The sequence below is a fragment of the Mobula hypostoma genome, chromosome 10 (genome assembly GCF_963921235.1).
Source record: "Mobula hypostoma chromosome 10, sMobHyp1.1, whole genome shotgun sequence".
In the NCBI taxonomy this organism is placed as follows: Eukaryota; Metazoa; Chordata; class Chondrichthyes; order Myliobatiformes; family Myliobatidae; genus Mobula; species Mobula hypostoma.
Genome location: NC_086106.1, coordinates 123,878,561 through 123,950,649, shown reverse-complemented (window position 1 = coordinate 123,950,649; position 72,089 = coordinate 123,878,561). Strand labels below are relative to the sequence as shown.

The 72,089-nt window shown below is 43.9% G+C and overlaps 1 protein-coding gene across 2 annotated transcripts; it reads left to right on the top strand.

Annotated features, from left to right (window-relative positions):
• The first annotated feature begins 47,738 nt into the window (after nucleotides 1–47,738).
• Nucleotides 47,739–70,493, top strand: LOC134353166 (lysozyme g-like). 2 transcript variants are annotated; one of them, XM_063061149.1, is made up of 6 exons: nucleotides 47,739–47,828; nucleotides 50,321–50,424; nucleotides 52,876–52,962; nucleotides 54,461–54,657; nucleotides 64,502–64,640; nucleotides 70,217–70,493. In XM_063061149.1, the coding sequence occupies exons 2-6, from the start codon at nucleotides 50,418–50,420 to the stop codon at nucleotides 70,348–70,350; spliced, it is 564 nt and encodes a 187-aa protein (XP_062917219.1). In that variant the 5' UTR covers nucleotides 47,739–47,828; nucleotides 50,321–50,417; the 3' UTR covers nucleotides 70,351–70,493. The 2 variants fall into 2 exon arrangements, with proteins under 2 accessions (XP_062917219.1, XP_062917217.1); XM_063061147.1 differs by having other exon boundaries at nucleotides 47,746–47,822.
• The last annotated feature ends 1,596 nt before the right edge of the window (nucleotides 70,494–72,089 follow it).

Sequence of the window (72,089 nt, the reverse complement as noted above, 5' to 3'; positions counted from 1 at the left end):
TTACAAGGAGAAGGCGGGAGAACAGTGTTGAGGGGGATAATGGTGGAAGTGATTCGATGGGCTGAGTGGCCTAATTCAGCTTCTATGTCTTATGGTCTTTCTGCAGAACTCGTAAAAGGACAAAATAGAGGCAGTAAGTGTTGGAAACACTCAAGATATCAGGCTGATTCTTGTTTTTCCAGATCTGATGAAGGGCCATGAGTGGTGTGGTGGAGATGCATCTCTACCAAAGGAAGTGTAAAGTGCTCCTTCCCTCCGCTAGCTTGGAAGTCACCCTTAGGCAAAGTCTGCTTAGCTCCCAACCAGGATTATGTGAAGCCATGGAAGCAGGTGATGGATGGTCATATGAGCAGCTGGTGCATGTCACAAGTCCTGGTTATGTGACCACTAATGCCAGGCAGACAATCTCTGAAGAGTATTGATAATGGCTGGGTCACCTGTCTTGTAAAGACAGCACTCAGAAGAAGACAATGGAAAACCACTTCTGTAGAAAAAATTGGCCCTTAAACGTTTCACCTTTCGCCCTTAACCCATGACCTCAGTAGGAAAAGCCTGCTTGCATTTACTCTATCTATAACCCTCATAATTTTGTATATCTCTTTTAAATCTCCCTCCAATCTTCTATGTTCTAGAGAATAAGGTCCTCACCTATTCAACCTTTCCCTCTAACTCAGATCCTCAAATCTTGACAACCCTTGTAAATTCTCTCTTCACTCTTTCAATCATATTTCCATCTTTTCTGTGGGTAGGTGACCAAAACTGCATACAATTCTCCAAATTAGGCCTCATCAATGTGTTATACGATTTCAATATAACATCCCAACTTCTGTACTCAATACTTTGAGTTATGAAGGCTAACATGACAAATGCTTTCTTCACAACCCTGTCAGAGGGTGGTGAGAGTGTGGAACAAGCTGCCAGTGTAAGTGGTGGATGTGAAGTTGATATCAACATTTAAGAGTATATTAATGGGAGGGGTATGGAGGGTTATGGCCTGCAAGTAGTTGATGGGACTAGGCAGATTAATGGTTCAGCACAGACTAGATGGGCTGAAGGTCCTGTTTCTGTGTTAGACCATAAGACCATAAGACAAAGGAGCAGAAGTCGGCCATTCGGCCCATCGAGTCTGCTCCGCCATTTTATCATGAGTTGATACATTCTCCCATTTAGTCCCACACCCCCACCTTCTCACCATAACCTTTGATGCCCTGGCTACTCAGATACCTATCAATCTCTGCCTTAAATAAACCCAATGACTTGGCCTCCACTGCTGCCCGTGGCAACAAATTCCATAGATTCACCACCCTCTGACTAAAAAAATTTCTTCGCATTTCTGTTCTGAATGGGCGCCCTTCAATCCTTAAGTCACGCCCTCTCGTACTAGACTCCCCCACCATGGGAAACAACTTTGCCACATCCATTCTGTCCATGCCTTTCAACATTCGAAATGTTTCTATGAGGTCTCCCCTCATTCTTCTTGTAGTGTTTTATGATTCTATGACCCTATTTATAGTCCCTTGGGTCTTCTCAAAATCTTTTCCTCATCCAACCCATGATTTCAACCTTCTCCATTTCCCATTTTTTAAGCTTCTGATCAGCTATGTTCCACGTTCTGAAACCCTCTTATTCATCTTCCCATCATGTGGAAATTTTCAGAAATTCAAAGCCATTCATATTGTAAGCATCTTCCACCTTCTTATATGATAGTGGCACATCTAGTGGAACCACTGGCTCAGGGTACCAGAGACCCAGGTTCGATCTTCTCTGTGATACTTTAAAAACGTTGTTTGTTAAAATTTCTACTGTCTAGTCCCAATTTGCAAGGAAATGCATTTATAGTGCAAGACCTTCTAATTAAAAGCTGTTACCTTGTGAAACAAAAGCAAACTCCACAGCAATTCTCAAAGAGACATGAATTAAAGTGTGTACCTAAGAAATTAACATTTTGTGCAGAGACTTTGCCGAACTCAAATTTTATGTTCCGTATTCCAATGATATATTTCTAGTAATATGGTGCCACATTCAATCATGGCAGCTTCTACAAGTCAACAAAGGGTGCTACTGCCCTTTTAAAACACATTTTGTATTATCGTAAGATCCTGCTAGAGATTAAGAAGTTAAATCACTGCATGTCTACCCCATCAGCGAGTTGCTCATCGTTGGAGAAACTGAAGGAACTGGACTTGATGCAGATCGTGCTGCTGCCTGCATCAGAGAGACTTCGGAAGATCCAGTGAACAAAGGAGGTATGCAGTCTAATAGCGAGTGACCGTCTTACTCGCTTTTCTTGTGATCGCAAGAGCCGTTTGGACATTGTTATTGTGATATGCTGCAAGAGTGATTCACTGATTTATTAGCAGACAGCAGAAGGGAATGTCAGGGGAGTGGTGTGGCCTTGAATGAGCGAGGTCTAGGCCTCAAGCTGCGGTGTCGCCTGTTTACAGCCACCGGGAGAAAGCTACCAAAGCCGGGGGTGGTGTGGCACAGAGTCTAAGTTGTCGTCGGTGCTGCCACCCCCCAGTATTCGCACAGCAGACTTCTGCGGCATTCAGGGCCTCAAGCTGCAGTGTCGCCTGTTTACAGGTGCCAGGAGAGAGGTGCTGGAGCTGCTGCAGTCCACCGGAGACGCTGTGGCACAGCGTCCAAGCTGAGGTCAGTGTTGCTCCTGGAGGACAAGCCATATAGTGGTCTACTGCAGATTGCTGTGACATTCATAGACTTAGGATCTGGATTTTTTTTGTGGGTGACTGTACCTTACTAATATCTGACATACGCTTGCTATCCTGTATGTGCTATGTGTGTGACTGTTGGTACTGTGTATTGCACCTTGGCCCTGCACTAACACTGTCTCATTTGGTTGTATTAAAGGATGTTCATGTATGGTTGAATGACAGTTAAACTTCAATTGAATGATGGTCGTGATATCTCTTTGCCAAGCACCTTACTACTAGATGCAGTGTTTTCTGGCCTCATGAACAGTGGCCTTTTGAAGATACCATCCACATTGCAGAACATGATAATCCAGTTATAGAACTGATACAGACCCTCCAGCCCAACCAGTGTATGCTGACCGTGGTGCCCACCTAACCTGTCCCAATTCCCTGTGTTCGGACCATATCCCTCTAAATTATACAATTGTACTTAGGGTGCAGGGATCTCTACCAAAGGAGGTGTAAGGCACCCCTTCCCTCAGCTGGTCAACCTTGGGCAAGGTGTAGCACCTGCTTAGCCCTCCTGATCAGGGTCCAACGGCCTCTTAAATTCCACTTGTTTATCTGCTTTCACCACCGCCTTAACAACCCGTTGACACCACTCTGTGTAAAGTCTTGCCTTTCACATCTCATTGGAAACTTCACCCTCTCATCTTAAATCCATGCTTAACAGTACTTAACATTATATTTATTCAGATACAGCATAGAATAGGCTTTTCCAGCCCTTCGAGCCTCACTACCCAGCAACATCTAATTTCACCCTAGCCTTATAGAGACATACAGTCATAAAAAAGTACAGCACGTAAACAGGGCCTTCTGCCCATCTAGTCCTACTACCTACTCTCAACAACCTGCATCAGGACCATAGCCTTCCATATCCCTCCCTTTCATGTACCCATCCAAACTTCTCTTAAATGTTGAAATCGAGCTTGCATGTTCAACTTGCAGTGGCAGCTCATTCCACACTCTCATGACCCACAGAGTGAAGAGGTTTCCCCTCATGATCCCCTTAAATCTTTCACCTTTCACCCTTAACCCATGACCTCTGGTTGTAGTCCCAACCTCAGTAGAAGAAACTGCTTTCACTTACCCTATCTATACCCCTCATTATTATTATACCTCTATCAAATCTCCTCTCAATCCTCTACATTCCAAGGAATGAAGTCCTAACCTAATCAATCTTTCCTTATAACTCAGGTCCTCCAGTTCCAGCAACATCCTTGTAAATTTTCTTTTTAATCACGGGACAAGTTACAATGACCAAACAACCTATCAACTGGTACATCTTTGGACTGTGGAAGGAAACTGGAGCACCTGGAGGAAACGCATGCTGTCATGAGAAGAACGTACAAACTCCTTACAGACTGTAAAAACCATGCATCTATTTCCTGTCTGTCTGTCTGTATTGTATTTTAGGTTGTATTTTCTTTATGGGTAGTCTGTCACATGGGTTGGGGTGTGGTAAAGGCAAAGAGTATAGTTACATATTTATGTTTTGTCTCAAAGTTCAGTTTAGTCTGGTTAGAGCAGGGGGAGGGGGGAGCTGGGAGAATTATATTTTTTTGTTGAAACACACTTAAGAACATTTAAGTATGTTAAGACAGGTAGTGCTTAGACCACTTAGTTCATGGTATTGCTAGTTTTAGTTTCATTAATTTTTTATGGTTACAAGATTGTTCAGCTTTGCTGGTTTGTTAATAAAAGATTGAAGGTACTTTCTTTGATTTAGAACTTTATTATTGTGGAGCGCGGCATACAGTGTCAATCCCCATGCTTAACCTCGGAGCAGATTTGTGTTGCCTTCAGGTAACCACTACACAGACAGCAGTGGCTTTAACTAGGACACTGCAGAGGTTCCAGCACAGGCAAACATGAAGCAGACACTAGATTTTTTAGAGACATGGTTCTCTTGAGATAACCCCATGAACAAACATATAGGAATAGACACCATCTACAAACCGCTAAGAGCCAAAGAAATGTAAGCCAATAGCATTCAAAGATCAATTGAGGAGGTAGATAGTCAAGACCAAGGTAAGCGAACGGGAGCCTATATAAATATGAGCACTCCCGGAGAGAAACATCAACACTGGACACTGAGGATGTCACCTCAACTGGTGATGAAATATCTGCAATCTAATTGCCAAGCTCAGCGAGCTCCCCAACAGCAAGCACCTTAACCCGAGCTACCAATATTCTCCACCATTTTAGTTCTCCACATGCAAATCATTCTCTTTTTTTAATAACTGTTTCCTTTTCCAAGTACAGATCCAATTCCCTTTTTGAAATTTACAGGTGATTCTGCTTCTACTGCTTTTTCAAGAGACAATTTCTGGATTAGAGTAAGTTGTTGCATTTTAAATAAATTCTTCTCTTATCTCCAGATTTTTGCCAATTCATTTCAATCCATCTCATCTGGCTGCTTGTCACCTTACCACTGGAAACAATTTCTCTTTATTTTCTAAATCAAAATGGCTCATAATCTTGAACAGAATTACAAATCCATTTAATCTGCTCAGCTTTCAAAAACAACAAAATGCTGGTTTCACCAAAATGGAACTGAAGTTCCACTTTGCCATCCTAAACGTGGTACTCTAAAGGATTTACCAGGATGCTGGCTGACTTAAAGGGCATGTCCTATGAGGATAGGTGGAGGGAACTGGAGCTTTTCTCTTTGGACTGAAGGAGGATAATAGGTGTCTTGGTAGAGGTGGACACAATGATAAGAGGGATAGGTCGAGGGATAGCCAGAGACTTTTTTCCCAGGTATGGCGAAAACAAGGGGACATAATTTTTACATTGTTGCGGGAAAGTATAGTGGGGATGTTAGGGGTAGGTCTTCACACATAGAGTGGTGGGTGCATGGCATGCACTGCCAGGGATAGTGGAAGAGGCAGATACATTAGGGGCATTGAAGAAATACTTAGGCACAAGGATGATAGAAAAACGGAGGGCTCTTTGGGAGAGAAGGGTTAAATTGATCTTAAAGTAGGTTAAAAGGTCAGCACAACATTGTGGGCTAAAGGGCCTGTACTATGCTGTAGTGTTCCATGTTCTCTGCTCGTTTATGGAACATCCAAGCATACTCATGTAAGGGTCTTTGCTCCACTGACCCCTGTTGCCTAGAGTGAATAGCCATTGACCCCGCCAAACAGTGCAAATGCTTTGGTGCGGATAAGGTGTGGGTCGTCCAAAGATCAGCTATGACACAAATATGAAGCTATATACAAAGTGCGAGTAAAGAATTATACTTTATAGCAAACTTTTGGTGATGGGTTAGTAGAAAAAACTACAAGAAAAAGGCACCAGATAAATAACTTATCAGTCTTGCGCACATAATATTTTAATACGTTGGAGCTCACGCCTCCGATTCCATCCACAACGTCCTTCCGAGTCTCCAGCCACCCTCCGAACCCCCGAGGTCCGGTGTCCGGTGCCCTGGAACCGCTGTCCGTTCCGCACACATCCGTCCTCTCTGCTGGCCTCCCAAAAAAGCCCACGCTCCTCAACTCAGCACACATATACAAGATAACAGAACATGACTTCCATTGGCTAACAAATGAATACATTTTTTATTATCACACTGTATAACCCAAACGTTGCTGTTACAGAGAACCCCTTGCTCAGCAGTTAACATTACGAGAAGCCATTTTAATATAACACTTCAGAGAAGCCATTTTGGTAATAAGCGATCAACAGTTAACAGTCCATCTAGTATTACTGAGAGCCCTACACTCATCATCATCATCATATGCCGTGTTATATGACATATGCAATCATGGTCTTTCAATGACTATGATTGTTCTTGGCAATTTTTTTGACAGAAGTGGTTTGCCATTGCCTTCTTCTTCTGGACATTGTCTTTATAGGATGGGTGACCCCAGGCACTATCAATACTCTTCTAACATTGTTGGTCTGACGTCAGTGGTCACACAACCAGGACTTGTGATGTGCACCAATTGCTCTGATCACCATCTGCTCCCATGGCTTCACATGACCCTGATCGGGATGCTAAGCAGGTGCTACACCTTGTACAAGGGTGATCTGCAGGCTAACAGAGGGAAGGAGTGCCTTACACCTTCTTTGGTAGGTGTCTCCACTCCGCCACCAAAACTCTCTGTGTCAAAAACCTATATCTTCCCTCCAATCTTATTAAAATTCGGCCCTATTGTATAAGCTATTTCCACCCTGGGAGAAAAAAAAGCTTCTGTCTGCCCACTCTACCAATGCCTCTTTTCATCTTGTACCCCTCTATCAAATCACCTCCCATCCTCTATTGCACCCCACAACTCCCAAACCATACACATACCATTAGAAAAGCAGGAATGTGGGTGGAAGATCGTCATCTTATAACACTTTGTTATTAAGCAGCAGTGACTGAGAATTAATTTAAAAAGTATCATCTTTAAAGAATACTTGAACTTTGAAGAGGCAGATCCTGTCTTTACCAAAGGCAAGTGATTCACATTCATCGCTGACATACCTATCAATATCAGTACATTGCTAGCATCAAGTTACTGGTCTAACTCTTCTTCATTTTCATAACAGGCCTTGCTAATGGATCCAAAGGGGAAATAAAAGCACTTTACAATGTGCCCCCCTACCAACTTAGCAACCTGTCTCCATTGATCTCGGAGTTGGGCGGCGGAGGGTTCTGCCCAGGCTGGCTGCCTGGTGATGTTCAAGGGGATAGCTGTGAGGAAAGAACGTGAGGGGTCCTTGGGTAACCTGGAGGAGGTTCAAGATTGTTGGGCACCACAAGGGATAAATGCCATCCTCAATGACAATGGAAATATGTTAGTTTAGTCTGTATTAGTCCTGATATGTTTGCCACAATGAGGCCACTCACCGTTTGGAGAAGCAACGCTTCATATTCCATCTGGGTATCTTTCAACCTGATAGCATCGACTTCTGTAACATCTGGCAATCGCTCACCTCCCCTTCCCTCTTCTTCCATTCCCCATTCTGACTCCCCTCCAACCCCTTCTCCTTGCCTGACTATCACCTTCCCTGCTGTTCCTTCTCTTTTCCTTTCTCCCACGGTCGGCTCTCATTTTCTGCATTTATCCCTTGCGGTGCCCAACAGTCTTGAAACTCCTCCAAGTTACCCAAGGACCCCACATGTTCTTTCCTCACAGCTACCCAAGACTTTTTCTTCTTCTGCCCTTTATCTTTTTCACCTATCATCTCCCCGCTTCTCACTTCATTCCCCCCTCCCCACTCACCTGCCTCCACCTGTCACCTTCTAGCTTGTACTTCTACCCCTCCTGTCCACTTTCTTATTCTGGCTTCTTCTCACTTCGTTCCAGTCCTGACGAAGGGCCTCAGCCCAAAACGTCGACTGGTTATTAATTTCCTTTGATGTTGCTGACCGGCTGAGTTCCTCCAGCATTTTGTGTGTGTTGCTGTGGAATTCCAACATCTGAAGTATCAGAATCACTCTATTGCCAGTATGTGAAACATACCAGTATTGATTATAGTTCAGTACTGAATATAAAGCATAGAACAATACCATACCAGAATACACAAAAGCAACCAAGAACTTACAAGCCAATTGTGTAAACAGCCTTGAGCAATCAAGAATTGGTGCAAACATCAATAATCAATAAATAAAAATGAACGTAATTTATGAACAAGTTAAAGAATTTTCAACAGAACAAGGAAAACAGGAAAGACCATTTAACAGATGTTGTGCAGGGACTGTTAGGATAGTGCACCTGAATGAGCTTTGTTGAGAAACTGGATAGTTTCAGCTTCTGTAAAGGATGACGCTTCTAGCTATGAATCGTCTGAGTTTTTTTTTAAATGTGATTGTATAATAGTCATGTTGTGCTTTGAAATAATAATAAGTATATTTTTGCAAAAAAAAAGCTTAGCAAACTGTCAGTTGAGTGCTTTGAATCTTCCCAGAAACAGTCTAAAGCAACAAAAACCAATAAAATAAAAATACTTTGAAACTGTTAAGAATGGTTAAGTGATTAGAAGTGCTCTCCATAATTCAGGAAAACATGAAGTAGAGCCACTCCTGTGTCAGCTTTTTGGTAGAATGATCCAATTAATGCTACACGGCTCCTTTCTCCCTAGAGACTTGTTGATAATTTCCTTCCATGTCTTCATCCACTGCTCTGTTGAAACTTATTCATGAGTCTGCTTCTATCACTCTTTAGGATAGCTCACTCCAGTTTACAATTACCTTTGTTCTTAATGGCAGTCACTTTTCAGTTTGCATCTTTGTTCACTGACCCACCAAATTCAATTTACTGGGAGGTTAACTTCAACCTTTCCAATCTCTCCTCATCCTTTCACATCATTCCAATAAATCTCTTCAACATCCACTTCAAGTTTGAAACATAGCTGCTGTGTTTCAGTTCCATTCTAATTGTTAGTCCTATAATTTCCATGTAAATTGTTGGTTTTGTGCTTTGTTCCTCCAATAACAAAACTGAGAACTTCTCGGTGGCAAACATTTTAATGCCAATTCCCATTCCCATCCCGACAAGTCGGGGTCCAATACTTCCTCTTGTGCCACAATGAGGCCACTCTCAGGATGGAGGACCAACACCTTATATTCTGCCTGGATAGCCTCCAACCTGATGACATGAATATCGATTTCTCCTTCTGGTAAAATTCAGTGACTTGGGGAGGGGAGGAGAAGATGGTGGCACGACTCAGCGTGCACAGCTGCTCCGAATTGATATTGTTAGATAGGGGCCGTGCACAATCCTAGTTTGATGGAGACAGACGTGAGAAGCACGGGGGAACATCTGGAGAAACTTCTGAAATGCCTGCTTCGCTGCCGCTGCTACTGTGCAATCGAGAATCTCCGGAGGAGAAGGCCCCAAATCCTCGGCTTTGCCTATTGCCTGTTGCCGGGGCTGGGGTCAAAGCACTTGGCAGAGATGGTGCTCGGTGCTTGGTGTCGGAGAGCTGGTCGGAGGCTTGAAGTTTTCGGACGGACTCGGAGCCAGACTGTGGTCGGGTGCTTCCAGGATGCTGCATCGGCAAGTTTGCGGCGCTGGAAGCTCATGGCAGGAAGAGTTTTCTTCCTTCAACCGTCTGCTTGAGATGATGGGATTTTCAAGAGACTTTAAGACTTTTTTTTACCGTGCCCATGGTCTGTTCTTCTATCAAATTACGGTATTGTTTGCACTGTTGTAACTATATGTTGTAATTATGTAATTTTCGTCAGTTTTTTTTAGTCTTGGTTTGTCTTGTGTTTCTGTGATATCATTCTGGAGGAACAAATTGTATCATTTCTTAATGCATGCATTACTAAATGACAATAAAAGAGGACCGTGTGTCCTCATAATCTAAATAATCTAACCTAATTTTCTTTCTTTCCCGCTCTCTTCTTTTATTTCCTACTCTGGCCACTCACCTCTTCTCACCTGTCTATCACCTCCCCCTGGGTCACCTCCTCCTTCCTTTTCTTCTATCGTCCACTCTCCTCTCCTATCAGATTCAATACTCTTCTCCAGCCTTTTACCTGGTTTCCCCTATCACCTTCCAGCTATCATCCTTCCCGTCCCCACCCTCTCATTCTGGCATCCTCCCCCTTCCTTTTCTGTCCTGAAGAAGGGCCTCAGCCCGAAGCACCGACTGTTTATTCATTTCCATAGATGCTGCCTGACCTGATGAGTCCTATCATTTTGAATATGACATTGAGAATCTAATGTTTTGTTTTAACAAAATTAGTAACAAATATTCTCAAACTTAGACCACTTTTTGAATTCAGGTTTTCATATTAAAGAAATAAATTTGTTTGCAAGTGTAGAATGTCTTTGGAGATGCATACGCGAGAGTCTGCAGATGCTGGAATCTGGAGCAGCAAATAAGATGAAAGGTTGAGCAAGCGGGAGCTTTTCTCTTTCAAGCAATAAAAGATGAGAGGTGAATTGATAGAGGTGTATAAGATGAAAAGAGGCATTGATAGAGTGAACTGCCAGCAACTTTTTCCCAGGGCAGAAATGACTAATGCAAGAGGGCAGAATTTTCATGAGATTGGAGGGAAATATAGGGGAGGATGTCAGATGTAGGTTTTTTTTCAAACGGAGAGTTTGAGTGCTGGGTTGGAGATAGGTCTTTACCAAAAGAGATGTAAGGTGCTCCTTTCCTCCACTAGCCTGCAGGTCGCCCTTGGGCAAGGAGTAGCCCCTGCTTAGCTCCCCATTCCCCACCAATCAGGGTCACACAAAGCCTTGGGAGTGGGTGGTGATAGTTGTATGAGCAACTGGTGTATATCACAAGTCCTGGTTATACAACCACAGACATCAGGCAGACAACCTCTGAAGAGTATTGATAATAGCTGGGGGTCACCCGTCTTGTAAAGATACTACCCAGTGGAAGGTAATGGCAAATGATATCTGTAGAAAATTTGCCAAGGACAATCATGGTCATGGAAAATCATGATCACCTACATCATATGACACAGCACATAACAATCAAACGAATGAACACAGAGGGTGATGGGTGCGTGGAACACAGGGGTGGTAGTAGAGGCAGATTTTTGAGAGACATTTAAGAGATTCTTAGATAGGCACAGGCATGTGGAGCAAAGAAAAGTGCAGGGATATGTGGGAGGGAAAGCTTAGATTGGTTTTGGAGTAGATAAAAATTCAGCACAACATTGTGGGCCAAAGGGCCTGAACTACGCTGTACCATTCTATATTTTATGTTCTATATTGGAGGAATTTAGTCAGTCAGACAGCATCGATGAGGGGTAATGGATATTGGAGGCCATGAGGACAAAATAACAGTGGAGAAAAGTGATGAGGTCTCTACCCAAAACTTCATCTCTCTATTTCCCTCCATAGATGCTACCTGACCTGCGGAGTTCTTCCAGCTTCTCATGTGATGGTCCTTTTGAGCTGGTTTAGCCACCTCCTTGGGGTTCAGTGCACATACTGACACTGCTATCAAGCACCATGCAGCTGACACTACTTTTCATCTACTTGGTAGAAGGCAGAGTGCAGTGATGGGTAAGAATATCTTCTAGTTAGGAACGGTGGTGATCACAACATGTTTGACTTCCTTTAAAAAAAGCAAAGGAGACGTAGATGTTTGGGAGCAGCAAATTAGCATAGTCATAGTCATAGTCATGGTCATAGTCATAGTCATACTTAATTGATTCCGGGGGAAATTGGTTTTCATTACAGTTGCACTATAAATAATTAAATAGCAATAAAACCATAAATAATTAAATAGTAATATGTAAATTATGCCAGGAAATAAGTCCAGGACCAGCTTATTGGCTCAGGGTGTCTGACCCTCCAAGGAAGGAGTTGTAAAGTTTGATGGCCACAGACAGGAATGACTTCCTATGATGCTCTGTGCTGCATCTCAGTGGAATGAGTCTCTGGCTGAATGTACTCCTGTGCCCACCCAGTACATTATGTAGTGGATGGGAGACATTGTCCAAGATGGCATGCAACTTGGACAGCATCCTCTTTTCAGACACCACCGTCAGAGAGTCCAGTTCCATCCCCACAACATCACTGGCCTTACAAATGAGTTTGTTGATTCTGTTGGTGTCTTCTGCCCCAGCACACAACAGCAAACATGATAGCACTGATAGCATAGCATAGTGATTATCGGAACATTATGTCAGGATGGAGCTCCCAGAACTGGACACTATGTATTCCAGCAGACTCAGGAGGAAAGCAATCAGCACAACCAGAGACACCACACACCCCGGCCACTCCCTGTTTGACCCGCTGCTGTCCAGCAAAAGGTTCGGGACACTAAAAGCCAGGACAAATAGACTGAGGAACAGCTTCTATCCCAGAGCTGTGGCCTCCATCACACCACTCCCACAGAACAGTGACTGAAACTGTGAGCACACACACACACACACACACACACACAAGGACTCAAATACTTGCACTAATGGCACTTTGTGCATTACTGTGATATTCCGTTGCTGCTGCAACTTATTTCCTGCTACTTATCTATTTAATACTGTTTTTCTATTACCGTCTTGTTTTTATCCACCGCTTTATTTAATTGCCTGAGAGAAATCCAAACAGAGTTTCATTGTACCTATGTACATATAGGCATCCGTTAGTTTCGTGAGACCATGGATTTGCGCCTTGGAAGGTTTCCAGGATGCAGGCCTGGGCAAGGTTGTATGGAAGACCGGCAGTTGCCCATGTTCTGAGTCTCCCCTCTCCACGCCACCGATGTTGTCTAAGGGAAGGGCACTAGGGCCGATACAGCTTGGCACCGGTGTCGTCGCAGAGCAATGTGTGGTTAAGTGCCTTGCTCAAGGACACAACACGCTGCCTCAGCTGAGGCTCAAACTAGCGATCCTCAAATCACTAGACGAACGCCTTAACCACTTGGTTACGCGCCAACCTATGTATAATGACAATAAAGATCATTCAATTCAATTACAGAGATAGAGACCCAGGCTTTCTCTCTGCTGTCTGTAAAGAGTTTGTACGTTCTCTACGTGACTGCGTGGGTTTCCTCCCACATAGATCTGTAGCTTAATTGGTCACATAGGTGTAATTGGTGGTGTGGGCTTGTTGGGTCGAAAAGGCCCCTTACAGTGTTGTATCTCTAAGTAAATAGATACGTAAAACAAAGGATTGCACTATGAGTATTTTTTTTCCCCAACCGTGGGTCCGTCAGACAAGCTTGATTTGCAATTTATAATGGGACAACCTTTCTGGTGACCACATTCTCTGAGTCAGGTTGCATGTTACATAATGACCATACAACAACACAAGAAAATAGGATCAGCAGTAGGTTATTCAGCCTCTCGTACTGTACCACCATTCAATAAGATTCTAGAGGGTGTGCACCAAGCCTCATTTTCTCTTGTGTTCCAATTCCTCATCACCCCTGTTACGAGAATACACATAAAATTAAGATGTTTGCTGGCCTGGGCTAGCATCAGTGGCATCAGCAGTTGGTCTGCCACCTGCCCTCAGGGGAAGGAGAGATAAGGAACAATGGAGCAGCGTCTGGAGATGTGTAATGAAGGGATGTGGGAGGGAGAGCTGTCTGGAGCGGCTCCCCCCCTTTGAACCCTGAACTGTTTGAAGTGATGGACAGGCGATACCCCAGCAGGGGGATAAAAAGGGACAGGTTCGCTAAGACGGACACACACGCCACCCGAGGTAACGAGACCCTGGAAGCGGTGCGCTTCTCACGAGTGGGTGAGAAGTGCCAGACAACGACAAGGGTGGTAAGGTACGATCAGCGGGAACCCGGTGTGTGTCTGCCCTTGCCTGGGTGCCGGGTTCACTGCAGAGGATCGACCGCATCTGGAGGAGGGGTCACAGTCGGTGACCTCAGGTGACATCACCAAGGACCCGCCCAAATGCTGTTTGTGAGCCATCTCGCTGGTCTGTGAGTGAAGCTGTGCTGAATGATGAGTTGTTCCTATTCTATTCCTCTTCCCCACCTTGTCCATCGCCATGACAACGATTACTGCGAACTGAACTACTAAACTGGACTGAACTTTGAGTCATTTTGAAATTGGTCATTTACCCCTAGACAACGATAGAGCTTGATTGATGCTGTTATCTTAATTCTGTGCACATGTGTGTTTATCATCACTGAACTGTTGCATTTATTATCCTTTCGATTACTGTGTTGCTTGTTTCTTTAATAAAACTTTCTTAGTTCTAGTACTCCAGACTCCAACTGAGTGATCCATTTCTGCTGGTTTGGCAACCCAGTTACGGGGTACGTAACATAAGTGGGGTTCTCGTCCGCGATTTTGAACGCTAAATTTGGGACGGAGTAAATTGATTGGGTTAAAATTCCCGAAAGAAAGAAAAGACAAACAGCAGAAATGGAGGTTGAGGAATTTATAAAGGCGCCGACCTTGGAGGCATTAGAGGATGCCAGGAAATCGGAATTGATAGCTGTGGCAAAACGGGTGAATCTTGCTAAGGTGAAGTCGACAATGAGGAGAGAGGAGATACACAGAGCTATTGTAGAGCACTATGTATCTAAAGGTGTGTTTCCCCAAGGTGAGCTGGGGGAGGTGTCTATTGAAAAACCTGCTGGAGACGCGGTACAGGTACAGCTTGAAAAACTGAGACTCGAGCACGAGTTCCGGGTACGGCAGTTAGAACACGAAGAGAAGGAGAGAGAGTTAGAAAGGCAGGAGAAAGAGAGAGAGTTAGAAAGGCAGGAGAAAGAGAAAGAGGTAGAAAGGCAAGAGAGAGAAAGACAGTTGGAGAGAGAAGAGAGAGAGAGGGACAGGCAGTTGGAGAGAGAGGAGAAACAGAGGGAAAGGGAATTTGAGCTGGAGAAGTTAAAGATAAGGGCCGAGCAGGGGCTCGTGCCGAACCAAGGTGGAGGGTTCCGGGCGACCCAGGAGGTTAGGCTGGTTCCCCCATTTGACGATACCGATGTGGATCGGTACTTTCTCCACTTCGAAAAAGTAGCTATAAGTCAGGAATGGCCGAGGGATAAGTGGGTTGTCTTACTTCAGAGTGTACTGAAAGGGAAGGCCCAACAAGCTTACTCCGCTTTATCCGCGGAAGATGCCCAGAAGTATGAGGTGGTGAAGGAGGCCATCCTCAGGATTTATGAGTTGGTCCCGGAGGCATACCGGCAGAGGTTCCGGAATGCGAGGAAGCGGTGGGACCGCACGTATTTGGAGTTTGCTCGTGAGATGCAAACATATTGTGAGCGTTGGTGCGCCTCGAAAGGGGTAGAGGGGGATTATGACAGACTGCTGCAGCTGATTCTGATTGAGCAGTTTAAAGGTTGTGTCCCTGAGGGTATGAGACCCTACCTCGATGAGAAAGAGGCAGCCACGTTAGCCGCAACTGCTAAGTTAGCGGATGAGTATGCGTTGACGCATAAAATGAAGGTTGCCCCGAGTAAAGGCTACCAGAAGGGTAGTCAGGACGGCGGGGAGAGTCCACCGGAAAAGTCAGAAAGTAAGCCGGGGACTAGTGAAAAGGATAAGGTAGACCGGGAGCAGTCTGGTAGGAAGTCTCCTGGGGTCGTCTGTTATAATTGTGGGAAAGTCGGACACTTTGCGTCCAGGTGCTTTGCCCCAAGGAAGGAGACGGGGAAAGGAAAAGCGGAAATTTTGAATGGCTGTATTGAGCTGTTAAGCGAACCGCTAGGGAAGGACAGGTCTGAAAAAGTCCAGGAAGGGCGCGAGAGGTTTATCTCGGCCGGACTGGTGTCAGTGAAGGAGAGGTTAAAACCAGTTCCAGTGCGGATCTGGAGAGACACGGGAGCGTGTCAGTCACTAATACTGAAGAGTGTATTAGAGTTTAGCTCAGAGACCCAGACTGGGGAGGTAGAGGTCAAAGGTGTTGGGGAAGGGACAGAGTCAGTCCCTTTGCACCAGATACATTTACAGAGCAACCTGGTCTCTGGACTAGTCACGATTGGGGTGAGGTCCGAATTACCGATGAAAGACGTGGAAGTCTTGCTCGGTAATGACATCGCCGGAGGAATCGTGTTCCCAGTCGTGAGATTGACGGGTCAGCCTGCCAGCATGGAGGCCCCGCCCGCGATGGTGAATTTGGCTGAAACATTTCTGCCAACCTTGTATGAGACAGGGTGTAGTGAGATAAGAGGTAGTGAGGGAGCTGGGACGGACGTAGCAGTAGCCAGGAAAGAATTTGTGCAGACGCAGGAGCGAGACGAGGGGCTGATGGTTTTTGCCGAGACCGCTCTCTCTGACACAGCCTTGACAAGCTATTGTGCGGAGGAGGAAGTGCTAAGGAAGAAAGGGAAATCAAGTACAGTACCCGCAGATGAGGAATGGGGGGTGGTGCAAAAGAGTTACGGGGATGAGGTTTTTAACATGGCCCACGAGGTACCCCCCGGTGGACATTTTGCGGTGCTGGGGGAAACAGTTGGTGGAATCATGAAAGAGATTTACCGGCTGCCCAGGGGGAAGAATGTTATTGATCATGACCGACGCGAACTGAGACGGTCACCGGCTTTTGATATGCTAACAAACCTAGTCGGTGTTAGCGTGGAAATCAATGAAGCTAGGGGCCCCCTGCTAAGAGGAAAAAACCATTTTGAAAAGATTAGGATGGGATCGGTCAGATGGGAGAAGGCTATTCTTTTGGCCAGGTCTACTGATAAGGTCTCTCCCTTAATCCCCGAAGGAGTAATTAAACGACTCGCACCTATGTGTTTGATTGTCCCGAGGAAATGCAAAGAACTGGGACGTTGGGTGATTGTGGTTACAATAGGGCAGCCAAGCAAACAACACCCATATTTTTCGAGTAATTCAGTGACTAAAGGGCTGATGAACACAGAGGTGTGTATTTGCAATTTAATACGGCTGTCTGAAGCCAGCGTGATAGTGAGCCTTGGAAAAAATGAATTCGGCCACACGAAGGTCACTTACCTGGGAATTGTGGTGACACAGGGGCAGCTGGCAGTGATGCAAGCTACAGTGCAGGCTATCGCTGACCTCCCAACCCCGACAGACAAGAGGGCCCTCAGAAGGCTTTTGGAGATGGTGGGGTACTGCAGGAAGTTTTGCAATAAGTCTGCGGTCAATACCCGTCCCCCTCCTACTAAGCCCTTGCGAGAGAAAATTGAGTCGGAATGGGACGACCCTTGTTGTTGTGGTCCGGGACAAAACCAAATGAGAGGTTACATTGGTCGCAATTCATCAGTGTTTTTGGCCACTATGAAGTTTGCTGAGTTGGAGCCTGTTCTAAGGGATTATTAATAACACGTGTAAAAGGAACAGAAAATGTGATGACTGTCTGTCAAGGTGTTGACAGCTTCAAATTCTCTGTGTTAGCTAAATAACTGTTAACGATGTATATTGTGTATGTATCAGATAATGTAGTCATGTTTGTAATTTTTACCTCCCGGTAAAAATCCTTAAAGGGGGGAAGTGTTACGAGAATACACATAAAATTAAGATGTTTGCTGGCCTGGGCTAGCATCAGTGGCATCAGCAGTTGGTCTGCCACCTGCCCTCAGGGGAAGGAGAGATAAGGAACAATGGAGCAGCGTCTGGAGATGTGTAATGAAGGGATGTGGGAGGGAGAGCTGTCTGGAGCGGCTCCCCCCCTTTGAACCCTGAACTGTTTGAAGTGATGGACAGGCGATACCCCAGCAGGGGGATAAAAAGGGACAGGTTCGCTAAGACGGACACACACGCCACCCGAGGTAACGAGACCCTGGAAGCGGTGCGCTTCTCACGAGTGGGTGAGAAGTGCCAGACAACGCACAGGGTGGAAAGGTACGATCAGCGGGAACCCGGTGTGTGTCCGCCCTTGCCTGGGTGCCGGGTTCACTGCAGAGGATCGACCGCATCTGGAGGAGGGGTCACAGTCGGTGACCTCAGGTGACATCACCAAGGACCCGCCCAAATGCTGTTTGTGAGCCATCTCGCTGGTCTGTGAGTGAAGCTGTGCTGAATGATGAGTTGTTCCTATTCTATTCCTCTTCCCCACCTTGTCCATCGCCATGACAACGATTACTGCGAACTGAACTACTAAACTGGACTGAACTTTGAGTCATTTTGAAATTGGTCATTTACCCCTAGACAACGATAGAGCTTGATTGATGCTGTTATCTTAATTCTGTGCACATGTGTGTTTATCATCACTGAACTGTTGCATTTATTATCCTTTCGATTACTGTGTTGCTTGTTTCTTTAATAAAACTTTCTTAGTTCTAGTACTCCAGACTCCAACTGAGTGATCCATTTCTGCTGGTTTGGCAACCCAGTTACGGGGTACGTAACACCCCTAATTCCAGAAACTTTCAAACATCAATCTATGTCCACCTTAAATATTTCTAATGATTTAACCTCTACTATGCTCTGGGGAGCCAAGGAAATCCAGAAATTCACAACCCTCTGCAGGAAATGCATTTTTATATATCTCGATTGTATCAGACCTGCCTCTTGCCTTGTAATAGGTCCCTTCATTTAAGATCCTCTCAGTAATTAAAACATCTGCTCTGTTATGACTTCTTAGGATCTCAGATGTCTCCATAAGGTCACACCTCACTCTTAAGTTTAGCCTTTCTTGAAAGTACAAGCATTTCATTCCAGGAATGGGCCTGGAACATTTCTTTTGGGCCACTCGCAACCCCACAGGTTTCCCAAGTATGATCAGTGCATTAATCATTATTACAAAGCACTCCAGCTAACAGTTGCTGCACTTAATGTGTCTCTGATAGTCACTCTGTACCACGAGCTCTTTCTCGAGTCAACTGACTAGACTCACCCTTCACATTGCTATACCATTGCTGATTGTCACTCTGCATTGAGTGGTAGCCGTAGGCTCAATGCCTGCAGTGTCCGGGTCTGAATTGGAGTTCGCTGGAGGGTGGAAGCCGAAGAAGACAGCCTGTCTTGGGGTTAGAGGACTGTGTATATATGTGAAGGTGGGAGGAAGGATTGGGGCATGTTTTTCTGCTATTGCTTTGTTGCTCGGTGGTTCTGTGGGTATACTATGCTAATGCCAAATGTGCAGTGACACTGGCAGTCTACCCCTGCACACCCTCAGGTGTGTTGGTTGCAATCACAAGCATCATATTTCTTTGTATGGTTCAACATACATGTGATAAATAAATGAATCTGAATCCGAATATCTTTGTTGTTTGACCTGGGAGGTATGTCAATGGCTGTATGATTAATTCCTGATTAGCCACCCAGACCATGATCTCCTGACTGACCTGCCATCTGGCTCATTGCTTTCCCCTTGTTGCTATCTTATGTAGGACCTCGATGATAGCAACATGTACAAATCTTTTGTTGGCTTGTCCGTTGTAGGCAGTCCTTGAAGTAGGTCAAAAAGTCTTTTTGATTGTGCATTCTTCTTAGAAAGTATTTATCTGTTCAACCATTTGGGGATTGCAAGGATAATTTTGCAGTGCAGACTGTGAAGAACTAGAACATAAGACCATAAGACATAGGAGCAGAATTTGGCCATTTGGCATATAGAATCTGTGCCACCAATCTGCGTCTAATTTATTATCCCTCTCATTTCCATTCCCCTGCCTTCTCCTGTAACCTTTGACACCTTGACTAATCACAAACCTATCAAGCTCCACTTTAAATAAGACGAATAACTTGGCCTTCACAGCCATCCGTGGCAATGAATCCCAGAGATTCATTTGCTGGGGGTTTATCTGTTTGTTCAAAAAGGAATTGTGTTGAGCCAAGAAGTTACATTACAGAAGGTTCGTATCTGAAATCCTGTTTATTCAACTCCGTAGATGCTACCTGACTTGGTGCATTCCTCAAGATTTACAGCACCTGCAGTATCTCTTGTGTATAGAAAACTCTGGTTAGGCCAGGTATTGCACTCAGTCTGGTCACCTCATTACAGGAAGGATGTGGAGCCCCTCAACAATGTAGCCTTGTTTGGAGGACCCGTGCGGTGAGGAGAGGTTAGACAAGCCAGAGCTGTTTTCCCTAGAGCAGTGGAGGCTGAGAGAAGGTTTGATAGAAGTTTATAAAATTACACTCAGTGGCCATTTTAGTAGGTACACCTGTACACCTGCTTGTTAATGCAAAAATCTAATCAGCCAATCATGTGGCAGCAACTAATTGATGAAAGCATGCAGACATGGTCAAAAGGTTCAGTTGTTGTTCAAACCAAACATCAGAATGGGGAAGTTCAACATTTAAGAGAAGTTTAGATAAGTACATTGATTTCAATTGAATTGACTTTATTATTACATCCTTTATATATATGAGGAGTAAAAACCTTTTATGTTACGTCTCGGTCTAAATGTGCAATATGCAATTTATAGTAATTTATAATAAATAGTATGTACAACAGGACAATCAATATAACATAAAAATATAATTGTATCAGCATGAATTAATCAGTCTGATGGCCTGGTGGAAGAAGCTGTCCTGGAGCCTGCTGGTCCTGGTTTTTATGCTACAGTTTGTGGTTGGGGTGATTTGGGTCCCCAATGATCCTTCGAGCCCTTTTTACACACCTGTCTTCATAAGTGTCCTGAATAGTGGGAAGTTCACATCTACAGGTACGCTGGGCTGTTCGCACCACTCTCTGCAGAGTCCTGCAATTGAGGGAAGTCCAGTTCCCATACCAGGCAGTGATGCAGCCAGTCAGGATGCTCTCAGTTGTGCCCCTGTGGAAAGTTCTTAGGATTTGGGGCCCATACCAAACTACTCCAACCATCTGAGATGAAAGAGACGCTGTTGTGCTTTCTTCACTACACAGCGAAATATGTACAGATCACACGGGTAACTCAGTGATGTGTATGCAGAGGACCTTAAAACTGTTCACCCTCTCAACCCCAGATCCATTGATGACAATAGGGGTTAGGCTGTCTCCATTCCTCCTGTAATCCACAACCAGCTCTTTTGTTTCTGTGACATTGAGGGAGAGGTTGTTCTCTTGGCACCACTGTGTCAGGGTGATGACTTCCTCTCCGTAGGCTGCCTCGTTATTATTTGAGATTAGGCCAGTCTGTGTAGTGTCATCAGAAGATTTAATTTGCAGATTTGAGCTGTGGGTGGCAGCACAATTATGGGTATACAGAGAGTAAAGGAGGGGGCTTAGTACACAGCCCTGACGGGCACCTGTGCTGGGGGTCAGAGGGGCAGAGGTGAGGGAGCCTAATCTTACCACCTACCAGCAATCAGACAAGAAGTCCAGGATCCAGCTGCACAAGGCAGGGTGAAGGCCGAGGTCTCCGAGCTTCTTGTAGAGCCTGGAGGGAATTATGGTGTTGAATGCTGAACTGTAATCCAAGAACAGCATTCTGACATAAGCATCCTTCTTCTCCAGATGTGTAAGGATGGTGTGTAGAGCAGTGGCAATTGCGTCATCTGTCAATTGGTTGTGTCAGTAGATGAATTATAAAAGGTCCAGTTTGGGTGGAAGCATGCTGTAGATGTAGCTCTTGACCAGCCTCTCAAAGCATTTGCTTATTATTGTGGTGAGCGTGACAGGACGCCAGTCGTTCAGACATGTTACCTTGGCCTTTTTAGGTACAGGAACAATGGTGGATAATTTGAAGCAGGAGGACACTCTACACTGGGAGAGCGAGAGATTAAAAATGTCTGTAAACACACCTGCCGGTTATGCCGTGCACATTCCCGAGTACCTGTGCTAGGATGCCGTTTGGCCTTGCCACTGTCCACTGTTTGGAATCACCTGCGTAACTCAGACTCAGAGATGCTCAAGGTGCAGGTCGCTTCGTCGGCTCTCCTCAGGCGCTCAGTGATAGGAACATCAAATCCAGCATAAAAAAGACTTAGCTCCTCTGAGAAAGAGGCAGTGATGTTGGAAACACCACTGCTTTTAGCTTTGAAGTCTGCAGTGGTGTGCAGACCTTGCCATAAGCTGCATGTGTTGTTGGTGGAGGGTTGTGACATGGTTGGGATTAGAACAAAGATAAGGAGGCCAGGCCAAGCACCACCTATGAAAATTAATAAACAGTCAAGGTTTCTGTCCGAGACCCTTCAGCAGAACTGGAAAGGAAGGGGGAAGACACCAGAATAAAAAGTTGGGGGAAGGGAAAGGAGGATAGCTAGATGGTGATAAGCGAAGCCAGGTGAGTAGGAACGATAAAGGGGAGGGAGGGAAGGGGAGGGAGCGTCGACTCAGACCATGAGAGGCCTGCGTCGGGCATTTTCATGCTTTACAAGGCGCAGATTGGAAGTCTGTGTGGGGCGCCACTCCTCACACAGACACTAGAGCAATGTGTGGTTAAGTGCCTTGCTGAAGGACACAAACACGCTGCCACAGCTATGGCTCGAACTAGCGACCTTCAGATCACTAGACGAATGCCTTAACCACTTGGCCACGTGCCCAACACAAAGATAAAGTGATGAAGGAATCTGATAGGAGAGGAGAGTGGGAGAAAGGGAAGGAGGAGGGGACCCAGGGGGAGGTGATAAGCATCTGAAAAGAGGTAAGGGACCAGAGTGGTGAATAGAATTGTTTAGTTGTATTCTCTGCTGAATTATAAATGCAGGATCTAAAGCCCACATGCTTAGTAAATAGTTAACAGTTAATGCTGGCACCTTGAGAAATGATTTCGGCAACATCAACAACATGCATTAACTTTGCTCTCTTAATTTTCTCACCATTAATGATTGACAATTAACTTTCATACATCCTTTATAAATTGATGGAATAATACTTTGCTTCATGTGACGTTTAAAACGCAGCCAGATGTTTCTGTCGGCGGAATTCCAAGGGCAGTTACAAAGGCATGGAATTTTGTGGGAATCAAATGTATGACTTCAATTAAAAACAAAACGTCTAATAGATTTTCTGAATGTGCTTTAAAAAAATTAGCATTATTTTGTGTACTTAGCAGAAGACATCAACAGGTGAATTTCTTCACAGAGATTAGTTGTAGTTGTTGCTTGATTTGCTGATGGTGGTTTTAGGCTCCTGCAGATCATTTGAAGACATATGTTTAACAGTTTCTCATTTTATTTGTGTGCTATCACTGGTTTCATGTTGTGATACCAATTAACGTTGATGAACCAGCCTAATTGCCAACTTTTATAGAATTAACTAGTTGCACAGTGAGAAAGGAAAGCAGTCAGCTCTTCTTGTCTCTGATTCCTGTCTCAAAGGCCTACATTTATATAAGACCTTCAACCAAAAGCTTGATACTGTTTTCAGAACATAGAACAAGAATATTACAGCACAGTGCAGGCCCTTTGGCCCATGATGTTATGCCGAGCTTTTACCCTACTCTAAGGTCAATCTAATCCTTCCCTCCTACTTAGCCCTCCACTTCTCATTCATCCATGTCCCTATCTAAGCATTTCTTAACTGTATCTGCCTTTACCACTACCCCTGGCAGTGGATTCCATACACCCACCACCCTCTGTGTAAAAAATGTAACTCTGACATTCCCCCCAATACTTTCCAAAAATCATCTTAAAATTACAAACATGAGAAAATTTGGAGATGCTGGAAATCCAAATCAACACGCACAAAATGTGATAGGAGCTCAGCAGGCTGGGCAGCATCTATGGAAAGGAGTAAACAGTTGACATACTGGCTGGAGAACCTTCACCGGTCCTGACGAAGGGTCTCGGTCTAAAACGTCGACTGTTCGCTCTTTTCCATAGATGCTGCCTGGCCTGCTGAGTTCCTCCAGCATTTTATGTGTGTTGCCATAAAATTATGCCACCGCATATTAGCCATTTGCACCCTGGGAAAAAGTCTGTTGGCTATCCACTCGAGCTATGCCTCTTATCGCTTTCCACACCTCTCTCAAGTCACTTCTCATCCTTCTTCACACCAAGATAAAAGGCCTAGCTTGCTCAGCTTTTCCTCTCCAATCCAGCTCTCCAATCCAGACAGCACCCTGGATTTCCTGCTGCTTCTGGTTTGCTTTCCATCGCTGCTGCCATACCAATGGAATGTTTCCAGTATTTTCTATTTGTTTTAATTTTAAATCAGCATTTATAAAGCTGTTCTCAATTCAGTCCCAAACCACTTCACACCTCATGACCAGTTCTTTGATATAGAACCATTGCTGGGAAATGAAAAACACAGCTAATTTGAACACAGCCAGATCCCTGTAATGAGACAATTAGCTAATAATTGTCTTTAAATTTATCCTGATCAGCAATATTACACCAGGAGGAAGATTACAGTGATATGATGCTACTTTTTGCAATGCCTAGACTTGCTGAACAGGTGTCCCTGTTTTATTAATCTTCAGCATGAGATAGTTCAAATTCAAGATTATTGTTGTTATAGGCAAATATACACAAGGGTATAAATGGCATAGAACTTACCTTACTTGCGGGCTGCCTCCAGTACATCCTTTGGCTGGGTCGATTGTTAATGCAAACGATACATTTCACTGTACATTTCGGTGCACTCGTGATAAAGAAGTGAATCTGAATTCACTTATTTCAAGCACTTGTCCTATGTTTTGTAACTTCAAAACATTAAAACTAATTCAAAGGAAGACACAGGTGTCTGAAATGCGGGTCTAACTTCATGGTTACTTTAAGCGAAGCACGCACGTATTACGTGGTAGCGTGATGACGTATGCAATTCACGTATTTATACCTATGTTACATAGACGGGGTTATGACCAAAGGAGAAAAAGACTGGAGTCACTTAGAACTTGAGTGCAAGGGTGTTTATTAGAGGTGCCAAACATCAAACTTACAAAAATTAGTGAAAATAGTGAAAAGTAAATGGCCAATATTTGCAAAAAGATATCTACCAGAAAACACAAAAATAGCTCCTTAGTTTTTCTTTCCAGTGTGAACTCTGGGCCCCAATCTCTCTCTCCCACTGAGAGTGATCTGCCACCTTTATTGGACACCAGGACATGCCATCTTTAATTACCCACAAAGGTAACTTAAGGCTACACATGAATCAGGATATGATGCACCCTACAATGTAGTTACAATCATATTACAAATAAGTAGAAGCATCTACCTTAAATACAATATACAAACAATATATACACATTTACACATCCGCATTACTACAGAAATGGAACGTTCTTCTGTGTATGGCAGGAAAGTCACAATAAAGCCAATCCATTATGTGATATACCAGGGAAGATATTAAGACATTGAGGTGCGCACACTCAATGCAATGACAGCAAATGACAAGGCAATGCTTGTGTGCGGGTAAACGTGCGTGTGTAAGGAGTGCATTGACCGAGTGCTCTCCATTACAACATACCACCCGTAATGAATTACTTAAATGAACTGGAATCAAAATCAGGTTTAATATCACTGGTATATGTCATGAAATATGTTAACTTTGCAGCAGCAGTAGATTGCAATACATGATAAATATAGAAAAGAACTGAATTACAGTAAGCATATTTAGATTCAAGATTCAAGATTCAAGAAACTTTATTGTCATTCTAACCATACATCAGCTCTGCAGGGCAGAATGAGACAGCGTTTCTCAGGGGCAGTGCAATCATAACATAACAAACGCAACACTAAATAATAAACATAACAATAAATAGTAAAACACAACAGCCACATGTCAGTTAAAATCAGTTATAAGTTCCAGTGCAAGTTAAAAGTGTCGAAAGCAGAGTCAGGTGGAGCAGCTATTTAGCAGTCTGAATGCCTGTGGGAGGAAGCTGTTTAGTAGCCTTGTGGTTTTAGTTTTGATGCTCCTGTAACGTTTGCCTGATGGCAGAAGAACAAACAGTTCATGGAGAGGGTGTAAAGGATGTTTAATGATGTACCGTGTCTTCTGGAGGCATCGACTCTGAAAGAGGTTTTGGACAGAGGGTGGGGAGACCCCTATGTGTATTAAATAGTTAAATTAAGAGGCAAAAGCAGAAACTTAAAAAAAAGTAGTGAGGTAGTGTTCATGGGTTGAATATCCATTTAGGAATCATATGGCAGAGAGGAAGAAGTTGTTGAGTTTATACCTTCAGGCATCTGTATCTCTTTCCTGATGGTAACAATGAGAAGAGGGCATGTCCTCGGTGATGGGGGCCCTTGATAATGGATGCCACTTTTCTGAGGATGCCCTTGAAGATGTCTTGGGTACTATGGAGGTTAGTGCCCATGAAGGAGCTGACTTAAGTTTATAACTGTATGCAGCATACTTCGATCGTGTACAGCAAAGCCCCCCACCACCCCACCACTCCCTACCAGATGGTGATGTAGCCATTCAGAATGTTCTCCATAGTACATCTGTAGAAATTTTCCAGTGTTTTAGCTAACAAACCAGATCTCCTCAAACTTCTAGTGAAATATAGCCAGTCTTTTGTTCTTTATAGCTGCATTGATATGTTGGGACTAGGTTAGATCCTCAGAGATCTTGACACATAGGAACATGAAGTTGCTCAGACTCTCCACTTCTGATCCCTCTATGAGGATTGGTTTGTGTTCCCTCATTTTACCCTTTCTGAAATCCTCAATCAGCAGCTTTTTGGTTTCACTGATGTACTGACACGAGATTAACAAGATTACTCAAATAATATTGAAATATTAACTACACAACAACATGAATGATAGTAAAACTAATGTGAGTGAGGGGTTAGACTGAATTTAAGAGTAGGTTAAAAGGTCAGTCCAACATCGTAGGGTTGACGAGCCTGTACTGTGCTGTAGTGTTCTATGTTCTATGAATCTGAATCTGAATTATAACTTATGCATGTTAGCCACAACATTTCTGAACCCAGGATACTGCAGATGCTGGAACCTGGAACAACAAACAATCTGCTGGAAGAACTCTGCATCTGTGTGGGGAAACAAATTGTTAACATTTTGGGTTTAAAATTTACCATAAATGTTAACTTGACTTTTCTCTTCAAAGATGCTGTCTGGTCTGCTGAATATTTCCCACCCGTCTCAGTTTTATTTCATGATCACGAAAATGATTCTAGGATTGAAAGGCTTATGATATGAGGAGTGTTTGATGGTTCTGGGCCTCCGCTCACTGGAATTCAGAAGAATGAGGGGAGGATCTCACAGAAAACTATCAAATGTTGAAAGGCCTCAACAGAGTGGATGTGGAGAGGATGTTTCCTATGGTGGGGGAGTTTCAGACCAGGGGACACAGCCACAGAATACAGGAGCATTGTTTTACATAGGAGATAAGGAGGAATTTCTTTAGTCAGTGAGGTGAATCTGAAATTCCTTGCCACAGGCGGTTGTTGAGTCCAAGTCCTTAGATATATTTAAAGCAAAGATCAATAGATTCTTGATTGGTCAGGGCATGAGGGGATACAAGGATAAGACAGAAGTTTGGGCCGAGAGGGAAAATGGATCAACCACAATGAAATGGTGGAGCAGGCACAATAGTCCTAAAGGCCTAATTCTGCTCCTATATCTGATAATCTTATTACATCATCATCATCATGTGCTGTGTCATATGACGTGGGCGATCACGGTCTTTTCATGACCATGATTGTTCTTGGCAAATTCTTCTACAGAAGTGGTTTGTCATCGCCTTCTTCTGGGCAGTGTCTTTACAACATGGATGACCCCAGCCATTATCAACAGTCCAGAGATTTATGCCTGGCATCATTGGTCGCATAAGCAGGACTTGTGAAATGCACCAGCTGCTCAGACGACCATAAAACCACTTGCTCCCATGACTTCAGGTGACCCTGACTGGGGGGGCTAAGCAAGTGCTACACCTTGCCCAAGGGTGACCTGTAGGCTTGCAGAGAGAGGGAGCGCCTTACGTCTGCTTTGATAGAGATGTATCTCTACCAGATAGAGGCGGGAGGAGAAGATAGCAGTGCGACACAGCGTGCGCAGCTCTCCGGTGAAATGATATTGTATTTGTAAGTAGGATGCCGTGCACAGTTCTGATTTGATGGAGACAGACGTGAGAAGGCACAGAGGAACATCTGGAGAAATTTCTGAAATGCCGAGTTCACTGCTGCTGCTACTGTGCGATCGAGAAACTCCGGAGGTTAGGCCCCAAAATCCCCGGCTTTGCCTGCTGCTGGCGACTGAGGCTGAGGTCGAAGCGTTCGGCAGGGATGGTGCTCAGTACTCGGTGTCGGAGGGCTGATCGGAGCGCGAAGTTTTCAGACGACTCAGAGTCGGACTGTGGTCGGGCATGGCAGGGAGAGTTTTCTTCCTTCTCCCGTCTGCGTGAGATGTGGGATTTTCGAGAGACTTTGAACTTTTTTACTGTGCCATGCCCGTTCTTCATCAAGTTATGGTATTGTTGCACTGTTGCAACTATATGTTATAATTACGTGGTTTTGTTAGTCTTTTCAGTCTTGGTCTGTCCTGTGTTTCTGTGATATCACACTGGAGGAATATTGTATCATTTCTTAATGCATGCATTACTAAATGTCAATAAAAGTGTACTGCGTGTCCTCATAATCTAATAATCTAATCTAATCTACACCTCGCCACAAACTCATGATTACAGCGTGTGCAAATCTTTTCACTTTCATTTTTGATTTTGACCTCTGGAACAAGGTTTATAAAGCAAGAAATACAACTAAATACTTCATAAAAAGAACACTTTTTCTATGGAAAATTGTGGTAAACGACCACTATAAACAATGAAGAGGTGAGTGAAAGTGAGACTGACTTCAGGGTCGAGACGTGCAGGTGCGATGCAAAGTCAGAGCAAGATAGACGCATGTTTGAGGAGAAGTGGTCGGAGCAGGGTCATGGCATGGCCGAGACGGAGTCTGGGAGTGTGAAGCGGATAAAAGTCAGAGTGGAGGAGATTGAAGCCCATCCGCCTAAACCATGAATGAGTTCTGATCGATCCAAACAGTGGACTGATTTCGAAAGGTCGAGTATGGGCATGAATATGGCAGTGGGGTCCAGGCCCAGAGTGTATCAATGCAAAAGGGCCTGGGTCCTCGAGTAAGGGACGACCCGGTGTTTGGACAATCTAAATGCAGGGGCTGAATGGATTGAAAAGGCCAAGTGTCAGGACTGGAGGAGAGAGTTGGGCCAGTTCTGTTTGCTGGGCTCTTCACTGCACTGTGGCTGAGGCTGTGGCCTGCTCTGGGCTGCTCCAGGCTTCGTGTCTGTGGAGAGACTGCTGTTCTAAATGCTGTTTAAGATTCAAAATGCATTTATTATCAAAAAATATATCATTATACAACTTTGAGATTTGTTTGCTTAACAGGCAGTCACAAGGCAAAGAACCCAAAAGAACTGAATTAGAAAAAAAGTAAAACCAGCTCCCAGTGCCCACAGAGATAGAAAGAGAAAAAAATTTAAAACAAATCAAGCGAAGAACAGAAGTGAGCAACAACAACAACATTCCAAACCAAACTGAGTCCTTAGGCCCAAATCCCTGAGCAGCTCTGAGTAGGCCCAAACCCTTGGTATTCAGTTCATCCTATTAGTGGGGCAAGCCACTGCAAAGTTCGCAGACACGAAGCACAACAGCCAGGGGCAGTCTCACAGCCTTAGCATTGTGGAGAGAGGAGACCCAGGTTCTGGGCTGGATTTTAAATTGTCCGAACCTCGCTCTAGCACCAGGATCTCATTGCGGCGAATTGCTCTAGGCCTAGGATGCGCCTTCCAACGATTCACTTTGGACCTATATTTATGTTCTCGGAGAAGACACTCTCAACCTCTCCAAATTGGCTTGGCACTTAGAGTGATCCAACCTCGCCTGACTCTTGACACCCTGCCTTTCTAGTCTATCTTGGCCGGTGTTTAGACTGCTCAAATGGCATATTGTACCTCGCATTAGGACCCAGGCCTCGCTGCAGCGAATCACACTGGGCCTAGAACATGTCACCCAGCTTCGAACCTGGATTTCGCTGCTGAAGAAGCCATTCTCGACCTTCCCATCTCGGCATGGCGCTTACAGCGATCCAGCCTCACATCCAGGTGAGTTGACGGGCATTGGAACTCTTCCGTCTCATCTTCTCCCCTCCAAATCATCCACTACAACCATCACGGCTCCAACTCTAAGTGCATTGATTTTGCAGCACATCAGCAGGGCAAGTCCCTTGAGTTTGCTTTTCCCTCCCTCACCTCTTCATTGTTTGTAGTGATAGTTTGCACAACCTATTTCAAAAGAAGCATTAATATTAATGTTTTTAATCGCATTCCTTTGCTTTTGAACCAGCAGTAAGCTGTCGCACATCTTCAGTAGCACCAACTTAAACCAAAAATTAAGCTGGTGCTTGCTTTTATTGTTTATAGAAATATAGAAACATAGAAAACCTACAGCACAATACAGGCCCTTTGTCCCACAAAGTTGTCCCTACCTTAGAAATTACTAGGCTTACCCCATAGTCCTCTATTTTTCTAAGCTCCATGTACCTATCCAATTTATAGTTTTTATTATTATGTATTGTATTGTACTGCTGCCGCAAAGCAACAAATTTCATGACATATGCCAGTGATATTAAATCTGATTCTATTGATTAAATCCACAGGAGGAATTCAGGTTCTGGTGCAGCATTTCAAACCAAAATGTTCAGTTTCTTTCCTCCGCAGATGGTGCTTAACTCACTAAGGTCCAAGAGATTGCTTGTTTCTTCAGATTCCTGCATCTGCAGTCTCTTGTGTCTTCAGGGTCAGAAATTGCTGGAGAAACTTAGTGGGTTAAGTATCATCCATGGAGACAGAGCAATGGTCACCTTTTTCAGGAATAGTCCTGTATTGGAGATGGTGATTGTGGAGATGTTGTTGCCAACCCATACTGATTGGTCTGCAATGGAGGAAACTGGTCTGCAACAGGGAGCTATGGAGACCTAAGTCTTGGTGCTTTATGATTAGTTTCAGGGGGGTGATAGCATTGAACGCTAAGCTGTAGTTAATGAAGAGTGTCTTAATGTAATCATCCTTGTTGTTAAGATGTTTTAGAGCTAAGTGAAGAGCCAATGAAATTGCATCTGCTGTTGAACTGTTGTGACAGGAAAATTGGAATGGATCCATGTCATTCTTTAGGCAAGAGTTGATATACTTTATGACCAACCTCCCAAAGCACTTTATCACAGTGTCTGCAGAAGGACTGAGACAGATTAGGAGAATGGACAAAGAAGTGGCAGATAGAATACAGTACAGAGAAGAGTATGGTCAAGCACTTTGGGAGAAGGCATAAAGGTGTAGATTATTTTCTAATTGGGGAAAAAATTCAGAAATCAGAAGTGCATACCTCATGCAGGATTCTATTATGAGCAGCTTTGGGCCCCTTATCTCATGAAGGATGTGCTAGCATTGAAGAGAGTTCAGAGAAGGTTCACAAGAATGATTCTGGGAATGAAAAGGTTAATATATGAGGGGTGTTGGGTTGCTTTGGTGCCTGTGCTCACAGGAGTTTCAAAGAGTAAGGAGGGATCTTATCGAAATCTATCAAATATTGAAAGGCCTAGATAGCGTGGACATGAAGAGGATGTTTTCTTTGGTGGGGGCGTCTAACACTAGATGGCACAGCCTCAGAGTAGGACATCCCTTTGGAACAGAGATGGGAAGCAATATCTTTAGCCAGGGGGTAGTGAATCTGTTTGCATTCATTGCTACAACTAGGTATACTTAAGGTGGAGGTTGATGGGTTCTTGATTAGTCGGGGCATCAAAGGTTATGGGGAGAAGGCAGGAGAATGGGCTTGAGAAGGATAAATAATCATCCATGATGGAATGTCAGCACAGATTTGATAGAAAAAATGGTCTAATTCTGCTCCTACGTGTCGTGGTCTTATGATCAGTGAATGTAAGTGTTACTGGATGATAGCAGGTTTGAACTTTGAACTTTGACAGTGTTACCATATGAAACGTCAACCATTTCTTCCCACCCCCTCCACCCCCATAGATGATGCTCAACCTGAAGACTTCCCACAACAGTTCAGGTTTGCTTTGGTTTCTACCCCCTGCACTCTCTATAAGTCTCCAAGCTGTTTTAGAAATACTCTTTAAACTTCAATTCCACAGCAACCCCCTTGAGTACAGAGGAAAGGAAAGCGATGTCAAACCTTAATTGAGCGCGATGAAAATGTACTGCTGATTGAATGCCACATTTCAAGCTGTTTCACTTTAATTTCCTATTAAAAGACGTTGAGCACTTAAGTTAATTTTGAATACTAAGCTTCTAAACTACATAACATTAAAAGAGACACTGAAATTCCTGACAGCTGCAATGATAACAAGCCAACTCTGATGTTGATTGCCTTTGGACCATAAATATCAGGCAAATTGTTAGTCTGTGTAACAGGGGATTATTAGCGCACACACACTGCGTCAGCTCTTTGAAGAGAGCAGAAGAGGAGAAAGTGAAAATAGAAATTTAAAAAATACTGCAGATGCTGCAAGTCTGAAATGAAAACAAGATATGGGAACCACGCAGCAATTCAGATAACGACTCTGGAAAGAGAAACAGAGTTTGGATTGGAGACCTTGAATCAGAAATCAAACTGAGCTAGACTCAGCAGGATAGAATGGAGTGGAAGGAAATGATGTAGTCAGAGGTTTTCTGCAAGGGGTGCATTAAAGCAAAATGATTATGGCCTCAGAATCAAGAAGGTTCAACAGCACCTCTATTTCCTCAAGAGGCTAAAATATTCGACATAGCCCCTTTAACCATCATCAATTTTTATCAATGCAGACTGCCATGGTAGTGTAGCGGTTAGTGTGACTGCATGATATCATTACTGTTATGTATGGATCCATTCCTTTTAGAGCAATGACTCCCCATTAGCACTACGTATTGATCTGCTGTCTATGCATGTGTATTGATCTGAAGTCTACGCATGCACGTTGATTTGCTGTCTATGCATGCGCCTTGCTCTCTCACTGTAATGTGTATATACCAGTTAAAGTCATCACCTGCATGCATACTTTTATTTAATTGATATGTAGTCGTGCACGGACACAACAAATTGGTGACGAGTATGAACCTGAATGTCAGAAAATATCATGAACTACATCGTCAGCAATGTAGTTCATGATATTTTCAGCAAGAGGAAAGGGTTAAACAGTATAGGGCTAACAAAGGGACAGGTGAGAAACAGTGCATAGGACACAGTGAAAGATGCAACTAGCAGATTTAAAGTGAAAATAATGTGGCAATGGCTTTAATAGGGAAAGTTGATGAATTTCATGGTGCTAATGAAGGCTGGCAGTCATATATCAAAGGAATATTGTAACGTGAACAATGTGGAGGAGCAAAAGACAATCCTTGCACTTCTTAGCTTAATAGGTCCTAGGACATATAGTCTCTTTCACAACCTAGTAACCCCTGAAGTGCCAGTAAGCAAAATGTTCAACGAATTTGTTACAATTTGACAAAATCACTTGAGCCCTAAACCTTTGGTAATAGCTGAGAGATTTGGATTTTACAAAAGCTACCAGTCAAAAGCTGAAAGCATATTTCAATACATTGCATTGCAGAATTGTGCAAACTTTCCCAGTACTGTGACTTTAAAGATACATTCTGATGCATTAAGGAACAGACTTGTATCTAGCGTGCATGATCAAAACACTCAAAAGAGCCTACTGTCAGAAAGAGACCTAACCTTAGAACAAGCATTGACCATTGCAATATCACTAGAGACTGCAGCAACGGATGCAGAAGAACTACAGAAAAGGAGGTCAGAATATGAAATATACAAAATACCCCTGAATTGTGCAAAAAGCCAAAAATGTTATCAATGTGGCAAATCCTCCCATGATGCAAATGACTGTTGGCTCAAAGAAAAAGTTTGCAGAAAGTGTCACAGAGAAGGTCACGTAGAGAGAGTGTGCAAGTCAGCCACAAAGTACAACCGAAGAGAAAAACCATACCGAGTGAAAAGTTCCACACACAAAATTAAGCAAATGCATAAAGTGACTGAATGTGAAACAGACAACACAAAGTCTGACAAAGGTGGGCTGTCATGCCTAGAACTGCATAGTGTCAAAAAAATCACATGGATCACAATAGATGTTTCTCGTGTAAAACTGAAAATGGAGCTGGACTTGTTTCCTGGCATAATTTACATACTACTATCTAACTATTTATGGTTTTATTACTATTGAATTATTTATGGTTCAACTGTAATGAAAACCAATTTCCCCCAGGCTTAATAAAGTATGACTATGACTATGACTATGGATACAGGGTCAGTTTTGTTCCTAATTTCCGAGGCTGACTACAACAGGTTGCTTCCAAAGCTACCATTACAGAAGACCTCAGTGATGATGAAAACCTACACAGGTGAAGATGTGTCTCCCAAAGGCAAACTGAAAGTGGATGTGATGTATGGAGGCCAAACACAACAGTCAGAGCTTTATGTGTTGAAAAGTGGAGGGCCAGCACTTTTCAGACATGAATGGTTGAGAAAAATCCAACTGGACTGGCACTCAATCAAAGCTCTCAGTGTGACATCAACAGGCAATGGCAGCCAAATGGAAGCACTAACCACAGACTTTCACAGCTGCTTAATGCTAATTAGAAGGTGTTTGAGAAGGAGACTGATTTCCAGGAGAAAAAAATTCCTTTTTATGAATTGGAATGGTGTTCATGCGATGACAAATCTAACACATGCAATGCTGTTCATGAACAGGAATCTGAGATCTCGCATCGACCTCTTGAAAGCAGATCTACGGAGGGAGGTGCAGAATAAACAGTTCAGCCAGTTGCCATTGAATCAGCAAGGCGCTTTGAGATAAGATGGGAAGTCCTAACGTGTGAATACCAAGAAAACAAGTGGACACCTGGTAAGATAGCTTCAAGAACTGGACCACTGGTGGACACAGTGGATGTTCGAGGTCAGACATGGAGATGTCATGTGGACCAGATACTGGATGCTGAACCGAAGAACGCACCTGAGTTGATTGCATCCATCAAGATGGACACGTTACAGTCACCAAACTTATCTCTCAGTGATGGTCATGTCACTGACAGAAACGTCACACCAGAAACCAAGAACATTGTCTTAGACAAGACACATACCAAACATGAAGTCACTCCACAGGTCTAGAGGCACTACCCTGAAAGAAACAGAGCATCACGCTAAAGACTGAATCTTGAGTATAGTGAAATTAGTTATGGACTGTTATTCTGAAAGCATGTTTATTTGGAATATCATTTATAAAATTGAATATTTTGTACATATACAGTTTTATGTTGCATTAATCTAAAGGGGGAGGAAGTGTAATGTAGGTGTAATGCCCTGGTTAAGATTTTACTGCTAATGTTGTAGGGTAATTCATTTAATGGCTTTCTGTAGAAGAAGTGTGTGCTGCTGGTAGTGTTTGGGTTAGCATTAAAGATAAGGGGTTGTGATGTTCAGCTTAGGAACGTCAAGTCAGCCAATTAGAATGGTGGAACTGGGAGAAGGTTCTAGAGAAAGCTGGGCGGAGAGGTTTTGTGATGGAAACTGTGGTGGGCCAAAGTCTTTTCGGCGGGAGATGGAGAGAGAAGAAGATCAAGAGAACTGGACCTAAGATTTGATCCAACTGGAAAGCTCGATCCAGTGGAGTCCAAGATGGGAAATTCTACTGGTGATTGATGAATAGGAGTTGGTGCCATGAGTAAAAGGACGTATCCAGTTTTTGGGAGATCTGAGCTCCAACCTAGTGCATATTTGACTGTTTTAATTATAATGGGCCCTTTAACTGTTATTTCCTTTCGTTTTCTTTCTTCTTTAATACTACTTGATTAAGTTGGCATTCATAAATACACCTTCTTTATAATTGTATGCAGCATACGATCTGTTATCTCTTGCCAAAGCATGTGGGCAGTACTTACACAATATTCACTCAGATCGGGGTTGTGGGTGGTTGAAACACCCCAACTTCCTGTTTTGATGAAATCCAAGTCATAGCAACTCTAGATGCATGTAGTTTGAGAAAGGTGGTTTTCTCAACACTGAGTCCAATGACTGTTAGGGAGAGGCTAGCAAACTGTGTTTCTATAGACACTGGTAAAAAGGAATTTCATATGGATCTATTTCTTTTAGAGCAATGACTTCCCATTAGCACTACATATTGATCTGTTGTCTTTGCATGCGTACTGATCTCTCACTCACTGCAATGTGAATACACCAGTTAAAGCCATCTCCCACATGCGTGCCTTTATTTAATCAATATGTAGTTGTGCACAGACACAACAATTACAGCTCAGGGAGTACTGGACTTTAGAGTTCAATTCCGACACCATTCTGTAAGGAGTCTCTGTACGATCTCCCTGTGGAATAGGGCAAGTGAAGTTATCCCCTTCGGTTCAAGAGCCTGATGGTTAAGAGGTAGTAACTGCTCCTGAACCTGGTGTAGTGAGTCCTGAGGCACCTGTACCTTCTTTCTGATGACAGCAATGAGAAGAAAGTATGACTTGGCCGGTGGGGTTTTCTGTTTTCCTGCAACAACGCTCCGTGTAGATGTGCTCAATGGTGGAGAAGGCTTTATCCATAATGGACTGTGCCGTTATCATTACTTTTTGTGGAATTTTCCATTCCAGGACATTGATGTTTCCAACCAGGCTTTGATGCAGCCAGTCAATGTACTCCCCACCACACATCTATAAAAGTTTGTCAGAGTTTTAGATGTCTTGCAAACGCTTAAGGAAATAGAGATACTCCCATGCTTTCTCCGTAATTGCACTTATGTGCTGGGCCCAGGACAGGACCACTGCAAAGATAACACCAAGGAATTTAAAGTTACTGATCTTCTTCACCTCTGATACCCCACTGAGGTCTGGCTCATGGACCTCTGGGTTCCACTTCCTGATGTCAATCATCTGCTGACATTGAGTAAAGCACAGTGATGACTTGCTGGTAGCAAATACAAAATGAGTTAATCATACTTTTCCTCAAGGTTGTTCGCTTTAATCAGCACCTGGTAACTTCCCTTTTGGAGTTGAGCTTTTAAACCAACTGTACAACCTGGCATTTTTGTGGTGCGAACGGAAGACTTGAAGACGTAGGACAGTTGAATCATAGCATGTGTCGACATGATGGGGCCCAGGCTTGAGATAGGGGACAAGCCGATGTTTGACCGATTTAACCGCCAGATCCGACCAGGCAGTGGGTTCTGGACCTGCTAACATATCGAAGCGACAGAACTCGGGTCTGAGAGTGAAAAATGAACTGCTGCTTGGTCGATTTAAGCACCCAGCCAGCTTGAAAAGGTCAAGGTGCTGGGGTGGAGGCAGGGAACAGGCCCATGTTCAGCTCTCTGCTCTGTGAGGTTTACTCATCTCTGCAATGAAATGACAGGCTCCTGGACCAGCTGCAGTGATGACTGGCTTTGTGGCTGTGGATTCACTTTCATGAACTTCACTTCAGGATGTTATTTACTAACTTTTATTGTCTGCATGATTTGTTTTTTTTTTCCTGCACATTCGATGTTTGAATGGATTCTGTTGGGTTTCTTTGTTTTGTGGCTGACAAAGTAGACAAATCTCAAGGCTGCATATAGTACATACACTTTCAACTTTGAATTTTTTGAACTTTGTTGATATGGCACCACTCAGTCTGATTTCCAGTCTCCCTCCTACATGCTGATTCATCATCGCCTTTGTTTCAGCCTATGACAGTGGTGCCATCAGCAAGCTTGAATATTGCATTGGAGCTGTGTTTAGCCACACAGTCATTACTGTAAATCTGGTAGAGTGGGGGGGGGGGTAAATCTGGTAGAGTGGGAGGGGTAAATCTGGTAGAGTGGGGGGTTAAATCTGGCAGAGAGGGAGGGTAAACCTGGTAGAGTGGGAGAGGTGGGTCTAGCACACAGCCTTGTGCTGTTCCTGTGCTGATGAAGACTGTGAAGGAGATGCTGTTGCCAATCCCAACTGGCTGGGGTCTGCAAGTGACGAAATCAAAGATCCAATTGCACAAAGAAGTATTGAAGCCAAAGTCTTGAAGCTTATTCATTAGTTTTGAGGTGATGATAGTATTGAATACCAAACTGTAGTCGATAATAGTCATAGTCATACTTTATTGATCCCGGGGGAAATTGGTTTTTGTTACAGCTGCACCATAAATAATTAAATAGTAATAAAACCATAAATAGTTAAATAGAAATATGTAACTTATGCCAGGAATAAGTCCAGGACCAGCCTATTGGCTCAGGGTGTCTGACTCTCCAAGGAAGGAGTTGTAAAGTTTGATGGCCACAGGCAGGAATGACTTCCTATGACGCTCTGTGTTGCATCTCGGTGGAATGAGTCTCTGGCTAAATGTACTCCTGTGCCCAAACAGTACATTATGTAGTGGATGGGAGACATTATCCAAGATGGCATGCAACTTGGACAGCATCCTTTTTTCAGACACCACCGTCAGAGAGTCCAGTTCCATCCCCATAACATCACTGGCCCTACGAATGAGTTTGTTGATTCTTTTGGTGTCTGCTACCCTCAGCCTGCTAATGAGCATCCTGATGTACATTGAGTCAGTGGAAGGAAGGCAAATGCAATATTAGCATCCATTTTGAGAGGACCAGAATATAAAGGCAAGGAAGTAAGGATGTGATGCTGCATAAGCCATTGGTCAGACCACACTTGGAGTATTGGGCTTACTTTACCACCTTATCCACCTGCATGATCACTTTAGTGAACTGTGGACTTCGATGCTAGAAGGAATGGGGTGCATTGAGGAATGTTACAGGGCTCATATTTGTTGTACACAACACACTCGAAACGCTGGAGGAAGTCAACAAGTCAGGTGACATCTATAGAGGGAATAAAGGACGATGCTGAGGATGTTCTACGAGTCTGTGGTGGCCAGTGCAATCATGTTTGCTGTTGTGTGCTGGGGCAGCAAGCTGAAGGTAGCGACTTTTATCTTTCATCTCCATGGTTCCTAACATATTTAAGAGGGTCCTGTTAAACCTCTTGGCAGGGTTTCCTCTGGGATATGGTGTAGTTCTGACTTTCTGAATTCCAGCCATCTCACACAATTCTTCAATCAAGTGGGATTCAAAGTCAAGCCCTCTATCATTGTGTATGCACTCGGGATAACAATAACGTGAGATAAAATGCTCCCATAGGCACTTCGCAACCGTGTTGGCTTTTTGGTTAGGTGTAGGAATAGCCAAAGCATATTTAGTGGCATGATCAGTTATTACTAACACAGCATTTGATCAGGTTCTAATATAAGAAAGTCTGGTTTGCATGGACTCTCTTACATTAGAACCCGATCAAAATCCATACAGACCAGTTGCAAGGGTCCAGTAGTCACAATGTTCACTAATGGAGCAGCTTTCTCAGGCAAGGCCTTTCTTCTTGCACATCGACCACATGTTTTAATCTTGTGTTCCACTTCAGCAGCCATGTTGGGCCAATAGAATCAACTTCTGACTAAATCCAGGGTACAATCAATACCCTTGTGACCAAAGTCATTGTAAAGACTCTTTAGTACTTCAGATTGAAACTTTTCAGGTAAAACAAGCTGGTACATTGTTTTATTTGTGGTTAATCTTTTCTTGTCTGTCTTTTAGCTCTAGACAGTCCCGTTCTCTGAGAAGGTAGGGTAGTCTGGGCACTGTATTTCTCACTGAAGGAAATGGTTGTTCTTCAGTTTCCATCTGCTTGATGACTTAACTTATACAAGGATCTGCTAACTGCGAGTCTGTAATCACAGCATCAGAGAGCTGAGAAATGACTGGTAATCCCCCACACTGATCTTCTTGTGCTTAACTGTCAGGTATAGCACCTGAATACATCATGAAGGATTGAACATATGCGAAGGCAACATCTGTAGCAGGTTCTGTTTGTTGGATAAGATGACTCTCACATACAGGTTGCACAACGTTAGCGCTAACTTCACCCACATAACCTGAGTTCTCCAGATGACTTTCAATAAACTTCAAGATGCATTCCTGCTCTTCCTGGGACTTCGTTTCACCGAGCAAACCTTGGAGCTTTTGAGACATGCTTTGCCAACATCAGACCCCGTCTGTCCCACAACAGGAACCGCAACTGGTTTAAAATGACGTGACTCACACTCACTCCGTCTCTTTACAAGCTGTCTTCTTTTTTTCTGCTACAAATGTCGGATTCAGTTCATAACAGCAAGAGCCGGCTGTGTGCCCATCTTCTCTATATTTAAAACAGTACCAAGGTTTAGTTTTTACACTTGGCTGTTTGTTAGTGGTTGTGGATTCTTGTTTATCCTTTGTGTCAGCCTTTCCCTTTGGTGGCATATCACTTGCTACCTTAGAGCTCACTTTTACTTTCTGCTGTTTCATAGCTTGCAGTTGACTTTGAAGTTCGGCGATCCACTTAGTCAGTTGAGAAGTAACTGAAATTAACTGTGCTACATTTTCTTCTTTACGGGCACCTGAGGTCTGAGATTGTATAACAGTATGTTGTTTGACTGCTCTTACATGCTGCTTTAATAAGCTCAATCGCTTTTATGCTCGGTTCGATGTCGCTAACTCATAGCCTCTGCGGAAAGCCACCGCTACAACCTGCAAAGCTGGTCATCTCTGAGGCTGAGCTACGCAGATGTTTCCAACGAGAGGAAAGTCGCAAGGCTGCAGGACCGGACAACATACTAGGGCAAGTACTCGGGATGGGTGTGGCATAACTGGCAGGTATGTTTACAGACATTTTTAATCTCTCCTTCTCCCAGTGTAGAGTGCCCTCCTGCTTCAAAACATCCGCCCTTGTCCCTGTACCTAAAAAGACCAAGGTAACATGCCTGAACGACTGGCGTCCTGTCACACCCACCTCAATAATAAGCAAATGTTTTGAGAGACTGGTCAAGGATTACATCTGCAGCAAGCTACTACCCAAAATGGACCCCCTACAATTCGCCTACCGACACAACTAATCTATAGATGACACAATAGCCATTGCTCTACACACCATCCTTACACATTTAAAGAAGAAGGATGCTTATGTGAGAATGCTGTTCTTGGATTACAGTTCAGTATTCAACACCATAATTCCATCCAGGCTCGACAAGAAGCTCAGAAACTTTGGCCTTGACCCTGCCTTGTGCAGGTGGATCCTGGACCTCCTGTCAGATCACCAGCAGGTTGTAAGAGTGGGCTGCCTCACCTCCAACCTTCTGACTCTGAACACAGGAGCCCCTCTGAGCTGTGTACTGAGTCCCCTCCTTTACACCCTGTATAACCATGACTGTATCGCCAACCACAGCTCTAATCTGCTAATTAAATTTGCCAACAACACAACATTAATTGGCCTTATCTCAAACAATAATGAGGTGGCCTATAGGAAAGAAGTCATAACCCTTGACACAGTGGTGTCAAAAAAACAACCTCTCCCTCAATATCACAAAAACAAAGGAGCTGGTTGTGGATTACAGGAGGAATGGAGACAGGCTAACCCCTATTGACATCAATGGATCTGGGGTTGAGAGGGTAAACAGCTTCAAGTTCCTTGGCATCCATATCACTGAGGATCTCATATGGTCTGTACATACCAGCTGTGTGATGAAAAAGGCACAACAGCGCCTCTTTCACCTCAGACAGTTGAGGAAGTTTGGTACGGGCCCCCAAATCCTAAGAACTTTCTACAGGGGCACAATTGAGAGCACCTTGACTGGCTGCATCTCTGCCTGGTATGGGAACTGTACCTTCCCTAATTGCAGGACTCTGCAGAGAGTGGTGCAGACAGCCCAGCGCATCTGTGGTTGTGAACTTCCCATGATTCAGGACTTCTACAAGGATAGGTGTGTAAAAGGGGCCCGTAGGATCATTGGGAGTCAAACCATCCCAACCACAATCTATTCCAGCTGCTACCATCCGGGAAGTGGTACCGCAGCATAAAAGCCAGGACCAACAGGCTCCAGGACAGTTTCTTCCACCAGGCCATCAGACTGATGAACTCACGCTGATTTGAGTGTACTCTATATTACATCGACTGTTCTATTTTTTATAAATTATTATAAATTACTATGATTGCGCATTGCACATTTAGATGGAGATGTAATGTAAAGATTTTTGCTCCTCATGTATGTGAAGGATGTAAGAAATGAAGTCAATTCAATTCAATTCTTCATGTGTGCGGTTCTGGAAACATGCTTGTCTTCCTCGGTGCGTAGGAATGTCAATAGTTTGATAAACAATGGTGGGTTTAGTTTTTTCTGTTCCAGTCACAGCCCTAACACTGGGGAGTGGTCCCAACATCCCGTACAAAACTGCCTTAAGAGATGCTTGTTAGCCTCAGTTTTGGCAACTCCGCCTCGCTTTACAGTCAGTGTCAACGCTACTTGTAGCTGCTGTAGGTAGGCAGATGGTTTTTCACCCATGTTCTGTATTGTGTTCATGAATTTGGCAAATAATTCATCACCATCTTCCGTGGTGGCAATAGCTGAATCTAGGAGTTGTACGTAAACAGCAGGTGAAGCTCCAGGGCTTAGTGATTTGACGATGTCAGAAGCTGGTGGAAGAATACATCACATATTTTCTGTGTTCTTTGAAGATCAGACACACTTGGCTCTTGCAAGAGTAGTTCGACACCAGCACATCAAGTCTCATAATCCGTTTCATTAGGTAGACAAGGGGGTCTACCAGAAAAAACTCAGAGGTAAGCCTGAGTGGTGACTTTTCCAGCTTTCTGAGTGTGAACACCAGCTAAAGTAACTACATGGTAGGAAACTTTTTGCTCTGTTGAACGTACAGTAGCGAGGGCTGGAGAACTTGTACTGCAGAGCCAAAATTGTACTCTACTATGAAGATTCTGCACTGGGGTCAGTTAGAGGAATAACTGGCAACTGAACCATATTATTTTAGAAAGTCTAGTATTTCCTCATCTTTTTCTGTTCCTGTTATGCCACTAACTAAAACAGCATTTGGGATTTTGACACCCTTTTTCTCTATGGCTTCCATTTTCTTTCACTGTTTGTCTTAATTGAACAAATCAGTTTGAACAAAAGGAATTTTTTAGTGCTTTGTATAATAAACAGTGTGCTACTGGTTGTCTAATACACTGCCTCCTGGCTGGCTCACCAAGTTTTACTTAACACCTGTGCAATGCTTGTCTTATATAACCATATAACCATATATAACCATATAACAATTACAGCACAGAAACAGGCCATCTCGGCCCTTCTAGTCCATGCCGAACTCTTACTTTCACCTAGTCCCACCGACCTGCACTCAGCCCATAACCCTCCATTCCTTTCCTGTCCATATAGCTGTCCAGTTTAACTTCAAACAACAACATCGAACCTGCCTCAACCACTTCTGCTGGAAGCTCGTTCCACACAGCTACCACTCTCTGAGTAAATAAGTTCCCCCTCATGTTACTCCTAAACTTTTGCCCTTTAACTCTCAACTCATGTCCTCTTGTTTGAATCTCCCCCACTCTCAATGGAAAAAGCCTATCCACGTCAACTCTATCTATCCCTCTCATAATTTTAAATACCTCTATCAAATCCCCCCTCAACCTTCTATGTTCCAAAGAATACAGACCTAACTTGTTCAACCATTCTCTGTAACTTAGGTGATGAAACCCTGGTAACATTCTAGTAAACCTTCTCTGTACTCTCTCTATTTTGTTGACATCTTTCTTATAATTCAGTGACCAAAACTGTACACAATACTCCAAATTTGGCCTCACCAATGCCTTGTACAATTTCAACATTACATCCCAACTCCTATACTCAACGCTCTACGCTTCTTTTTGGATTCCAGACCTAATCAGTTCCCCTCTACTACCACTCTGCTCTGTCTAGCGGAATTAGTCCTTACTCTTAATAATTTCTCCTTTGGCTCCTCCCACTTCCTCCAAACTAAAGGTGTAGCTGTGGGCACCCGTATGGGTCCTAGCTATGCCTGCCTTTTTGTTGACTTTGTGGAACAATCTATGTTCCGTGCCTATTCTGGTATCTGTCCCCCACTTTTCCTTCGCTACATTGACGACTGCATTGGCGCTGCTTCCTGCACGCATGCTGAGCTCGTTGACTTTATTAACTTTGCCACCAACTTTCACCCTGCCCTCAAGTTTACCTGGTCCATTTACGACACCTCCCTCCCCTTTCTAGATCTTTCTGTCTCTGTCTCTGGAGACAGCTTATCTACTGATGTCTACTATAAGCCTACTGACTCTCACAGCTATCTGGACTATTCCTCTTCTCACCCTGTCTCTTGCAAAAATGTCATCCCCTTCTCGCAATTCCTCCGTCTCCGCCAAATCTGCTCTTAGGATGAGGCTTTTCATTCCAGGACGAGGGAGATGTCTTCCTTTTTTAAAGAAAGAGGCTTCCCTTCCTCCACTATCAACTCTGCTCTTAGACGCATCTCCCCCATTTCACGTACATCTGCTGTCACTCCATCCTCCCGCCACCCCACTAGGAATAGGGTTCCCCTGGTCCTCACTTACCACCCCACCAGCCTCCGGGTCCAACATATTATTCTCTGTAACTTCCACCACCTCCAACGGGATCCCACAACTAGCACATCTTTCCCTCCCCCCCTCTCTCTGCATTCCGCAGGGATCGCTCCCTACGCAACTCCCTTGTCCATTCGTCCCCCCCATCCCTCCCCACTAATCTCCCTCCTGGCACTTATCCGTGTAAGCAGAACAAGTGCTACACATGCCCTTACACTTCCTCCCTTACCACCATTCAGGGCCCCAAACAGTCCTTCCAGGTGAGGCAACACTTCACCTGTGAGTCGGCTGGGGTGATATACTGCATCCGGTGCTCTCGATGTGGCCTTTTATATATTGGTGAGACCCGACGCAGACTGGGAGACCACTTTGCTGAACACCTACGCTCTGTCCGCCAGAGAAAACAGGATCTCCCAGTGGCCACACATTTTAATTCCACATCCCATTCCCATTCTGACATGTCTATCCACGGCCTCCTCTACTGTAAAGATGAAGCCACACTCAGGTTGGAGGAACAACACCTTATATTCCGTCTGGGTAGCCTCCAACCTGATGGCATGAACATCGACTTCTCTAACTTCCGCTAATGCCCCACCTCCCCCTCGTACCCAATCTGTTACTTATTTTTATGCACACATTCTTTCTCTCACTCTCCTTTTTCTCCCGCTGTCCCTCTGAATATACCCCTTGCCCATCCTCTGGGTCCCTCCCCCCCCCCGTCTTTCTTCCCGGACCTCCTGTCCCATGATCCTCTCATATCCCCTTTGCCTATCACCTGTCCAGCTCTTGGCTCCATCCCTCCCCCTCCTGTCTTCTCCTATCATTTTGGATCTCCCCCTCCCCCTCCAACTTTCAAATCCCTTACTCACTCTTCCTTCAGTTAGTCCTGACAAAGGGTCTCGGCCTGAAACGTCGACTGCACCTCTTCCTAGAGATGCTGCCTGGCCTGCTGCGTTCACCAGCAACTTTTATGTGTGTTCCTATACTCAATGCTCTGATTTGTAAAGGCCGGCATACCAAAAGCTTTCTTCACCACCCTATCCACATGAGATTCCACCTTCAGGGAACTATGCACCATTATTCCTAGATCCCTCTGTTCTACTGCATTCTTCAATACCCTACCATTTACCATGTATGTCCTATTTTGATTAGTCCTACCAAAGTGTAGCACCTCACATTTATCAGCATTAAACTCCATCTGCCATCTTTCAGCCCACTCTTCTAACTGGCCTAAATTTCTCTGCAAGCTTTGAAAACCTACTTCATTATCCACAGCACCACCTATCTTAGTATCATCTGCATACTTACTCATCCAATTTACCACCCCATCATCCAGATCTCATGTTACTGGTCGCTCCACTCTTTAAGAGAAAATCAAATTACATTATACTACACTAGGTGCTAGTAGGCCATCAGAAGCTCTATTTAGCAGTTGGGGACAGTGAATAAAAAACACACACTTCTGGAGGTAAGTTTGTTTATTAAAAAAAAGCAATATATTCAAGTTATTTATATGATTAAGAAAAATTCAAAACTCCAAAATTCTGTTTAGGTTCCAAATATCAGATATTGAACAAAAACCAAATTCCTTTTAGTTAGAATCTGTGAGATTAATTAGAATAACCTTTATGACTCCAATTTCTCTAACTAATTAGATCTAGTGTAATTCCCTATTTAAAGGTTTACAGACTAACCTTTCCTGTTTATTTATCCCTAGATAGTTAGAAAGCTAATTGAAATCCTATTCTTAAGTATTATGGTTAACTTCAGTTTCAGTCAGTATGTCTACAAGTTCAAATTCAACCCCCAAAATTATACAGCTTAATTCCTTTCAGAACAATTCTCCAACAAGACTTTTAAACGAAGTAAATCTCATTCAGTAACTTATCAAAGTCTTTGCAAAAATAATCAGTTCTTGCAGAAAATCGGATTCAGATCCTTTGAATCAAAATAAACTTATACATCCAACCGTATTAAATCCCCCATGTCATTAAGCATTTCGTTCCCGCGTAGGTTATCTTGGGTGGCTCGCCATTTTGTTCCTTGTTTCATTGGATGAAATAGTTGATCATCCATGGAAAGTCAATTCACAAACTTATAGAAAAGAAAACCTGACTCTTGGTATGATTTAACAGAACTAATTCCTGGTTACACGGTAGAGATCTTGGACACTCGTCTCTGCCGATATTGTCTTGTTACAGTGCCATAGTTTCAACAGATCTTTTATTGCTATCATTTTTTCCTCGAGAGGTTTCATCCTGAGGTTTTCAGGTAAGTAGGATAGAGATATTCACTACTAATTCCACTTTTAACAGTTTATATCTTTAGTTTCTCATAGATTGCCATGTTTCTCTTGCTTTGCTGCTCCTGCAACAGCAATACCTCACTCTTGCATAGCTTTTTTCCCCAAGTTCTCTTTTTTTTAAAAAAAAATGCAGTAAACCTCGTTTTCATCCCTCCACAGGTGGAGCTTTCTAACATTACATCTTTTGGATTTAATTAACCTGGGTTTAATTAGGTTTAATTAACCTAAGAACCCATTGCCTTCTTCTGGGCAGTGTCTTTACAAGATGGGTGACCCCAGCCATTATCAATACTCTTCAGAGATTGTCTGCCTGGTGTCACTGGGATAACCAGGACGTGACATGCACCAGCTGCTGATACAACCATTCACCACTTGCTCACATGGCTTCACGTGTCCTTGATCGGAGGGAGGGGCCAAGGAGCACCTTACACGTCCTTTGGTGGAGATGTATCTCCACTCTGCCACCCCAACTTGTGTACTGGAAATTACATTAAACAATCTTGAATCTTGAAAGTGTAGCGTAGGTAGACCAGATAGTGCAAGATCATAACGAGCCAAGTCCATCTTAATACAAGTCCACCTTATCTCAGTAGAGAATATTCAATAGCCTTATAACAGTGGGTTTGAATACAGGAAATTGAGGGCCATGGATCATGTGCAGACAGAAGACATCCATTGATTTGACATCAAGTTTAGCATAGTCTTTGTAGGCTGAAATGCCTGATCCTGTGCTGTTCCTGTGTAAAATTTGCTAACATTAAATTCTGCTTCTGATCTGAATTATGGAAGCAGAGATCAGTGTGCTTTAAGGACTGCATATAACAAAGGGTTAATTTTTCTTGACAATACAAGTCTGTAGTAAGCACTCTCCTACTAGAATTTTGAAACAGAAGCTAATACAAGCCACATCTCTCTTAAGAGCAGCAGTTAAGATTCAACTTACTGGAAATCCACTTTCAGTTTCACTTTACTGCTTTACAGACATCCCACCCCTTAAACTTTAAACCAAGAGTTTCAAAATGTAAACAGCTGAGGGTGTATTTCTGATTGGCTAATTGCAGGGTACATCAGCCAATAAAAGGAAAGCAGGGCAGCTTGTTTCTTATTGTGTGTCAGTGTGACTGGTAAGAGTTTAGAGTTCGGCTTGTGAGGCTTCACTCTGGAGGCAGAGGTATGGGTAAGATTGTTTGGTCTTTTCTAACTTTAGAATGGGCTGCTGAGGGAAACAGTGGAAGCAAATATGATAATGTTGTTTAAGAGGCTGTCAGATGCATGAGTCTGCATGGAATGGGATGTATATAGGCAGAAGACAACTGGTTTAATTTAGTGTTGTTCAGAGCAGATATTGTGAACTTTACTCGTTGAGTGGTGTAGTGTTTGGAGTGCCTGTGATCACCAATTGGAATGTGATTCTAGCTGTGTTTGTAGGGAGTTTGTACATTCTCTCTGATTGGCTTTCCACCAGGTACTCTAGCTTCCAAAGGTTTATGTGTTAGATAGACTAAGTTGGACATGCTATGTTGGTTCTGGAGACATGGTGAGGCTGTTCCTAGCACTATCCTCAGATGAAATGCAAATAATACACTTTGCTGTATGTTTTGATATTTCAATGTACATATGACAAACAAAGCTAGCCTTTAAGAGATCTTTAGTGTGGTGGAAATGTCATAAGGAGGTGGCTGGGAACGGACCCAAGTGCAAGACAGACACTGAAGAACTAGGGACAGGACTAGGACATGGACACGAAAACTGGGAACCCAGAATAGGACTAGACAAGAGAGCTAAGAGCCTGAGCTTGGATTCCGAGCTAGAGACTGGACAAGGACCCCAGAACTAGGCAAGGATGTGACTTAGCTGGCAGGCTTGAGGTGAGGCTGGAGACCAGAGGCTTGAGACTTGGGGTCTTAAAGATTGGCTTGGGGCGAGGTTCGAAGCTTGGGGTCTTGAAGCTCCTCCTGGGCATGGCACGGATCTCCACCTGACTGAGGCAAGGGACAGGAAGGGACAGAACCAAATGCAGGGTGACGGCAATACGGCCTGGCTTACCTGATGGAGGCAAGGGACAGGAAGGGACAGAACCAACCGCAGGGTAATGGCAATACAGCCTAGCTTACCTGGCAGAGGCAAGGGACAGGAAGGGAGCTAGATACAGGATGGCTCTAAGACAAGACTTCAGGCAAGGTGAGAGTTACTGGCAAGACAAGGCTGGGCTGGGCTGGGCTGGGCTGGGCTTCAGGCGAGGAAACAGAAAGCAGGGGAAGGGATACAAGGAGTAAGGACAAGAACAATCCAGCAGCCACACCCTGGTCTCTGGAGGTATTTCTGCAGCCAGCCCCAACGAGAATCAGCTGCCTCAATTAGGGCTCAACAGGAGCAGAAACAGGGTAGACAGGAAAACCTGGAGCAAGGGCCGATGGACCAGACCGTGAACCAGAATGCGGACATCACGGACCGGACCATGACAGGAAATGGCAGTAAAAACAATGGTGTGCTGTTCCTGCAGGATGTGGAAGACCAGGGAAACTCCCAGTGTCTATGGTTTGTAGCACTGTGACCAGTTTGAGGTTCAGCAAGGATGGGTGGGATCATATTGGCAGGAGGCCTGAGTTAATCTGTGAGGAGGCATTTCCTGCTGCTGCAGCTCTGACAGGATGTCTGAGTGTTTGTAAATCATCTCAGAGCCAAGGGTGAATAGCTAGAGGCTGTCGTGTCTCTCTGTAACTATTGTTGGGCATTTTGTTTTGCATGGATAAGTTGGGCTGAAGGTTCTTTCTCCTGGCTCCATGATTGACCAGGCTGCTAAGCTGGGGTTTGTGCTCTAGAACACCCAGATTTCTTTGAACTCTATTCCTTTTTTAGAAGAGAATAAGAAACAACTCTATCATCAGTCAGAATGAGGGCTGTCACAAAGTCAAAAAGCATATTCATGCAGAGTCATGGACTACTACAGCACAAAATCAGATTCTTCAGCCCATCTAGTCTGGGCTGTACTGTTATCTGCCTAGTCCTATTGACTGGCACCTGGACCATAGCTCTCCATACTAGTCCCATTTATGTACTTATCTAAACTTCTCTTAAACATTAAAATCAAACCCACATCCAACACTTCTGCTGGCAGTTTGTTCCACACTCTCATCACCCTCTGAGTAAAGATGTTTCCTCATGTTCCCCTAAATATTTCACCTTTCACCCTTAAGCCATGGCCTTTAATTCTAGTTTTGCTCAACCTCAGTGGAAAAGTCTGCTTGCATTTACACTATCAAAATATCCCTGATAATTTTTTTTAATACCTCTATCAAATCTCCCCTCAATCTTCCATGTTCTAAGGAATAAAGTCCTAGCCCATTCATCCTTCCCTATAGCTTAGGCCCTCGAGCTGACAACACCCTTGTAAATTTTCTCTGTACTCTTTCAATCTTCTATATTTGTATATTATGGAACTGAAATTTTCTCTGGAGTAGTTAGTTTTTAACTAATAAAACAAATTAAAATGTAGTAACTGCAAGGTCTCTGGATCAGAAGCTGTTCATTGCAAACTTTTGAAAATACTAAGGAGGATGATTACCAACATTTGACAAAACAGGCTTGGCAAAGTTTGACATTTGGCAGCAGAAATGATTTTATTATCATGTATATAACTTGTCACCATGATCTTGTCATTTACATTAGATATAATTACCCCACGTTTCTGTGTGAGCTCGTAAAGTTCCCATCAACACTTTATCAGAACTTCATTCGACCTTTTGTAGCTACCAGCAACAGCATCATGTCAGGTAAGCTCCTATTTCTATGATTTGTATTTTGAGTTGCAGCATAAACAGGCCTATTCAGCTGAACTGCACAACAGCCCATCTACTTAACCCTAGTCTAATCACAGGACAATTTACAATGACTAATTAACCTACTAACAGGTACATCTTGGATTGCGGGAGGAAACGGGCACCCAGAGGAAACCCACGTGCTTATGGAAAACATACAAACTTCTTGCAGATGGCACTGGAATTGAACTCGGAACTCTGATGCCCCAAACTCTAATAGCATTGTTGTGCTACCATGGTGCTCCCATTTTCTATCTTGGTATCGTAAATTGAAACAGGTGTACAGAACTAGTTTGTTAGATGCAGGGAAATAGGAGGATGGAGTGCAAAGCACTTGAACAACGCACACAAAAATGCTGGAGAAACATGGCCCAGTAGGCAGCAGCTATGGACAGAAGTAAACCTGAAAGAGTCTCGGCCTGAAACATTGACAGTTTATTCCTCTAGATGCCATTTGATCTGCTCAGTTCCTCCAGCAGTTTATTTTTATTTTATTTGTACATATGGAATGGTGATGAGAAGGAATTTCTTCAGCCAGAGTAAATGCATAGTTTTGACGCAGGCAGCAGCTGGGGCGGGGGGGGGCGGGGGGGGCAAGTCATTGGGTATATTTAAAGCAGAGGTTGACAGGTTCTTGACAAGTTGGGGTGTGAAGTGATATGGGGAGAAGGTAGGAGATTGGGGCTGAGGGGGAAATGGATCAGACATGATGAAATGGTGGAGCAGACTCGATGGGCCAAATGGCCTAATTCTGCTCCTATACCTATGGCCTTGTACAACGCAAATAAGTTCTTCTGGCCCATTGAGCCACATGCCCAGCAACCCATCAATTAACCCTAGCCTAGTCACAGAGTGACTTGCAATGACCAATTAACCTACTAACTAATACGTCTTTGCACTGTGAAGAAACCCACATGGTCATGGGGAGAACATACGAACTGCTTGCAGACAGTGGTGGGATTGAACCTTGGTTGCTGGTGCTGTAATAGTTTTGCATGGACTGCTATGATACCGTGGTACCCCACTTTGTATTCCTCTGGATTTCCAGCAACTGCAGAATCCCTTCTGTTTAAACCTGGTTCTGCTGTACACTTCATAATTTCATGAATTTAATTTTGTAACATTGTTATAGTGCTTGTGTTCTAAATCTGACAGATTAGTGGATGTTCATTTTTTTTTTTGGCAACCCTGTACAATCAATTGGTAACCCAACGCCAGCACTTGTTTCTTCCTCAGCTCCACAGCACCTCGGTCTTCTGCCAATCCTGATGCTCCCTCTCTGAGCTAAAGCCCTGTAATCCATCCGGTTCTCTTCTAAAGTTGAGAAAGGGCTGTGGAATTTGGTACAGTAGTGTCGTGGTTAGCGTAATGTTATTACAGAGCCAGTACAGGCAACTCGAGTTCAATTCCTGCCACTGCCTATCAGGAGTTTGTATGTTCTTCCTGTGAATGTGAGTTTCTTCTGGGTGTTCCTGTTTCCTCCCACAGTTGAAGAGTGTACCAGTTGACAGGTGAATTGGTCATTGTAAATTATCCCGTGAATAGTTTAGAATTAAGTAGGGGGATGGTGGGCAGTCTAGCTTGAAGGGCTGGAAGAGCCTATTCTGTGCTGTATTTCGATGAATAACTAAAATTATTTTTTTAAACAAGGCTTAACCCTGAAGTATTAACCCTCAGTGATCAGTTAGGCACAGAGAATCTATATTTACTGACAAGTACCTTCATTCACTCAGTTCACAAGCATATGAATTTACACAACTGAATGCCTGTGTGCAGACTCGCTAGGTTTCTCTGACCCTCAATGAATAGTCAAAGAATAGAAAAGGTAAAACCTAGGAAGAAAGCCCATGCTGGTCATGTTTCTTGTGGTCTTGATGTAACTATTCTGAGACTGTCCTCTGGTCTTAGACTCTCCCACCACAGTAAATTTCCTTTCCATATCCACTCTATCAAGACCTTTCACCATTTGATAGAGTTCAATGAGGTCACCCCCTCTTCTGAATTCAGGAGAATACACATCCTAAGGTTTTTCTTTATGGCAAACTATTCAATTCTGGAATCATTTTTGTGAACCTAGTTTGACCTCTTTCCAGTTTGAGCACATCCTTTCTAAGATGAGGGGCTCAAAACTGATGAATAGTGACAATTCTACACAGACTGTCATGAAGTAACCCAGTGATGCTGATTAATTCCTTTTGCATTTTCCTTTCCAATTGTTGGCAAAACAGTGCTTTTTAATTTCCTATGAATCATGAGGTTCATTTGCACCATCTCTAAAACCTAAACCTAACCAGAAAATGGCTCCATAATATCGAATACAATCTGGTTTGTGCCAACTGACCCCAGATGAGGTCAAACTCTTTCTACATTGTATTTTTACTTGAGTAACTTGCTGTGTTTTACCAGGATTTTCTAAGTATGGCGATATTACAAGGGTTGACACATCAGGAGCTTCCCAGGCAACTGCAAACCAGGACAGACTGGGGTACGGTGGTAAGTGATGAGAGTAAGCCTTGATAAATTTCCATGCTGTTTGTTTATCTGCAAACTCTTGTGGTGGTATATATGTGAGAATGTTCTAGAGCAATCTCCTAAAGCTTCAGGTCACTAGTAGATGTTATCTATGTTTACAATCCCCTAGCACCTGTGTGGCGACACAAGCAATGACATTAAATTGACAGACTATTTGTCCATATCCCTGGCAAATCTAGTCCTGAGTTCAAACTCCAGGCAGGACAGAATTTAGAAACATAGAAAACCTACAGCACAGTACAAGCCCTTCAGCCCACAAAGCTGTGCCGAACATGTCCCTACCTTGGAACTACCTAGGCTTTACCCATAGCCCTCTATTTTTCTAAGCTCCATGTAGCCATCCAAGAGTCTCTTAAAAGACTAACGTTTCCACCTCCACCACCACCGCTGCTGGCAGCCCATTCCATGCACTCAACGCTCTCTGCATTTATATATTTAAAAAAAACGTACCCCTGACATCTCCTCTGTACCTACTTCCAAGCACCTTAAAACTATGCCCTCTCATGCTAGCCATTTCAGCCCTAGGAAAAAGCCTCTGACTATCCACACTATCAATGCCTCTCATTATCTTGTACACCACTATCAGGTCACCTCTCATCCTGCATCACTCCAAGGAGAAAAGGCTGAGTTCACTCAACCTATTCTCATAAGGTATGCTCCCCGAACCAGGCAATATGCTTGTAAATCTCCTCTATATCCTTTCTATGGTTTCCACATTTTTCCTGTAGTGAGGCAACCAGAATTGAGCACAATTTGGGCAAGTGAAATCACACAATTAAAATGTAACAGGAAAAAGTCAGAATCAGTAATAGCAACACAAAGTAAACCGGTTCGTTTGTGTCCTTCAACTTCTATATGTCTATCAATGGCAGAGCTTCAAACGTGTCCCTTTTGATTTCTCAACATGGTAAGATGTAGCCACATTGTACTTGTGGTGTGACAGTAACCACTTCCCATTCTGTGCGAGGGAACAGAGGATCCTCCACTCCTATTCTCCAAATGTGGACAAATATAAGAGGAAGATCTCTGGGCAAAGTTTGGATATTGAAAGGGATGGAATTGAAGTGGTAGCTGGACCAGGCAAGATCAAACTAAACCAGAATCCACCAATTTCAAGCAACGTCCACATAGAGTATGTACAGTGAAATACCGGGGACTTCCAAACATGAAATTACAGAATGGAAAGATGCATTTTATAAAGCATTTGAGTAACAGAAGGTTCTCAAAATTGCTAAATTGCTAATGCTGAAGTCCTGATATAAAAGCTGGACATGTGGAACAGACTCAGTGGGCCGAATGGCCTAATTCTGCTCCTGTGCCTTGTAGTCCAAGATGGGCAGAATTTGTTTGCACTTTCTACAGACACTTTCTTGCCTGCTAATTTCTTCTGCTTTATTCCATTGCTACGTCTTGGAGACATCAAGTAAAATAAAATAACTTGGTTTGCTTCTGTCTACAGGTATTGCAGCTTCTCACAAGCTGATGGAGACTGATTTTCAGCGGGCAAATAATTACAAGTCTTCGATGTACCAAGCTGCCAATGAATACCAAATCGATCCAGCCCTCATTGGTGCTATCGCATCCCGTGAATCTCGAGTAGGCGCAGCCTTGGTAAATGGCTGGGGTGACCATGGGAATGCATTTGGTCTCATGCAGGTAGGATCAAGTTTCCTAGTTCAACAGCCTTGGTAAATGGCTGGGGTGACCATGGGAATGCATTTGGTCTCATGCAGGTAGGATCAAGTTTCCTAGTTCAACAGAAATCTTTCCCCTTGGTGCAGACTAGGACGGTAACAGGGCAGCAGTGGTACAGCTAGTAGAGCCGTTGACACAGAGAATCATGACTGGGTTTAATATCACTGACATGCAGTACTGTACTAGAGTCTTAGCCACATCCTGTACGTGGCCTGGGTGCCTAAGACTTTTGTACAAAACTGTATTTGCCAACATGGAGTAGAGCAAATTTGTAAATCTGGTGGGAGCAAAGAATGCTGGGAATGGTGGTGCTGGAGCACCACAGGAGGGGTGTGGGATAGGTGGCAATGGAGGGCTGGGGAGGGAAACAGTGCAGATACAGATACACCCAGCCCTGAGACACCAGGAAAAGTCATTTGATTCCAAACAATTGGTTTATTGATCATTACAGTATGTCTCTCTGGTGCTTCCCACTCACTTCACTCTTTTCCCCTTTTCCCAACCATGATTACTCTCTCCCTGTCCCCTTTCCCATTGCCAGTCCACAATAGAGACCCATAACAGAATCAGGTTTATCATTACTCATGTATGTCATGAAATGTTTTATTTAGTGGAAGCAGTACAATGCAATGCACAAAATTAATACAGTACTGTGCAAAAGCCTTGGGCACCATAGCTATATATGTGTGGCTAAAATTTCACATTATGGTACTGTGCAAAAGTCTTAAAAAGAAGTCCTGCAGATGCTGGAAATCTAGGGCAACACATACAAAATCCTGGAGAAACTCGGTGGGTCAGTGTCTATGGAAGATTACAAGCAGTCAACATTTTGGTATGAGACCCCCCCCCCCCTTCAGGACAGGGGAGGATGCCAGAATAAAAAGGTGGGAGGGAGTGAAGGGATGAAGGATAGCTCGAAGGTGATGGGTGAAGTCTGGTGGTTGGGAAAGGTAAAAGGCTGTTTTTCAGCAACAGTATAATGCATTACATAAACTATAAATTACAACAAAATTGTGCTTTATGGTCATGGGTTGTTGCTGGTCCCATCTGGTCCCTTTTGGTTCGTTCACATTCAGAGACAGGTTGTTGGCTCTGCACCAGTCTGTTAGCCGCTGCACCTCCTCTGTATGCTGACTCATCGTTCTTACTGATGAGACCCACCACGATCGTGTATCGGCGAATTTGATGATGTGTTTCGAGCTGTGTGTTGCAGCACAGTCGTGGGTCAGCAGAGTGAACATCAGTGGACTGAGCACACAGCCCTGGGGGGCCCTGTGCTCAGTGTGATGGTGTTGGAGATGCTGCTTCCAATCTGGACTGACTGAGGTCTCCCAGTCAGGAAGTCTAGGATCCAGTTGTAGAGGGAGGTGTTCAGGCCCAGTAGGCTCAGCTTTCCAATCAGTTTCTGAGGAATGATTGTGTTGAATGCTGAACTGAAGTCTATGAACAGCATTCGAACGTACGTGTCTTTTTTTTTTTGTCCAGGTGGGCTGGGGCCAGGTGGAGGGTGATGGCAATGGTGTCATCTGTTGAACAGTTGTGATGATATGTGAGCTGCAGGGGGTCCAGTGAGGGGGGGCAGCAGGGTCTTGATGTGCCTCATGATGAGCCTCTTGAAACACTTCATGATGATGGATGTGAGTGCGACGGGACGGTAGTCATTGAGGCTGGACACTGAAGACTTCTTCAGCACAGGGACGATGGTGGCGGCCTTGAAGCACATAGGAATGATGGCACTGCTCAGGGAGATGTTGAAGATGTCAGTGAGAATCTCTGCTAGCTGGTCTGCACATCCTGAGCACTCTGCCAGGAATATTGTCTGGTCCAGCAGCCTTCTGTGGGTTGACCCTGCACAGGGTTCTCCTCGCATTGGCCCGGGTAAGACATAGCACCTGGTCACTTGGAGGAGGGTTGGTCTTCCTCACCACCATGTCATTTTCCGCCTCAAAACGAGCGTAGAAATTGTTCAACGCATCTGGGAGGGAGGTATCACCAGCACAGGCAGGTGGTGTTGTCTTGTAGTTGCTGATGTCCTGAATGCCCTTCCACATGCGCCGTGTGTTGTCGCTGTCCTGGAAGTGGCTGTGGATTCACCGGGCGTGTACACGCTTTGCCTCTCTGATGGCCCGGGACAGTTTGGCCCTCGCTGTTGTTAGGTCTGCCTTGTCACCTGCTCTGAAGGCGGAGTCACGGGTCCTCAGCAGCGCACGCACCTCCGCGGTCATCCATGGCTTCTGTTTAGCGCGTGTAGTGATGGTCTTGGACACAGCAATGTCATCGATGCACTTGCTGATGTAGCTAGTCACCGATGCCGTGTATTCCTCTAAGTTGGTAGAGTTGCCATTGGTTGCAATCTCCCTGAATATGTGCCAGTCAGTGTGCTCAAATCAGTCTTGAAGAGCAGGGATGGCTCCTGCTGGCCAGGTTTTCACCTGCTACTGAACTGGTCTGGAGCACCTGACGAGTGGTCTGTATGCTGGGATTAGCATAACAGAGATGTAGTCTGAGTAACTGAGGTGGGGGTCCGCCTGGTACGCGTCGGGAATATTTGTGTAAACAAGGTCCGACATGTTCTCCCCTCTCGTTGCAAAGTCCACAATACTGATGGAATTTGGGGTGCACTGACTTAAGGTTCACATGGTTAAAATCTTGGGCAACAGTAAACAGTCCATCAGGATGTGCATCCTGCAGTTCTGGCCATACTACAATGAGGGTTACCCCTGTGTAGTGCAGTTTCAGTTCAAAGTAAATTCATTACCAAGGTACATGTCCACCACCAAGTACAAGCCTGAGGTTCATTTTCTTGCAGTCATACACCATAATTTCATAACAGAACAACCATAATAAAATCAGTGTAAGATCACATCAACTTGGGCATTCAACCTGTGCACAAATGATGACAAACTGTGCAAATACCAAAAGAAAAGTAACAAATAAAAAAGCAATAAATGTTGAGAGCAAGATGGAGTCCTTGAAAACGAGTCCATAGGTTGTGGGAGCATTTTGATGATGGGGCAAGTGAAGTTATCCCCTTAGTCCAAGAGTCTGAGTTTGAGAGGTAATAACTGCTTCTGTATCACCTTCCTGATGGCAGCAGTGAGAAAAACATGTCCTAGGTGGTGGGGTTCCCTGATGATGGATGCTGCTTTCCTGTGACAACTCTTCATGCAGGTGTGCTCAATGGTGGGGAGGGCTTCTCCCAGGATGACTGGACCGTATCCACTATTTATAGGATTTATTTATTGTTTTATTCAAGGGCACTGGTACAGTATTGCCATACCAGGCTGTGATGCAGACAGTCAGCACTTCTGCAGGTTTGTCAAAATGTTGGATGTCGTGCTGAATCTTTGCAAATACCAAAGGAAGTAGAGCTGCTGCCATACTTTCTTCATTGTTGTACTTGTCTGCTGCTCCCAGGACAGGTCTTCCAAAATAATAACTGAGAAATTTAAAGTTGCTGACCCTCTCCACACCTGATCCTGAGAGTTGCTTCATGCATCTGTTTTCATCCTCCTGGAGTCAATAATCAGCTGACATTGAATGAGAGGCTGTTGTCCTGGCACCACTCAGCCAGATTTTCAATCTCCCTCCTATATGCTGATTCGTCAACACCTTGACTTGGCCTACAACAGTGGTGTCATCAGAAAACTTAAGTATGGCTTCATAGCTGTAATTAGTCACACAGTCATAGGTATAGAGCAAGGGGCTAAGCACACAGCCTAGTAGTGCTCTGAGCTGATGAAGATTGTAGAGATGTTGTGGCCAACCCAAACTCTCTGGGATCTGCAAGTGAAGAAATCGAGGATCCAATTGCACAAGGGGTATTGAGGCCAAGGTCCTGAAGGTTAATGATTCATTCTGAGGGGATGAGGGGATGATGGTATTGAATGCCAAGCTGTAGTCCTGGTGTGTGCATCTATGCTGCCCAGGTTTTTCCTCCCATGTCCCATAGTCATCCAGGTCAGTGGGTTAATAGGCAGCTGTAAATTGCCCTGGTTTGTACATAATATAGCTTCACCATGGATGGTCCCCTAGCTGGCTGTGAAAGGAGGGTTGGGCATGAGGCTAGCAACCCTATCCTGGTTTTAAAAACCTAGAGCTACAGACGCTCCAGGTGACATCCCTGGGAGAGGAAGGATGTTTGAAGATGGGCTACACTGGGGGACAATTTGAATCCAGGACTGGATTCCGGTGAGTTGCTCTCAGTAGTCTGCTGCAGTAGGGGTGATGGGCTGAGAAATACATAATTGATCAATTCTGGTGATTAATGGGAATGAGGGGAATTTTTAAAGTGTTTAGGATAGGACTTGTGAAAATGTTGGTGGGGTGGGGGTACTCTACACAGACTAGGGCCTGATTCTTTGCATTTCAACTAGAGTCTAAAGCAAGGATGTAATGCTGAGGCTTTGTATCAGGTGCTGGTGAGTTCTCATGGCATACTGTGAGCAGTTTTGGGGCCCCTTGTCTAACAAAGAATGTGCTGAAATTGGAGGGGGTTCAAAGGAGGCTCACAAAAGTGATTCTAGGGTGGAAAGGCTTATCATATGGGGAATGTTTGGACCTGAAGATGTACTCACTGGAATTCAGAAGAATGAGAGGTGACCTGATTTGAAACTTATTGAATGGTGAAAGACCTTGATAGAGTAGATTTGGAGAGGATGTTTCCTATGGTGGGAGTGTCTAAGATCAGAGGACAGCCTCAGAATGGAGGGATGTCCATTCTGAACAGATGAGGAATTTCTTCTGCCAGTGAGTGGTGAATCTGTGGAATTTGTTGTCACAGGTGGCCGTGGAGGCCAAGTCATTGGATACATTTAAGGCAGAGGTTGATAGATTCTTGATGAGTCAGGGTATGAAGGGATATGGGGAGAAGGCAGGAGATTGTAGCAGAGGAAAAATGGATCAACCATGATAAAATGATGGAGCAGACTAGATGGGCCACTTGTGCTCCTATATCTTGTGATCTAAAAGGAAAACAAAGTCTAATGTTGTAATTAGGAATAGAACAGGCAGGTAAATTCAAGCTTACTTATCATAGGTATGTGTAATTTATGTCATAGGGTAGATAAGCCATGAGAATTGACTTTGCAGCAACAGCACAACACATTGCAAGACCGACAAGCTGATATAAATCACGCTAATTTGTATATTCCTTATTATAAAGTAGTAATTTTTCTGGACTGTACTGCTGCCACAAAACAAATTTCACAGCATGCCATTGATAATAAACTGATTCTGACATATTAACAAATTGTACATAATTTGCATGTGTGCAAAATCAGCAGTGTGGGACTGAGAAAAATATTAGATTATTATTGACTTGTGTTACCAGATACAATGGACAGCTTGTCTTTCATACTGTTCATACCATCAAATCATTAGTGTATTGAGGTAGAAGAATAACAATGCAGAATAAAGTGTAAAAGCTACAGAAAGTACAGTACAGGTAAAATGCAAGATTATGATGAGGTAGATTTTATTTGGAGACACAGTATGGTAACTGATCCTTCTGGCCCAACAAGTCCAGGCTACCCAGTTATACCCATGTTACCTATTAACCTGTATATCTTTGAAATGTGGATGGAAACAGGAACACCCAAAGGAAAGCCATGCGATCACAGGGGGAATGTACAAATTCTTTACAGTGGTGGAATTAAGCCCAGGTTGCTGGCACTATAATGGGATTATGCTAAATGCTATATTACTATTGCCCCTATTTTATGTGGTTAAGTCCACTTTATTGCTAAGAGCCCCATTCAGAGTCTGGTAACAATGGGATAGAAGCTGTTCTCGAGCCTTTTGGGTGGGTGGTATCTTTGATTATGCCAGTTACTTTAGTGAGGCAGCAGAGTCCATTAAGAGGAGGCTGGTTCCACAATTCTTTGCAGTTTCTAGCAGTTCAATGCAGAGCAGTTGCCTTGCCAAGTTGCTATGCATCCAGACAGCTCTTGTAACTCTGTTTCATGACATGACCTGGATGGTGGTGTAATTGATGGATGAAAGCCACTTTCCTGAGATACCTTGTCCTCAGTAGCAGAAAGCTACTGTCCATCACTGTCCTCCATAGCATCTTCATCCAACGAGAGGAGAAGAAACTCCATTCTGTTCTCGCATCCTTTCCCAACATCCTGTGCCCAACCAATCATTCCTGATAAAGCAGCAATTCATTTCCCATGTTAATATGGTCTATAGAATTTGGTGTTCAAGGTGGTATTCACATTGGAGAAACCAAACACACATTAGGTGACTGTTTTGTGGCATGCTTGCACTCTGTTCACAGGGGTGATTCTCAGCTTCTCGTTGCATGACACTTTAATTCTGAATGTTGCTCCTGATCCAGCCTGTCTGTCTGTGGTCTCTACTACCATTAGCAAGACCCAACGTAAGCAGAGGGACAACATCTCGACTTATGTCTGGCACTTGGCAACCAAAAATGAATACTGAATTCTCCTTTGGGTAGACTGCTCTGTTTTCCATAATTGTGCTCATGTCCCTTCTTTCTGTTCCTTTAAAATTGTCATAGAATGCTACAGCACAGAAACAGGCCCTTCAGCCCACCTAGTTCATACTACATTGTTGTTCTTAGTCCCATCAACTGCAATTTTGCAGCTCGAATACCTCCCATCCACGTACTTATCCAAACTTCTCTTAAATGGTGCAATTGAAACCACATGTACCACTTCCACTGGCAGCTCATTTCATCCTCACCGCCCTCTGAGTGAAGAAACTCCCCGTCATGCTCACCTTAAGCAGCCTCCTTCCACTGAGATTGATTGCAACTAGAGGTCAATAGGTTAAGGGTGAAAGGTGAAACATTTGACTTTATCCTATCTATACCCATCATAATTTTGAATACCTCTAAGATGACTCTTCACTTTCCGATGCCCTGGGAATAAATTCCTAAGCTATTCAACCATTCCATATAACTCGGTCCCTGAAGTCCTAGTAACATGTAAATTTTCTCTCTACCCTTATTGATATCTTTCCTGTGGATGGATGACCAGAACTGCACACAATACTCCAAATTTATCCTCAATGTCTTGTACTACTTCAACATAAGATCCCTACTATTGTACTCAATATGCTGATTTATGAAGGCCCATGTACCAAAATCTCTCTGACCTCACCTACCTACAATGATACTTTCAAAGAATTTTAGATCTGTATATCCAAATCCCTAAAAAGCCTTCCTCAAGGTTGATCCTTGTGCTCCTCCTCACGTGGACTCTCAACTTTACCTGATATTTTTCGTCTTTCACCTCATCTCACAGCAGAATTATATCCAGTAAGTTGAGGTTTCTGCTGTAAGTTTCAGAAGCACAACCGCTATGTATTGCATTCAACTTCACCCTCCAGACTTCCAGTCACAGAAATGCATACATGTGGATCAACATTGTCATCTATTGCCAAAAATCAGTACTGCAACTGAAGGGTAACCCACAGGTTGAGTCAGTGGTGAGGAAGGCAAATGCAATCTTGGCATTCAAGAGGACTAGAATATAAAGGCAAGGATGTGATGCTGAGGCTTTATAAGGCAAAGGTCAGATCTCCCGTTATGAGCAGTTTTGGTCCCCTTTCCAAAGAAAGCATGTGCTGGCATTAGACAGTGTCCAGAGGAGGTTCATGGGAATGATTCTGGGAACGAAAGGGTTAATGTATGAGGAGCATTTGATGGCTCTGGGCCTGTACTTGCTGAATGAAGGAGGATCTTATTGAAACATTGTTCCTGTCCTGCTGAACGTGGTGGGCATGTTATGTTTTCTTGTGGGCTGCCCCTCAGCACATCCAAGTTTCTGTTAGTAGTTAAAGCAAGTGACCTATTTCATAGCTTCAATATGTATGTGATAAATCTGAAGCTGATATTCAACTCTTTAACAGTGATAGAATTCCTCTTGTCCTTCCCTACCACCCCATCAGCCTCCACGTTACCCTCTGCAACCTTTGCCATCTCCAAAGGGATCCTATCACCCCTCTACATTTTCCACAGGGATTGCTCCCTCTGTGATTTCCTTGACCATCTCTCTCCTCTATCCTCCCTCCTAGCACTTGTCACTGTAAGCAGCCTAAGTGCTGTACTTAAGACCATAAGATGTAGGAGCAGAAGTAGGCCATTTGGCCCATTGAGTCTGCTGTGCCATTCAATCATGGGCTGATCCAATTCCTCCAGTCATCCCCACTCCCCTACCTTCTCCCCATACCCTTTGATGCCCTGGCTAATCAAGAACCTATCTATCTCTGCCTTAAATACACCCAATGACTTGGCCTCCATAGCCACTCGTGGCAACAAATTCCACAGATTTACCACCCTCTGACTTCTCCGCATCTCAGTTCTAAATGGGCGTCCCTCAATCCTGAAGTTGCACCCTCTTATCCCAGACTCCCCTACCATGGGAAATAACTGTCATATTTAATATGTTCAGGCATTTAACATTCGGAATGTTTCTGAGATCCACCCCCCCCCCGGCCATTCTCCTGAACTCCAAGGAGTACAGCCCAAGAGCTGCCAAACATTCCTCATATGGTAATCCTTTCATTCCTGGAATCATTCTCGTGAATCTTCTCTGAACCCTCTCCAATATCAGTATTTCCTTTCTAAAATAAGGAGCCCAAAACTGCTCACAATACTCCAAGTGTGGTCTCACGAGATGTTGGACAAAGGTAGCTTGTCCTCTGAAGTGGTGGAGGCTGGCGAAAAGATCTGATAAGTCCATAAAACTGAGGTATCGATAGGGGTGGACAATTAATCTTTCTCCCAGGGCTGAAATGTCAAACACTGGAGAATGTGCATTTTAAAGTCTGAGGACAAAGTTTTTTTTGTGTTAGGTGTGTGGAAAGGACTGCTGGGGGTAGTGGAGCAGATATGATAGTGATGTTAAGAGGTTCTTTTGACACAGCTGGGAGTGATTTGGTCAGTTTGGCACCAACATAATGGGCCAAAAGGCCTTTTCCTCTTCTGTTCCAATAAAACATTCAGTTCATGGGCAATTTAAGATGTGTAATAATTAGTTATACAACCTGAAAGAGTTCCCATTCCACCATTTAAATAAACCCAGGCCTTCAAGATGCTAACTTTTAAACTCCAATCAACACAAAAGCATTTTATCCAAGCACCTTCAAAATATTTGTGGGAGCTTAGTGTAGGTTACCAGCATGCACTCAGTGGCCACTTCATTTAGTAAACCTGCTCGTTAATGCAAATACCTACAGAACTACCACTCACTGGATTTTTTGATCCTTGCACATTCTCTGTAAACTCTAGATACTGTTGTGCATGAAAACCCCAGGAGGTCAGCAGTTTCTGAAATATACAAATCTCCTCATCTGGCACCAATGATTATCCCAGTCACTTAAAATCACATTTCTTCCCCCATTCTGATATTTGGTCTGAACAAAGACTGAACCTTTTGACCATGTCTGCTTGCTTTTATGTATAAAGTTGCTGCTGTGTAACAACACAAGAGCATCTCTGAAAGCACAACACATCAAACCTTGAGGTGGATGGTCTGCAGCAGCAGCCCACGTGCATACAGTCAGTGGCCAATTTATTAGAAATAAGAGGTAGCTAATAAACTGGTCACTGGGTGTATTGTTGTTTTACTGAAGGGTGTGGATAAATACAGATTTTCCTTTAGTGTGCTCTACTGGATAAGACCTGATATCGCATGGAGAGTTGAGAAAAGGTTGTCGATAATGGCATCATTACAATCAATATTAAAATTCCCTATACTTTTATCTTATTTTAATGTAAGTCATGGCAATGAAGGGCCTCCTAATCGCTGGTAAACAAATGTCATTTCTATTCCAGGTTGACAAACGCTGGCATTCACCGCGTGGCTCTTTCGACAGCGTAGAACATCTTAAGCAAGGAACAGGTATACTGGTAGATATGATTGGACGCATAAAACAAAAGTTTCCAAGCTGGACTAAAGAGCAGCAGCTTAAAGGTTTGGCTCTTTTTTTCTTATTAATTTTTATTTAGAGATATGATGGCAGAATATACTATTGGGTCAAATATCATGACAGAATATAGTATTAATGGTAAGACTCTTGGCAGTGTGGAGGATCAGAATGATCTTGGGGTCTGAGTCCATAGGACGCTGAAAGCTGCGATGCAGGTTGACTCTGGTTAAGAAGGCATGCAGTGCATTGGCCTTCATCAACCATGGGATTGAGTTTAAGAGCTGAGAGGTAATGTTGCAGCTGTATAGGACCCTGGTCAGACCCCACTTGGAGTACGGTACTCAGTTCTGGTTGCGTCACTACAGGAAAGATGTGGAAGCCATAGAGCTTGCAGAGGAGATTTAGAAGGATGTTAACACGAGGAAATCTGCAGATGCTGGAAATTCAAGCAACACACATCAAAGTTGCTGGTGAACGCAGCAGGCCAGGCAGCATCTCTAGGAAGAGGTACAGTCGACGTTTCGGGCTGAGACCCTTCGTCAGGACTAACTGAAAGAAGAGTTAGTAAGAGATTTGAAAGGGGGAGGGGGAGATCAGAAAGGATAGGAGAAGACAGGAGGGGGAGGGATGGAGCCAAGAGCTGGACAGGTGATTGGCAAAAGGGATATGAGAGGATCATCAGACAGGATGCCCAGGGAGAAGGAAAAGGGGGAGGGGGGGAAAAACCCAGAGAATGGGCAGGGGGTATAGACAGAGGGACAGAGGGAGCAAGAGAAGAGAGAGAAAGAATATGTGTATTATCCTCTGGGTTTTCCACCCTCCCCTTTTTCCTTCTCCCTGGGCCTCCTCTCCCATGACCCTCTCATATCCCTTTTGCCATTCAACTGTCCAGCTCTTGGCTCCATCCCTCCCCCTCCTATCATTTTGGATCTCCCCCTCCCCCTCCCACTTTCAAATTTCTTACTAGCTCTTCCTTCAGTTAGTCCTGACGACTGGTCTCGGCCTGAAACGTCAACTGTACCTCTTTCTAGAGATGCTGCCTAGACTGCTGCATTCACCAGCAACTTTGATATGTGTTGTTTACAAGGATGTTGCTTGGATTGGGGAGCATGCCTTATGAGAATAAGCTGAGTGAACTTGTCCTCTTCTCCTTGGAGTGACAGAGCATGAGAGGTGACCTGATAGAGGTGTACAAGATGAGAGGCATTTATTGTGTGGATAGTCAGAGGCTTTTTCCCAGGGCTGAAATGGCTAGCATGAGAGGGCACAGTTTTAAAGTGCTTGTAAGCAGATACAGAGGAGATGTCAGGGGTAAGTTTTTTTTTCATGCAGAGTGGTGAGTGCATGAAATGGTCTGCCGGTGATGGTGGTGGAGGAAGAAAAGATCGGATCTTTTAAGAAACTCCTGGATAGGTACTTGGAGCTTAGAAAAATAGAGGGCTAAGGGTAACCTGAGGTAATTTCTAAGGTAAGGAGATGTTCAGCACAGCCTTGTGGGCCGAAGGGCCTGTATTGTGCTGTAGGTTTTCTGTTTCTAGATGCAGTGCAGAACAGGTCTTTCCATTCCAACAGGACATGCTGTCCAGCAACCAACCTATCTAACACTAACACTAGCCTAATCTCAAGGCAATTTATGTTGACCACATCTCTGAACCCTGGGAGGAAACCAGAGCACCCAGAGGAAACCCACGTGACTCAAAATGTACTTGCGGATGAGCCTGGAATTGAAATCCAACCTTCAGAATGCGCCAAGCAGTAACAGTGTTAGACTATCCGCTCTGCTACACTACCATGGTGCCCTCTTTAATCTTTCACTGTTTAGTATGTTGAATGCCGGAGAAACTGCAGTGTTGCCCATCAGAATACCTTTGTAACATAGGACAGGAGCAGTATTAAACCATTCAGCCCTTTGAGTGTGCTCCACCATCCCATCATGGCTGATTTATCATCAATCACAACCCCATTTTCTTGCCTCCTCCCTTTAACCTTTGATTCCCTGACTAATCAAACTATCAAACTCTGCTTTAAAGCTATCCAGTGACCTTGGCCTCCACAGCCAAGAATTGACTAAAGAATCTTCTCTCTCCCCCCACCCCCCCCCCCAATATCTCTGTTCTATATGGACATTCCTCTATTCTGAGACTGTTCCCTCTGGTCTTGGACTCCCCTGCTACAGGAAACATCCTCTCCACAGCCTTTCTATCTGAGCCTTTCAATAGTTGATAGGTTTCAATGAGATTTCTCCCCCACCCCCACCGTTCAGCGAGTACAGGCTCAGAACCATCAAAAGCTCCTCATACATTAACCCTTTCATTCCTGAAATCATTCCCATGAGCCTCCTCTGGACTTTCCAATGCCACTCCATTTTGTAGGTAAGGAACTCAAGCTGCTCAATACTCCAAGTGCAGTCTGACCAATTCTTTAAAGCCTCATCATCCCCTTAGCATTGTCACTGGCCATTAAACCTGTTGTGTGCACAAACCACTTGCCAATGCTGACTAATTAATTTATTGCCAAGATGACACCAATGAACCATGGTGATGTTCTGCAGAGCAAACAGGTAGGGCATCTTTAAGCAGGTGAAGGTTCATTGCCATGGCTGGAAGTGAAGTGGAGGACCCCAAGCCAGGCTGAAACGCACAGGAATGAGGCCTCATCTACCCACCAGCTGATAGTAAACATGCAGTTGCTATAGAACAAAGATTCAAAGTATTGTACACTTTGATAACAAATTCAGTTATGTATGCTGTATAAAACCCTGAGACTCGTCTTCCCGCAGACAGCCATGAAACTATTCAAATATACAAATTGTGCAAATAGGGAAAATAAAGTTGGGGGGGAGGAACACAGAATATTAAACATCAAACTACAGAAACCTTGAAACAGTCTAAGAACAATTTAGTTCATTTCAGCTGTTCATTGACTATAGGCTTCAGAGCCAGTCCGCCTCACTCAAAATTGTGCAAAATAGCAAAAAAGAATGACCAGAATTGCATATAAACTGAAGTGCAGAGTCCTCTAAAATGAGCCCAATCCCCAAACTGTGCCAGTCAAACCTTGCCCAAGACCCAAGATTCCAGCACCTTCCTCTGGCAGCAGTGGAGACGAGATTGGTCAAATGCAGGTGGCGAGTGTTGAGCTGCTTCTCTCGTCTCAATTTCAATCTTGCTTGGCACTTTAATCGGTGAGAAATGGAGTCGATCACAGGCTTGCATATCTTGGCCTCCAGGCCGCGCACTTGTTCCAAATCTCAAACTCCCTCAGATAGCAAAGCGCCAGAACTACACGATCAAAATGTAAAGCATGGGTTGCAAACGCACCTGCACTAGAATCTTAATACTAAGATTCAGGTTAGTACTAGAATCATATAAAAGAAGCACAAAGTATTTTGATGAACTGCCTGAAGAACGTCACTGTTGGTTGTATTTGCTGGTGCCATCCTCAAAATTGAGGACCTGAGAACAAGAATGCTGCATTGAAGGGAAATAAGAGATTGTTGTGTTCTATGTTTGAGACTTGGCTTTCTCCCAGGATACTCGATACAGCAATCAGACCTGAACACTACATGATTCACAGAATTGAGCAAACTGCTGTTTCAGAAAAGGCAAAAGGTGGAGCTGTGTGTTTCATGATAAACTCTTGGTGGTGCTTCCTAAAACCTTGAACACCTAAAGGTCAAATGCAATCTTCTATTCACCTGGAGAATTCTCCATAATCCTGACAGCAATATATGTACTGTCGGTGACTGACTATAATCAAGCACTTGAGATACCACATGATGCAGTCTCCAAATAATTTTAAATCAGTCAGGGACTTCAATCAGACTTGTTTGAAGAAAACCCTGCCCAATTACCATCAGCATACACCATAACCTGTAGCACCACAGGTGCTAACCTAATAGACCACTGCTGTACCAAGATGAGGAATGTCTACCATTCCACACAGAATGCATTGTAGTAAATCAGATCACTTGGCTGTCTTTCTATCTGCATTAAGGCAGAGACTTGGCGGGATGGGGTGGGGGGGAGCTTCAGAGATTAGGACAAAGTGGTTGTGGGAGGCAGAGGATTGGCTATAGATTTGCTGTGAGTCAATGAACTAGTTTATGCTAAAGAACTTGTCTGTGGAACTGAATCCACGTGATTGTTGCCACAAAATTATTGGCAAACCTCTATAGATGTGTTGTGGAAAGTGTGCTGACTGGCTGCATTACAGCCTGATATGGGAACACCAATGCCTTTGAGTGAAAAATCCTACAAAAGGTAGAAGATTTGTCCAGTACATTGTGGGGGAAAACCTCCAAACCATTGAGCACATCTATGTAAAACATTGCCGGAAAAGCAGCATTAATCAGATCTTCACCATCAAGACCATGTTCTTGCTGCTGCCATCGGGTAGAAGGTACAAGAGCCTCCGGACTTTCAATTCCTTGTTCAAGAATAGTTACCAACCCTCAACCATCAAACTCTTGAACAAAAGGGGATAGTTACACTCATTTAAGGACTCTTGTCTTGTTATTTCATGCTCATTATTCATCGCCATTTACAGTTGCTGCTCTGTAGATTTGCTAAGTATGCCTGCAGTGGGAAAAAATCTGAGTTGTATGTGGTGGCATGTATGTACTTTGATAAATTTTACTTTGAACTTAGTGGAATTGATTGCCACAGCTGGCTATTTTGGCTTGGAATTGCCTTTTGAAGGTGTCCTAGATCCTGGGTAGGCTTGTATACATGATGGAGCTGACAAAGTTTACAACTTCCTGTAGCTTCCTCTCACCTTGTGCAATGACCCCTCCCTTCCAGATGGTGATGCAACCAGTTAGAATTCTCTCCGCAATATCTACAGAAATTTGTGAGCATCTTTGACATACCAGTTCTGCTGTACCTCTGCCCGATTGTAGCAGTGAGAAGCAAGCATAGCCTGGATGTTTGGTGTACCTAGATCAAAGTCTTATGGTTTTAGATGGCACTGGTGAAGCACAACAACTTTTTGTCAACAAAAAGAAATATTAACTACATTAATTGCACCTTTTCTCGTACTGTTTGATCGATTTCAGTGTTGGGCAGAATTGGAAAAGTCGGGTACGGGCGAGAGTATATGAAGGCTGCAGGGCCCAGATCTAAGAGCATGGAATAACCAGTTTAAGCACCAGGCTAGATTGCAAAGGTTGTGTGTCAGGGCTGGTGTTAAGCTCACTGCATGAGACTTATTCGCCTCTGAACTGAACTGAGGCAGTGGCCTGTAACTAACAGGCTCCTGGATTGGCTGTGACTGGCTTTGTGACTGTGGGCCTACTTTTGTGAACTTCACTGATGAAAGTTACATATTTTTATTGTTTGCACTTCTATTTTTCCTGAACATTGGATATTTGACAGTCTTTTTCATGGTTGCTGTAGGGTTTCTTTGTTTTGTGGCTGGTTGCCTGCAAGAGCTAAATCACAAGACTGGCTATTGTACACTTTAATGTATTCTGAACTTTGCTACTTTTTGTCATCTGCCCTAATATCAGCTTATTTGGCTAATAATATTCTGTAAATATGTCTTGGTAGTGTCTAGGCTAACAATGCTATACAAAAGGTGCTTGTTAATGGGTGTTATAACAGTTGTCTCTTTACGACAGGTGCCCTTGCTGCTTACAACATGGGTCCAGATAATGTCCGTAACTACCAAAATGTGGATGCTTCTACAACAGGCCGAGACTACTCTAATGATGTGATTGCACGTGCCCAGTGGCTGAAGAAAAAGGGCTTTTGATCAACTATTCTAATATCTGCATTCTGTCTCATAATTGACCTTAAATTACTGCAATTTGAGAAATGTCGATTCTGGTTTTTATCACATTACTGCCATGGAGACTATTGACAAAATGATTGCAAGAGAATAAACAATTATATGGATATCTTGAAAGTTTCTTAATGTTGCAACACAAAGTTGGAGGAGCTCAGTGGTTTGGCCAGAATTAGTAGAAGGAAGTGAACAGTTGACTTTTTGGGTTAAGACCCTTCATAGGGAGTAAAAGATGGGGAAATGATGAGTGGATAGGGGAGAACCAGTGGATGTGGTATATTTGGATTTTCAAAAGGCTTTTGACAAGGTCCCACATAGGAGATTAGTGTGCAAATTTAAAGGACACGGTATTGGGGGTAAGGTATTGGTGTGGGTGGAGAATTGGTTAGCAGACAGGAAGCAAAGAGTGGGAATAAGCGGGACCTTTTCAGAATGGCAGGCGGTGACTAGTGGGGTACCGCAAGGCTCAGTGCTGGGACCCCAGTTGTTTACAATATATATTAATGACTTGGATGAGGGAATTAAATGCAGCATCTCCAAGTTTGCGGATGACACGAAGCTGGGTGGCAGTGTTAGCAGTGAGGAGGATGCAGGGTGACTTGGTTGGGTGAGTGGGCAAACTCATGGCAGATGCAATTTAATGTGGATAAATGTGAAGTTATCCACTTTGGTGGCAAAAATAGGAAAACAGATTATTATCTGAATGGTGGCCGATTAGGAAAAGGGGAGGTGCAACGAGACCTGGGTGTCATTATACACCAGTCATTGAAAGTGGGCATGCAGGTACAGCAGGCGGTGAAAAAGGCGAACGGTATGCTGGCATTTATAGCGAGAGGATTCGAGTACAGGAGCAGGGAGGTACTACTGCAGTTGTACAAGGCCTTGGTGAGACCACACCTGGAGTATTGTGTGCAGTTTTGGTCCCCTAATCTGAGGAAAGACATCTTTGCCATAGAGGGAGTACAAAGAAGATTCACCAGATTGATTCCTGGGATGGCAGGTCTTTCATATGAAGAAAGACTGGATGAACTGGGCTTGTACTCGTTGGAATTTAGAAGATTGAGGGGGGATCTGATTGAAACGTATAAGATCCTAAAGGGATTGGACAGGCTAGATGCGGGAAGATTGTTCCCGATGTTGGGGAGGTCTAGAACGAGGGGTCACAGTTTGAGGATAGAGGGGAAGCCTTTTAGGACCGAGGTTAGGAAAAACTTCTTCACACAGAGAGTGGTGAATCTGTGGAATTCTCTGCCACAGCAAACTGTTGAGGCCAGTTCATTAGCTATGTTTAAAAGGAAGTTAGATATGGCCCTTGTGGCTACAGGGGTCAGGGGGTATGGAGGGAAGGCTGGGTTCTGAGTTGGATGATCAGCCATGATCATAATAAATGGTGGTGCAGGCTCGAAGGGCTGAATGGCCTACTCCTGCACCTATTTTCTATGTTTCTATGTCTATGAGGTGAAGAGCAGGCAGACCAAGAGCTGAATATTAGGAGGGAGATCCAGGTGAGAGGCTGGAATAGCATCAGAAGCTGGTAGGTGATGGGATGAGGTGAGAAAGGGATGAAGATGGTGACATCTGCTGGGAGAGGAAAGTGGAGCACAGAATGGGAGGAGGGACTGATTCATAGGGACAAATAGGGATCAGACTTGAGCGGGGAGGGATGGATGTTAATTCATGGGGAAGGGCACGAGAGAGGATCACCC

Coding starts and splice junctions, on each gene's coding strand:
- LOC134353166 (XM_063061149.1), top strand. Junction 52,963..54,460: donor GGACAGACTGGGGTACGGTG/GTAAGTGATGAG, acceptor TTCTGTCTACAG/GTATTGCAGCTTCTCACAAG. Junction 64,641..70,216: donor TAAAGAGCAGCAGCTTAAAG/GTTTGGCTCTTT, acceptor TCTTTACGACAG/GTGCCCTTGCTGCTTACAAC.